We start from the raw sequence: 70,678 nt of genomic DNA on the forward strand, positions 1-70,678 counted from the left end.
ATTGCCTGCAGAGGCAGCAGGCAAGGCTTCTGTCCCCATGGAGGACAGAAGGGGCCACATTTCAGCCCTGTCTAGGCCTGAAGACAACCCAAAGGTGGTCTTGGCTATCTCAATGGACTCCTACAACAATATTCCTACACCAGGGCTTTTGTTCATCCACAGATGTCTGGCCAAGGGCTTATTAAATGATCACAGCCAACCTAGTTGTAAGATGTCGATTTATGGCAAGAGACTCTGTGGGCCCCTACAGGCCACAGTGCCAGGAACACAAGGCCAGGGATGGGACCCTTACCCATACAGAGACCATCTGCAGGAACAGCCTCACCTGAGTGGTATGTTTCCTGCTGGGGTTAAAACAACCATTTCTGAGCAACTGAGCAGTGGGCTGATGGCTCTCAGAGACCCCCAAGGGGCAGGGATTTTGAGTAGCCCCTAGTCTCAGAGCTGCCCACTTTTGCCCAGGGTACACATCCAGGGAGGAAAAGGCCTGGGCTTTCTAGCTGCTGTCAGATGGAGCCTCGGCACCACCACCTTCCTGGCTCATGAGCTCAGCCCCATGGCACCCTGACCTTGCAAATGGGGATGGAGCCATCTCAGGGCTTAGGTGGCAGTGAGGACACAGCCCAGGGCTAGGAAGCCCCCATGGACCTGGCTACGGTGGACCCTTCCTGCCCCACCTGGGAGGCTGATAGTGCTTCTCTGAGAAGTGAGTGCTGTGACCGGTCAGGCTGGGCCAGGTCCTACTAGCTCCTCACACATTCACTTGCTCACTCACTCATGTGGTACTCGGTGGGCACCTTCTGGATGCTGAGGAGCCCATGATGACCGAGGCCTGAGCCCTGCCTGCTGAGAGCAGCTGTTCTGAAGGCTCTGAACTATACTCAGTGCTCACCGTGAGGCCCCAGACAGCAGCCAAGGATGGCCCCTACGTGGGACCTGGGGACCGAGGCCATGGGGCGTAGGAACGAGGGAGGCCTGGGACAGGGCATGGCCCCACACTTTGCCCCTGGCAGTGACCCGGTCAGCTGGGAAAGGACAGGGAATGCAGTGGGGTGATAAGCTGGGGAAGTGAGGGGCAGGTGGAGAGAGTCTCTGGTTCCAGGTCCAGCCCTGCTGGCTGTATCTGCCGGCTTGCTGTGTCTTGCTTGCCTTCTGGCCCTTCACAGGAGGGAGCCACTGACCTCACAGGACCCACCTTTTATTCCATCATCACTCCCTCCCCAGCAGGCCACCAGCACAGGTAGGCTGGACCCTCTTCATCTTCACCAGCCTAGCCTTGTCTCTCCTGCCACCCACCCCTCTGCCTCTCCTCCCCTCCCAGGAGCTGCCCCATGTTCCTCACCCCACTCCTGACCTTTCCCAATACCCCCAGGGGGACACTTCTCTGGTCACCATGATGGATATCCACATGCTAAGTCCCACGAACAGTTGTCAGATCCCAAGTTAAACCTCTACATGGGATCATTTCTGGGTCACTCGGCCTAACTGACCTCTTCACCTCCATGAACCTCCAGACCCAGCCTGGGGGGTCCAGTCTTGTCCCCCACATACCTTTGGACTCCCCTGCCCCCCATTGCTCTGCCTGAGGTGGGGTCATCTCTGGCTGGGATGCTCCCCATCCTTGCTCAGAGCCCTCCTGGCTCTACCCCACTGCCCAAGCCAGGCAGGGACCACCCCATGTGGAGCAGGCTCTCCAAGCCCTGTGACCTATATCCCTGCTTCCTGTTTACTGCAGTCATCTCCTGCAAGCCAAGCATTGGACTTCACTGATTTCAGGGTCCACAGGGCCACCCAAGCACTTGAGGCAGGACCACCACCCAGCGAGCACCCTCAAATCCTTGTACCCTGGGCTATGGTAGGGACTCCACGGGGCTGGGACACACAGTCCCTCCCTGGGTGATGCAGCCGTGTCTAGGGCTGAATCCTGGAACCCTATCTCAATGGTGTGCCCAAGGGGCTGAGGACATCTGGGCTGGGGCAGAGGGTGGGGGGCTAGAGTGCCCTGGCCCCACCTTTCCCCTCCAGGCTAGCCACCCTGGCCTGGGCAGTGGCACCTGCCCTCCAGTTGGCTGGGGAGGGGGCTGAGAGGCGGGGCTACCCTGAGGGCAGCCCGGAGGAGGTGGCCCAGCCAGGCCCCTGCCCAAGGCAGCATTCCTCGCAGCTGCTGATAAAGCTGGCTAATGGCTTTTTGCTAATGAGAAAAGCCCGACTGATTATGACAAATCGCTGGGAGCAGCGGGCTAAGCGGCGACACGTGCCCCACTCGCTGCCGCCAGGAGGGGCTGCTGCCCCACCCACCCCAGGCCCAGTGCCCAAACCTTGCCCTGCAGGGGAGGGCCCAGGGCCTGTGGGGGGGTGCGAGGTGCGAAGGGCCGAGGGGAAGAGCTAGGGCAGGGGACCCTCCCCAAGCTCCCCTGTACCCAACTCCCTAGCTCCCCCGGCACCTTCTGCCCCTGATACCCCAAGTCCATGACCCCCAGCACGCCCACTCAGCCCCCTCCCCGTGGTCCCCTGAGGTTGGGCTGCGGAGCAGGGGCCCAGGGGAACTGGTTGGACCTCCCCTGGCTAGGGGAGGACAGCACATGCTCTGTACCTTGTTTCCCAGGGACCCTGAGGAAAGGGGTGCATTTCTTCACTGCCGACCCCCAGAGGGTGTCTGGCTAGGGAGAAATTCAAACTGTCCTGAGTCTAGGACCTTGGTCCCCCTCGTCCCTCTGGGGCAGCCACTCTGCAACTTGGGGTCAAAGTGGGATAAGTGGCAACAAAGAATCCCAGAACATGGGGCAGGGGGGCAGCACTATCCCAGGGCACGGGGGTGGGGGGCAGCATGATCTCAGGACACGGGGTGGGCAGCACGATCCCAAGGCACCTGTGGGGGGAGGGCAGCATGATCCCAGGGTGCAGGGTGGGGGCAGCACGATCCCAGGACACAGTGGGGGGGCAGCATGATCCCAGGGCACCTGGTCAGGGGAGGGCAGCATGATCCCAGGGGGACATCATGACACCGGGGCGGGCGGGGGTGGGGAAGCATGATCCCAGGACACCGAGGGCGGGGGAACGGTCAGCATGATCCCAGGACACCAGGGCCCCAGCACGGTCCTCCCCGCCTGTCCCGGGTTGTGGGTTTTCATATGAACCTTCCCAGCCAGAGCAGATTGCTGTCCTCCTTCCACCCATCCACCTGTCTGTGTATTGAGCCTCTATGGGGCGCCAGGCACTGTCCCTCGAGCTGGGGTGAGCTTGATGCCCAGCTCCTGCTCCAGGCTCACTAGAGCGGTGTCCTGACCTGCGGCCCCCCTCCCCTCTGTCCTGTCCCTCCCCCACGGTCTTACCTGGTTGGTGACCCCCAGCGGTACCCCACCAGGTCCCTGTCCGTGGGCTGTAGGACCTGTGGACACACCTCACCGTGTCCAGCAACAGCTCTGCCACTCGACGCTTCTCTTCCCGACACCCCTTGGTCCCACCTCCAGAACCTTCTGCTGTCTTAGCTTTCTCCCCGACTGCCACGATCCGGAGTCCTCCACTCCACCTGCCCTCGGGTGCCCGCACAGGGCCGACCCCGACCCCGACCCCGACCCCAGCACCTGCGCCGGCCCCACCCCAGCCTGAGCAGCCCTGCTCCACCCACCTCTGCCCCCACGCAGGCCCGTGACCTCGGGATCTGGGGAGACCGGGAGCCACAGTGTAGCTGGCCTGTTGGGCGTTATTTAAGGGGGTTGAGGGGCCAGGGCAGCCGTGTAGAGGCTGCGTGGAGAGGTAGGAAAGGCATAATGGGATTTTCCATGTGGAACGGCCGTCTTATCTCGGCCCCGTGTGCCATCCATTACCGCTAATTACGCCGGCGGCCGAGCCCAGAGCCCTGGGCGCTCCCCCGGCCAGGCGGGCGGCTCCGTCCTCATTGTCCTCTGCCGGGCCGCCCCTCTCGCCCGGTGGGAAGGGCCCGGGGTCTCCCTATCGTCCCAGAGCAGCAGCGAACGTGGTGGGCACCCCCTTGATAGATGAAGCATGGAAATTAGTTCCAGAGTTTAACTGATAACCACGGAGCACAGCTACATTCGGTTATGGCAGCCCTAATTGATGAGCTCATTAAGTCCATTATTAGAGAAATTGATTTCAAATAGGCACTTAGAGCGGGTGCAGGAGGCAGGTGGGCGGGGGCAAAGAGGCAGAGGAAGCCACGAAAATACATAATGAGGCAAGTAATTTTATAGGTTTGTTTAATGAAAAGCCTCAACAGCGTACTCGTGGCCATGTGGGTTTTAAACACTCATTTTATGTACTAATAAAGCTCCTGGTGGTGAGATCCTTCCCAGGCCCTAGCCCACTATCCTCCGCGGCCACCCCTAATTAATTAATTAACCCTGGTGAGGCGATCAATGAGTTAGTCATGCAGAATCGACACTTGGAGGCCGCCCGCCTGGGCTCGTGGGGAGGGGAGGCCCGGCAGGTGCTTGGCTTCCCGCCCTCTAGCTTGGCCCTCTGGCCCTGCCCAGCCCGGGGCCCTGGCACTGGGGGCCATGCAGCCCCATGGCGGGGAGCTGGGGCCGCTATGGGCACTCTCCAGTGGACCAGGAGGGGCCCCGCGGGTCACCTCTATTTGTTCCAGCATGGTCCACCCCGACCCTGTCCGTGTGCCACAGGGCCGCCCCCATGACTCTAACCCTGACTTGGCCCTCAGGGCTCTCTGCCTGGCTCGGGAAAGGCTCAGTCTGGGTGATCCTTGGGATACTGACCCCAGCCTCCACCCCTGCTGCCTGCCCCCCAACCCACGTGTACCGAAACAGATGCGGACACACACATGGACATGCACAAGGGTGACGCTGACATGGTCACATGGATATATTCACATATGGATGCACACACAAAGACGTATTGCCACGGAATACATGGACTCCCACACGCAGATGCACATGCAAACACAGGCCCATGGAGACACAGTAGACACATGTAGTCCCACAGACACATGGACATGCAGTGGGCACACGGAGCCCCCGTGGACACATGGACACACAGTAGGCACAAGTAGCCCCACGGACACATGAACACGCAACAGACACATAGCCCCGTGGACACACGGACATGCAATGGACACACATAGTCCCCATGGACACATGGATACACAGTAGGCACACATAACCCCGTGGACACATGGACATGCAGTAGGCACATGTAGCCCCCACAGACACACGGACACGCAGCAGACACACAGAGCCCACAGACACACGGCATGAAGCCCCCGTGGACCCACGGTTGGGAACACACACACACACACACACACACACACACACACGACCGCCCTTCCATCTGTCCCAAGCGTGCTCGAGTGTGGATGCCCCACTCAAACTGAGGCTTCTCCACCTCTGTGGCTGCTTCTCTGGTCCTGTCGTCTGTCCTGCCTCAGCTCAGAGCCTCCTCGGGTCTCATTCCCCTGCACCCATTGTTCCTGGCTGCCCACACCTGGTCCCAGGCTCTTCACGGTGGCCCTGCCCATCTCCACCGGGGATCCAGCTTGAGTTCTCATGCCTCCCACTCCCGTTGACCGCGTGCCTCAGTGGGGAGGCCCAGCCGTCCAGGGGTGCGCTCCACGGGGTCCCTGGGCCAGCCTCCAGCCACTTCAATGTCTGCAGGAGCTCCTCCCCCACCTCTGGCCTCCGCATGTCCACCTGCGTCCCTGGTGGGGACCAGTGGTAGAGCAGAGTCCCACGGGACCAGGCTTCTTATGCCACTCTGGCCTCCACCTCCACGGCCACACCAGCACCGGCTCTGCCCCCCACTTAGGGCCTTTGCTCCTGCTGCTCCTCCATCTTGGCCCGCCCGTCCCTCCCTTCTTCCTCCGTGGTCGACAGCAGCCCGTCCTCCATCCTGTTTCTCTTTCCCTGGGGTTCCCTCTGCTTAATGTGGTACGAGGGTCTCCTATAGCCTTGTCCATCCTGCCAGCACGGAGGCCCCATGAAGGGGGCTGTACCCAGCACAGGGAGTGGCCCCCGGGGCTGCTCTGCAGAGTTCCATGAATTCATGGGGTCCTCTGGGGGTTCAGGAAACACTGCTACTGAGATGCCGCAGAGGAGGAGCCTTCTTTATCAATAAGATAATTAAAATACTGATGAGCCACACGGGGAGGATGGAGGGACAGTGGCAGTAAGGCAGGGGGCTCAGTGTGGCAAACAAGACAGACATGATGCTAAAAATGAGTAATTCAAGAAACAACAGAATCAACACACATTCCACGGAAGGGATGGAAATGGTCACCTGGGTGCTGGGGGGACAGAGGGCGGGGCAGTAGGGCAGCCTCTGTCCTGGGTCTGGAGGCAGAGCAGGGAGGGGGTGGCAAAGAGCCTGGCCCAGGGCCGCCGGAGGATGGGAGCGGCCCAGGAGGACGCAGGAACTAGAGCAGGCCTCAGGGGGCTCTGCTCTCCCTGCCCTGCCAGCCCGCTCTGGGTCTCAAGGCTGAATGCACCGGAGGCCAGGGCTCAGGGGGAGGCAGCCTGGGCAGAGGTCTGAGGGTACTTGAGTGTCCAGAGGTGATGGGTGAGTGGCACGCCAGTGAGGCACCATGTCCCTCCCCAAACAGGGGATGCCCGCCGGCAATGTGGACTCCTCACAGGTGACATCGCCTGGGTGCTCTGACCCCACGGAAAAAGGAACCGTCAGCGTGGGGCGGCAGAGGTCAGTGCAGCAAACGTGTGAGCTCCCACGTCGCCCTGGGTCACTTGCACCTCCCGCCTGTGCTTCCCACGCCCTCAAGGAGCACCGTGGCCCTACTTCTCTCATGACACAGCCCTGGAATGGTGGTGGCATCTCGGGGGCCACTTCAGCTGCACGGGCAGGAGGGGGACGTCCAAAGTCCTGGCAGCTGCACTTGTCTGGCCAGTGTCCTGTGAGGGCGTGACATCCTCCGACCCACAAGCTCGCCTCTTCCCTGCAGCCCTGCTGCCTTCATGGCGTGTCCTTGCTGTCCTTCTGCTGGTCCAGGAGCTGCACTCAGGGGAGCTGACAGTTTTCCTCTGGGTGTGGCCTGCCCTAATTTTACGGCCAGGTAGGACCTGGAATGGCCACAGGAGGCCGCAGGGGGCCTCGGAGTGGGGTGTCCCAGCTCATCCCAGGTGTGCCCCTCCCCCTGCAGCCCTCCCTGTAGTTCCGAAGCCCACGTGGGGCAGACACAGGGCTGGTCTTTAGCAGGCGGCCAGAGGCTGCAGGCAAGACCAGTGTCACTGCTGGAGTGCCCAGAGAGGTCAGCCCAAACCACAGGTGCAGCCCCACTGGCCTCTGCGCACCTCTGGCCATCACTGCCTGCCCCTACCCCTATGTCTGTTCTGAGGCCTGGTGGCAGGGGGAAGGGGGATGGGGCCTCTCTGCCCACCTCCAGACCTGGATGTCGCTCCAGCCCATGCGGGGTCCTGCCCATCTGGCAGCCCTCCCACTAAGTGAGTCTGAGCGCTGGAAGGGCCCCATAGCTGCCCTTCATTCTAGGGGAGTGACTGTCTTCAGCATAGGTGCTCCCTGCTTTGATGGTCCAGCTGAGGAAGAGACCCATTAAACATATCCTTTGTCAAACAGCCCTGTGAGTTTTCTTCAGTTTTGTAGGTCTGCAAACACCCACCCCTGCTTAAAGCCCTGTGCACTGAGTCTGCGGGTGCACGGAGGTGAGTGCCCCAGCACTGGCCTGGCCCTTGTGAGGGACAAGAATTGGCCGAGGGGTTCAGTGCAGCTCGGGGGAGAGAGCCAGCTGGCAGGAGGGCTCACTCCAAGTCCCCCACTCCTGGGGACGGTGTGGACACGAGACAGATGACGGAAAAGCGATTTACAATTTGGCTGTTCTATTTCCAATTAAACCGCGACATTAGTTAATATGCAGGGCCGGGAAGCTCAGGCGGAGATAATGTGTAGATAGCTCCATAAAACTCCGCCAGGAACAAATAATTTTGCACAAATTTGCAAACAGCACGGTTTTTGTAAATAACCATCATCTTTCTACCGGCCCCACTGCCGATTATGCATTTTTCCTTCATGATAATTTAATGATGATCTAATTTACCTACTGTTGCTGGGCCTTGGGTGCAGCCAAAGCGATCGTCTGATTTAGTCCAAAATCTATCCCGATGGCGTTAATTCATATTGACCAAATGTTTACAAATTGAGCTTTTCCCCTTGTTATGCCAGACGGTGAACTCCACTCACGAGCCTGTTTGCACATGTCCAGCTGCCTGGGCCCGGGCCTGCCCATAGCTGACCAAGCTGTGGCAGCCTCTGAAACTGCAAGCACGGGTTGAGGTGCATGGCCTGGGAACTGTGGGGGGTAGAGAGAGGGGCGGACATGAGGGGCCTGCTTTCCCAGGCCAACAGAACAGGAGTCTGACAATGCCAGGAGGGGCCAGGAGGGCCCAGGAGGACATAGGAGGGGCCAGGAGGAGCAGGGGGGCTTCCACCAACATCCAGAGGCCTTAGTTTCTGTAAAGGGGCCCCCGGGGGCCTGAACCGGGGTCTTGGCAAGGAATAACAGGCATCATCCCTGGGAGGGACTGGAGGCCAGCCCATCACCTGCATGTAGAGACCTCCTCCCCAACAAAACGTGGCTGCGTGGTCTTCTTGGGCACTCCACTGTATGAAGTGACTTTGTTTCTCTGTTTGCTTTTCAGATGCTGGTCTCCCTTCTAGGATGTCACTGCTCGGAACAAGTGGGGTCTGCTTTGCCCACAGGCTGGCCCAGGGCTCAGCTTAGAGCAGGTGGTAGGTTACCACGTGTCTTATTACTTTGTCACCATTGGCAGCATATGCCTGGGCTCTGGTCACGAGCACTGCTTCCCCATGGTTGATTTCCTCTTCCAGGCTCACCAGTTTGCCAAGGGAATGGAGCGGGAGGGCATACTGAAGGGTGGTGTGTCCTAGAGCTGCTGTGTAGCAAGGGGGGGCCCATACATGGGTAATAGCGGGGAGGCAGTCACCGTGGTGGGACAGGCCCTGCACTGACCCAGCCCAAGCATTGGGTGATCATGGAGTAAGTGGATGGATGATCAGATGGGTAGACAGGGAGTTGATGTTGGCTAGCTGGCTGTCTGGGGTTGCTGGCTATGGGTTTCTGGTGGGTAGCTAGGTGGGTAGGTGGAAGGGTGGTCTAGGGGATGGATGGTTGGGTGTGTGTGTGGGTATGTGGGTGGCCTGCTTGGGCTGGTGGTTGGATGAACACATGGATGATGGGTGAGTGGATGGATGATTGCTGGCTGGCTGGGTGGGTGGCTGGCTGGATGTGAGGGTAGGTGGATGAATAGTTGGGTGGGCTATTACGCAGGTGAATGGTAGAGAGATTGGTGGGTAAATGTGCGTGTGTGGGTTTGTGTTTCAGTGGGCAAGTGGGTGAATAGGTGGACTGTGGATGGTTTGCTGAGTGAGTTAGTATGTGGGTTGGTGGGTGAGTGAGTGAGTGGAGGTGGGTCAATGGTTGGATGGGCACTCAATTAGAAGTAGAGGAAGAGAGGAGGGGCCAGGCACCTGTGCTTGTTGATGAGTGTCTAGATTGGTAAGTGGGTACCTGCGTGATTAGGTGCGTTTCTGGGTGAGTTTAGCAGGTGAATGAGTGGGTGGATGGTGTGCACAGTGGATGGAGACCCAAGAATGCTTGCTCCCCAGAGCTTTTCCAGACGCCCATGATCAGGGAGCCTTCCTTGGCCGCCTCCACGCCAGGGCAGAGGCCACTAGGATGTGGGATTGTTGCTTCATTCATTTGTTGAACTCGGAGGAAATATTTGGAAACAAAATCACAAGGGACAGTTGCCAGCTGCAGTAATCTGCCTGTGGGCCCCTTGGAGGACGCAGAGCCAACCACGACAGAACTTGTGGCCCTGGGGTGCCACTGTAGGGGTGGGTGGAACAGAAGGTGTGGGGACCAGCAGGTGCAGGTGGAAGCAAGGAGTCAGGTAATGTCTCAATTGCTGGTAGGGGGTCTGGGTCAGGAGCTGGTTGGGTCTGGGACTCTGGTCTGGGCCAGGGAGGGGTCCGGCAGCTGGGGGAACCGGGCTTGCCCAGGGTAAGGGAGGGCTTCCTGGAGGAGGAGGTGCTGGGTATCTATGTAAATAGAGGGCTGTGGATTGGGGGTAGGAGGAGCGTGTGTACTATCTGCCCTCCACCCCTGTGTGTCTCAGCCAGAGGGCCACGTGGACATGGATCCAGTATGAGTGGGACCAGGGGAGAAGCAGGGTAGGCACCAGGACTGGCCACCTGCGGCCCCACTGGGAGCGCAGACCATGCGGTTCTCTCCTTGTAGGAGAATCCCCAACACACAGGGACATTTGTAAACCATGCTCCCGCCTGGCTATCCTACCCCTGTCCTGGCCCTGCCTTCCTGGCCTGAGGTCCAGGGTCCTGCCTGATGGCCGGACCTCACCCTGGAGGGGCAGGGGGCCTTCCTTTCCTGGAGAGGGGGTGGGATGGGCTGCCTAGAGAGGAATATTTACAGGTTAAGTGTTCCTCCTTCACCCTCAGCAGGCAGATGACCTGGGACCAGGCTAGTCTGTGCCTGGGGACATGCTTAGAACCGGCCGTGTCATCAACTGCTCAGGTCAGTGGTTGTAGAGAGCATTTATAGGTGCAGCCCCCTCACCCTGCTGTATAGCCATGTGGGGGGCATCATGCTCCGCCGACTGCGTCTTCTGGGCCCTGGGGGTGCTGCTCCCCCTGCCAGCTACTGGGCCGCACCAGGCCCCGAAGTCTCTGCCCTGAACCACTTCCTCCTGCTAAAAAAGCTAGATTTTTCTGCTATTTGTGCTGCTTTTAATCCATAGGAAGTGAATTTTCCACTCATATATTAGTTTATTTTATATTTTCAAATTGATTCGACTATACATTGATTTCCTGTTGTGGGTATTGTGTCCCGAGCGGGGATTACGCGTGTAGAAGTGGGGGCTCGTGGCGCATAAAGGTCGCTCTGCGCTGGAGAGCTCTTATCTTGAAAAGGGAGAGTCCAATTTTATTGAAACAGCTAAAATCCCACTTAATTGAATTTTTTTTCCTCTAAGATGTACAAGCTTAGAGACTTTTGCTTTCCAATTCAACTCAGACTCTGTGGTGTTTAAATTTCCAAACCCATAAAGACCTTTATGAAAAAGACCCTGCGAATATCGTATTTCTGAGCCGGCGCCCTGCCGCGCAGCACCAGGTGGGAGCGGTGATCACAATATCAATATTCTGTAGAACATCTTTGCATCGCGCGCCTTTCATGCCTATTTAACGCAGCCCCGAGGAAAAGGCTCCTGCCGGGCTCCCCTGATGCCCTGCCCTCAAAGGCCTGGACAGCCCGCCAAGGAGCCCAGTGGATGTGCTGGGTCGCTCCTAGCCCCAGACTGAGTCAGAGAGGGGCACCTGACAGATGCTGGTCTCCCCATGTCTCAAAGCACCTGCCCCATGCTGCTGGCTCTCTGTGCTCCCTCTGCGCCCTTCCTGGGCTCTGCAAGGGGGCACTCACCTCATGCACACATCCTAGCAGTGGCCTGGCCATGATGTCTTCATCCCTCTAGGAGTGGCCCCGGCGTCCAGCTCGCTGCCAATCTCCCCTGGCCTTCCGCCACTTTCAGGGAGGAGAGAGGAAGATGAACAGTCTAACAGCATGCTGTGTGACTTGCAGGCCAAGTTGTTTGGAGGGCAGCCTCTTTCCCCCAAGCCTGGCCACCAGGGCTGGTCACACCTGGGGCATGTGTGCAGTGAGGAGGTATGTGGGCCCTGGGGGCCTGGCAAGGACCCTTCTGCACCTGCTGCCCTCCCATCCTGCCCTGGACCTGAGCCCCTCTCCTTCCAGCCACTGGTGGGTGCTGCAGATGGGTGCTGGGGCGTCTCCTGTGTGAGTCTGGGGGACCCTCTGTCTGGAAGCATCTGCTGGGTGAGTCTGGGGGTACCTCTGGGAGCATCTGCTGGTGAGTCTGGGGGGCCCTCTGTCTGGAGGTGTCTCCTGGGAGAGTGGGGGACCTACTATTCTGAGGAGGCCACCCCCTCGAACCTGTTCTCATTCCTGGCTACCTGTGGCCCAGCCTGGGACCACTTGCATGAGCTGACTGAGCTCAGTCTCCCACACGCTCTGCTCAGATAGCCTGTGCCTTCCCACCAGATGCCTTTGTCTTGCTCAGACCACATTTGACCCTCCTGTGTCCCCTGCTGACCCCCACCCACCTCTACCAAATTGGGCCTGAGCACCTGGGGCCCAGAGAAGCTCCCACCTGGTTTTGGAGTTCTAGAAGCTAAGCGCAGCCTCGCCCCTCGGGGACGCCTCCATTCCCCCCTGGGTTCCCAGTCCCAATGCTGCTGGACGTGGGCAGGGGAGGAGCGGCGCTGGTGCCGGAGCAGGAGGGGCCTAGGCTTGCCTCACCTGCCAGCCTCAGTATCTCCATCAGTACAGGGCCCTGCACTGCAGTGTCCTCCCCACAGGGCTGGCGATCTGAAGTCCGGCTCTGGTGGAGAGGCTCTGGGCTGGCAGCCCTGGGACCTCCCCTCGGGGCCATGGACTTGGGAGCTGACCCCCGGCTGCTGCGGGCGCCCCGCCTGTGTGCTGGCTGGACCTGCCTGTGCTCTGCACGGCCTTCAGGTGGGGCCTGGACTGTGCGTGCCGGTGTCCCGGGGGCAGCCCCGCTGCCCCGGGAGCCTGGCAGGCTGTGGGCCTCTCCCGGAGCCGCCGTGGCGGGGCGCATGCTTGGCCGACCGTTATCTGCTGCCTCTTCACGCACAGCTACTCCAGCGACAGTTGAACAGCGCTCCGGAACGGGGCTACTCTGTATCTCTATCCCGTGAAATGGCTAATGGTGATAAGGAGAGGAAAAACAAAGCGGTCCTCGGGCCTCACGATGCCCCCGCCCACCCGGCTCCTTAGCACTCGCTGGCGCTGCTGCCCGTAATTATTTCCTCAGCTCACTGGAGCTTCCAGAGAGTTCTCTGCGCCAGCGATGCTGCTGAGTGCTTGGGATAGTGCTGAGTGGGGATGGTGGTGGGGGGTGCTGGGACCCCACTCCGAGAGGCCCAGGGTTGGGTCAAGGCACAGCCAGACGTCCTGGGTGAGCCCACCGGGAGGGTGCCCATGAGGGCTGCGGCGTCATCTTGGGTGACGGTTGGGGACAGCGTGCTTCAGGGTCTCCAGGTATGCAGAATTCACGCACCTTACCTTCCGGCCCAGCAGAAGGCCACAGGACCAGAGACGCCCAGGGTGGAGACGTCCGCCACCTAGTGAGGCCTGGGCAGTGTGCACCTGGCAGGACACTGGGGATGGTCTGGACTTTCATCTCTCTTAGCCACATGTTCCAGGTGAGTCCCATTCATTCCTGCCAGATGCCTCCGTGGTGACCTCGGGGACCCTGCCTGAGATGCCACCGGTATTAGAGGAGAGGGGACGGTCACACAGGCAGAGTGGCCACTCCCAGGGCTGGGGGAGCTCGGAGCTAGTAGTCAGCTCAGGGTCACTCCTGGGTAGGTAGGCTTCCTGGGCAGGTAGCCCTGGGCCTGGCCGTCCATGGGTGGCAAGCCCCAGGTTGCCTCTTCTGCTCTTCTTGTTCTCTCCAAAACTCACTTCTGGGGAATTTCCTCCTACTGCCCCTGGGAGCTCCCTCAGGCGCATAGCTGTCCTGTGCTGCCGGGGACCCGGTGCTGCGCCTTTTCTGGGGTTCCCTGTCCAGCCACCCCCCCCCCACAAGGCTGAGTTTCTACGGGAAAAGCCTTAGATTCTGGTGGGTGCCTGTTCCTGGCCTTTGCCCCCATAGGGAGGGTGCCCCCCCCAGCGCAGCCCCATGCCTTGGATAAGGTGAGGTGCACCTGGGGAGCACAGGGACCCCTTAGGTCTCTCTAGCCAAAGGCCTCACTGGTGAGGTTAGTCAGCTGCCTGGCAGGGCCAGTGAGAGTGGAGGGAGCCCTGGCTTTGCCCTCCACTCGATGGTGGGGAGTTTGGGGAAGGGAAGCAGAGCCTGTTGGCTCCTATAGTGAGAAGCCTAGGAAGACCCTGGCCCTATTCTCCACCCCTGCCTCTCAGACTCCTGCTTGGGGCCCCCACCCCTACCCTGCTCCCCACACCTCCAATCTCATCTGATCATGACAGTTGGGTGCTCCCCTGAGGTGAGGGGCAGTGTGCCCCCAGGCAGCATCCTGAGGGCAGAAGGGTCCCACAAGAAGACAGGGAGTAATGACCATGAGGGCTGCTGGCCACAGGCCTGCAGTGCAGGAGGCGGATGTGGGCTCTGGTCTCTCTCCCTGCACAGCGCTGGGGCGGGGCGGCTGCAGGGTGCGGTGCATCCAGCAGGGGCAGTACGGGGGGCAGCCACGCAGAGCCCGGCCCTGCCTGCCCAAGCTTTGCCCTCCTGGGGAACAAGTGGAGGCCCCACCGGCCAGGTGGCCAGAGCGCATTTTAATAGTGGAGCGCGATTCCAGAGCAGTGGGAAGAGAAAGGGAGAAGCCTATGAATTATTACAAACGCACTCAATCTCCGCGGCCGCGCGGCCAGCCCAGCCTGGAAAGCCTTTTCTTCTCGTGTTTAAGTTAGCGTGGAAGATGAAATAGTCACAGAGACGCACTGGCCACTCGAACCTGTTATTGCTGGCTGTGAGTGCCTATAAATACTTTTCTGATTTATAACCTCGCTCTGCTTTATAAATGGAAAACCAGAAATGCCTTCAAGAGTAGCTTTCAAAGCCCGCGCTTCTCAGCGTGTCCACTCACAGAGGTGAATGCCAACACCTGGGACACGCCCTCCACCTTCCGCCCCCACCCCACCCCCCACAACCCGTGGGCACCAGGCCTGCACCTGGGCCTGGGGCAAGTTTGGATTCTGTGTGTGTTGGCCCAGGAGGATGGGGTTCCAGGTGTGGGGTGTTCAGGGCTGGAAGTGGGGTGGATGGGTCACTTTATGGTGGCAGTGATGGAATTCAGGGATGCGCCCTCTGTTTTGGGATAAAGGGAGGTGCAAAAAACATCTATGCACTCCAGAGGGGAAGCTAATGTCCAAGCCCCCAGCCCCCTAGTCTATCCCTGCTTCCCAACACCCCTGATTGCTGTCTGTGGATAACAGGGTATTCACACCCAGCAGCCCCACCGTGGCACTCACCTGGGCCAACTGGCCTTGAAAGATGGGCAGTGAGCCAGCAGGGATTGCTCAGGAAACTTCAGCCACTGACTGCAAATACTACAGGGACCTGGTGTTATGGGGAAACCGAGTCTCACGAAGGCTAAGCCAGTTGTCCCAAGACCAGCAGGGACTTTGAGGGGGCAGGCACTTGCACCAGGATGTGGAGGGCACAGTAGTTCCCTCATGCCGACCAGGGCAGGGCCAGCAGCCCCTGGGGTGTCCTGATGTCCTGGCAGTGCCCAAAGCCACGTAGCCCCTCCCCCAAGGGCATTCTTCACCCCATCCAGGATTTGCAGGAAACCGTATTTGGGGTTAAAGAAAAGGCATTGAATGAAGCACTCAGTGTTGGATTTGCTCTGTGAATTTTTGAATCATTTAGAATATGAGCTTCTTGATGAAAAGCACGATTTTGTGTTATGAACCAGAAAGTCATGGGCGATCAGACCAGGGAGAAGGGCTGAGGCACCTCGGTGATGTCCTCGCTGCTGACACTGCTGCTTCCGAACGAGCACACAGGCCATCCACCCTGGAGAGCCCCGGTGCGCTGTTCCCTGTTGGCACCCAGGCCCCGCCCCCAGGCTCCCCACATCTGCTAAGGAACGCAAGGGATGGGCAGCCCAGGAGCTGGGCGCGTTTGGTCCTGGACACAATATCCAAAAAATGGGCTCAACCTTGGCCAGAGGGGGCTGAGCCCTGCCGCCCACTGTCTGCGCCCTGAGGCCACTCTGCTCCCACCATGAATCCCCATCCCCACACACCCGGCACCACACACACACACACACACACACACACACACACACACACACACACACGACTTCCTGGGCAGGGCAAGTGCTGGAGATGTTTATTGAACAGGAAGTGAGATTGTGACCACCTAGTCAGACGGAATACTCAGCGACGAGCGTAGGTTGGCCACGAAGAACCATTCCCTGGCCTCGGCCCATTGGGAAAAGCAGCCGCCGCGGAAGCAGACCCGGGGGCAGGCCCCACCAGCAGCACTGGCAGCCCCAAGAGGAACCCTGGGAGCGCAAGCCCTGGAGGGGCATCATGGGGCCACACGCCCCGAGTAAATCCTCCTTAGGCAAGGGTCCCTGCCGCCCCCGCCCCCCGCCCCAGCCCTCACCCTCACCCTCACCACCCACTTCCCGTGGCCAGAGCAGCACCCATCATGTGCTAGGATTGCTGGGCCCGGCCCATAGGAGACCTGTGTGCCCGCGGGGACAGTCTGGCAGGCCGCGGGGTGGCTGAGACCTCAGCATCTGGGCTGCTCCGGCCTGGCGCTGGGGTCAGCGATCTAGTACAGAGTGTGGTGGCCGTCTGCGCACCCACGTTCCCAGATGGCTAGAGGCTCAGGGCTTTTTTCACACCCAGGCATCTCCTGTGCATGATGAAGGGGACCATAAAAATGGACTTCTGTTTGTTACACCTGGTTCTTCCAGAGCCGCCAACTGCCCCAGCTGCCCATGGCCATCAGCATGGGGTGGGGGTTAGGGGGCTGCGGCTGGACCCTAGGATCAGCAGGCTAGAGGAGGTGAGTGTATGACCAGCCACATCTGCTTTCCAGGGTCACCTGCTTGTCCTGTGGCAGCATTGTCCGCAGAACATGGGGAAGTGTATTTGACCAAGGCCCATCCACCCAGAGACAGGTGTCAGCCAAGGGCCCCTCAGTTCAGCCAGAGTCAGCAAAACACAAGTGAGTTCCAGAGCAATGCTGCCCATGGGCTCAGCGGGGAGGGTCTGGTGCTGGGAACAGGGCCTGCCTGGTGCCGCCCCAGGATGGGGTAGGCAGCTGGAGAAGCTTGCCTGGAGGGCCCACTGGCCAGATGCTGACATGGTGGACACCCCAGTCTCTAGGGCTCCCAGAGGGGGCCCAGGGGTCTCACCTGGCCTTGGAAGGGAGGGGAGGGGAGGGGAGGGGAGGGGAGGGGCCCCCGAACTGCCAGCCATCTGGAAACACGGGCGCCCAGGTTGCTGCCACACTGTACTGGAACCCTGACAGCAACTCTGGGCCAGAGCAGCCCCCATGGCCACCAGCTGGTAGATGCATGAAACATCTGGTCCACGTGTGCAAGAGTGGTGTGCCGCCGTGCGAGGAGTGAGCCACATCACACCTGCAGTGTGGACAAACCTCGGAGGCAGCAGTCCCGAGAGACACGCCAGACACAAAGGCTCCTTCTCTGTGGTGTCCAACGACAGAGACAGAAGCAGAGGGGCAGCTGCCCCAGGACTGGCAAGGAGTGACTACTAGTGGGTGGGGGTTAGAGGAGGTTGGGGTGGGGTGGAGATCGGGGTGGTACAACCTTGCAAAGGTGCTCAGTGTCCCTGAAATGCACAGTTTAAGATGGTTAATTTTAGTTTATGTGAATTTCACTTGAATCACAAAATAAATAAGTAAAATAAATGACTTGGACTGGAGACGATGGGAACAGGAAGTGAGCTGACAGGGAGGGAAGGTGGACAAGCCAACATCACTGTGAGGGCATCGAGGCACACTTGGGCTCCCACGGGTTTGCATGAGGCTATTTGGGCATTTGCTCTGGTCTCATGTGCCTCTCAAGAGGCAGGGCCCCAGGCTGGGGCCACTGGCTGGGGAGGCCAGGCCAGTCTGGGGCTGCCCCATGGGGCTCTGGGTGCCCTCTGTGGTCTGGACCCCCTTGGAGGAGGCGGCCTCTGGGGGGCAGACCCCCGGCCCAGCCACATTCCCAAGCACCACTCCCAGCTGACCAGCTGTCACACGCATGGAAGACATAGTCGGGGCCTCAGTGCCCTGGACCCTGGTCTGGGAAGCTGAAGCACGGCTGGGCTGCTCAGAGTCAGGAGACTGGCGTCCACACTGCAAACGCAAAGATCCCTGGTGTCTGGGGGTGGTGCCCTCAGTGCTTTGCAGGGCACAGTTGGACCTCAGGGTTACTGGCTTCAGGAAAATCCATAGGGGGGGCCCAAGTCAATCTGGGTTGTGGGAGCCAGGCTGCGTGGCTGTCTTCCTGGCCCTGGTGGGGGGCCACGGGGTGGGAGGCTTCCAGGACCCTGGGGCACCCCCACAACCACCGTGAGGCCCAGGGTAAGGTCCTGGCAGTGGTGTCGCCTCCGTGGTCATGGACCTGCCCTTGAGCCCACGTCTGCCCCTCCTCCTCCTCATCGTCACTGCAGGGACAGTGTGGTCCCTTCCTTCTGGGTCTTGGGGCTGAGGACAGATGCCCTAGCCCTCAACCTGTGAAGGATGCCTTGCGGTGATGGCCAGGAGCAGGACTGGGAGGCTTGGGGCCACCAGGCAGTGACCTCTCAGGGGGTTTCCTCCTCTGATAAATGTAGGTTAGTGTATGTTCCCTCCTTGCAGTGGTTCCAATGGCTAAAGGGAGGGCATGAGATGGATGGGGGGCACATGTGCGTGTGCTCACCTCTGCGGCAGCGTGGGGAGAGCCAGGACCCCAGCAGCGGGTCAGGCCTGGGCTGGGTGTCATGACCCAGGGGGTGGATGCTGGGGATTTGAGCCAGCGGAGCCAGGCCCTGTGTCCGCGTCGCCCGCCCGCCCACCGCGCTCTGCGGGGACGCCTGTGAGGTAATGGCCCGCACTGAAGCCTTCCTGGGCCCCGTGGCCACACGGCCCTCCCCGGGGTCCGCGCCGCGTGATGGAGCTCTGACGGGAGTAACCCGGGCTGAGCTAATCGAAGCTGAAAAGGCGGAATCAGCGCGCGTCGGATCCTCTTGCCGCCTTCATCAATCCAGCTAACTGGGTTTGAGCGCGCGCGGGGCAAATGTTCTGCAAAGGGAATTAATATGTAAGACATCTGAGGCCTGGCGCGGCCGTGGGTCCTCCGGCGGGCGCGGGGCTGGGCGGCCAAGGACCCGACCGGCCTGGGGAGGCGGCCGCCCACCCCGCCCGCCCCACCCTCAATTCAATTAGGAGGGGGCTGCTGCATATGCAGGCGGCGCGGAGGAGGGAGGGAGCGGGACAAAGGCGTGCGCGTTTACCCCATCATAAGCTTCATTTGGAGGAGGTTTGAAAACAATTCCCCGTCACATTTGTCCCTGTCAGATCACATTATTCACAAATGAAGTTCACAAAGTATCAATTCAATTTCAATGAGCGCCGCTGCAGGGCTCGGCGGGGTCTGGCCCAGCCCGCAGGGGGGGGCGGCTGCGGACACCGAGGCCGTCAGAGGTAATCAAAGGGAGGCGGCCACGCTAGCACTTTCCATTTCACCCCTTTTGTGCACATCTGTTCCTGGATAATCCCATTTTCTACACTTCCAAATCACTGAAGACGGCCACGGAGGGGTGGGGCCCGCGGGAGGGGGTGGCACGTCTAGCGGAGCCAGGCAGAGGCGGGGGTGGTGGCCAGGGAGCCTGCCTGGGGCCCTGCCCTCTGGGTCCAGGCCTAGCACTGCCTCAGGTTGCCGCGCGGCTGGGCCCCTGTGCTCCCCTCCTCCCCCAGTCTGTAGCCTGGGGCACATTTCTGGAGCCCACCAGCTTCGGGGCCTGGGCCTCTCCCCATGCTCTCGCAGCTCAGAAGGCCTCCGGAGCATCCAAGCATCCTGCCCACCCCACCGCCACACTGTCTCCATCCCCAGGGCCCCCTCCTCTCCTGCCTAAGGCCGGTCTGGCCCCCTCCTTGGTTTGGGCTAGAGGCTGGGGCACTCAGCTCACCCTGAGGGGCCCTGAGGCAGGTCTCAGGCTTCTCCTGGCCATCCAGGGGCTAAGGTGTCTTGGCCACCGCAGCACGGACCCACCCCTAATGGCACAGGGCAGAGTAAAACTTCCTTCTGTCCAAACCTCTCCCCTCTGTTCTGTAGCGTCCTGCTTCGCCCCAGACTTCTTCCGGCCTCTGGACCCGGACATCCCAACACCAGGCCCTCCTCCTGCCCCTTCACAGCCTCTGAGGAGGTGGGGGGCACGGGGCGGTGAACGGTCCCTGGTCACACTGGTCTGGGCTCACAGCATCCACATGTCAGGTCAGACTTTGCCCTTTCACAGCCCTCCAAGCCGAAGTGAAGTGCAGTCAGGGAGGCAAGCTCCTCTGCCCCGTATGACCAGGGCTGGGGCTCCCCACTTGTGGACTGAATGATCAGCCCCTTTCTGGTCTGGGCCTCACAAAGACTGCTGACCCCAATGAGTCCTAGAGGGCTATGGAAGCAGGTGTCAGAAGTCTGGGGGCAGAGTGGGTGGCTGGGGCCAGGCTGTCATCCTCTTGACGCCTCTGGGGCAGGATGCACACGGTGGGGCTGTCCTGGGGCTTCTGGCTGGAGGCCACACCCCAGACCCTGAGGCTCAGGGAGGAAGAAGGAACTGTGGCACACCCTGGTGTACTGTCTTGGGCATCAGGGGTGCGGCTCCCTGGGCTCTCCGGAGTGCACTGCCCCAGGCTCACACCTGCAGCTGAGGTGCATCCAAGAACACAAGGCAGGCCTGCAGGTGGGCTGTGCATATCGGGGTGCACACATGTGTACACGCAGTGGGTCTGAGGTCTTATGCTGTTGGGGCCCAAGCACCCTAGTAGGGCTGGCTGTACCATTTTTGCTCTCTCTGCAGTAGACATTAGCCTCCTGCCAGCTTCCTGCTCTAGGATCCGCTGGCACCACAGCTTTACGCGTGCAGTTCCAAGATCCTGCCAGCAGGGACGGGGTCAGGCTGCCTGCGGATGTGGGCCTCCAAGGGGCGTGGGGAGCACCCATACCTGAGCCACTGTCACCCCGTGATGAGGCCGGGCCTCCGAAATGGAAGAAAATTGCCATTTCATAACAATTGTTTGCATTTTTAAATGAATAAACTTAATTTTTTAGAGCAGTTTTAGGGTGAGGGCAACACTGAAAGGGAGGTACAGAGGTTTCCCATATGTCCCCATCCCCCCCAACCCACACCTGCACCAGAGTGGGGCATCTGTGATGGAGATGCGTCATCACCCTGAGGCCACAGACAGTGTCAGGGTGCACGCTGGGGGTGCACGCTCTGTGGGTTTGGGCGAGCGCATCCTGACAGGTGCCCACTCCCGCAGTATCCCATGGCGTGGCATCACGGCCCCCAAAGCCACTGTCTTCCACCCGTTTACCTCCCACCCCCCAGCCCCGACCACTGCTGACCCTGTCACTGTCCCCAGAGGTCTGCCTTTTCCAGAAGGTCCCATGGCGGGAATCAGAGGGCTTCTTTCCCTTAGGGATACACTCTTCAGGTTCCTCTGTGTCTTTTCACGGCTCGATAGCTTGTTTCTCGTTAGCATGAGTAATACTCCATTGTCTGGGCGGAGCACACTTAGTTTATCCGCTCACTTGCTGGAGGACGTACTGGTTGTTTTCAGGTTTGGCAATTACGAACAAAACTGCTATAAACATCTGCGAGCAGGAGTCTGTGTGGATGTAGGGATTTGGTTAATTTGGGTGAACACCAAGGCGCGTGACAGCTGGGCCACGTGGTCAGAGTAAGCTTGGTTCTGTAAGAGAGACCTGTTTCCCAGTGTCCCTGGCCACTGATGAGGCCAGGCCTTGGAAACAGGAGAAATGGCATTTCATAGCGTTTGCAGCAAAAGCCAAGCTATCTCTTAGCTGCCTCAACTGGATGCCTTGCCACACTCTGAGCCCCCAGGAGATGCTGAAACCACCCCTACCCAGGCTGGCTCTTGAGAAGTGAGCCCAGCTTGTCTGCCCTGAGCAGGTGTGGATGCGTGTTGAGCCTGGGGGTGCAGCAGCGGGCTTCCCCGATCCCGAGGGTCCCATCAGGGGCAGGAAGCCTGAGGAGGAGAGGTGCCAGGGTCTGTAGAGGTCCTCCTGTTCATGGCCTTGGCAGGACCCTACGTGCTCTCTGTAAGGCTGCAGGTGAGCGAACCCGGGATGGTAGAGGTCCCTGGGGCTCGCTGGCAGGGGTCCCAAAGTTCACAGGCAAGTGAACAGGCCTTCACTGCGCCTCCACCCCAGGGGGTCTCTGTGGCCCGGCAGGGCAGGTATGACCGGGCAGTGCCAGGAGAGGCCTTGGCCTGGGCAGCTGCCCCCCTGACAATCTGGGCCAGATGGTAACTGGTACTTAGCCCTCCTCATCTGTTGATCCCGAGGCCAGAGCATGTTGTAGAAGGTGATTGTGATGGGATTTTAAGTTAGGGCAGGTGAAGCCACAGTGACACAGAGCCAGGCCTGGCAGTTTCATTCACCGCTGCAAAGTCACCAGGCCTGGCCACAGCAGGCCCCCAGGCCCAGGACCTCAGGAGGAGGTCATCTTTTCCCACAAACAAAAGGATATTTCTTCCAGCCAGAGGAGCTCACAGCAAAGCCACCCACCCCCTGGTGGCCTCCAGCTCTGTGCACATGCTCACACATGTACACACTTGCACATGCGTGTAAAGAGCATATGCAAACACATCCCCACACTGGAGCACATGTGAACGTGTGTGTCCCTGCACATACATGCACATGCTCCGGGACCATGCAGGTGGTGAAGCTTTCCTGTCCTGCCTCAGTGGGACCTCCAGGTGCCTGTGTAGCTGGCTCATAAGTGTTGGGTTCATACCCACAGCACTATGCAGACTCGTACTACCTCCCCCTCCAGACTGGCCGGGTCCTCGTATCCAGGGCTCCCTGGTGGAGGTTCTGAGAGGCCTCCTGGCACACGTGCCTGCCAACACCAAGAACAGTCCATCCTTTTGTCAAATGTCTTCCTCTGCACGTGGCTTCGTGCCTAGCCTGGGGCTCCACAGGGGGTCCTCCGCAGCCTCTGCTGTGGAGCAGAAACCCTACCCAGGGGCAGGGACAGGACAGTCCAGGGACACGACTGAGGTGGGAGGCTCAGCCAAAAGCAGTGGGGACCCCCAGGAGGAGCTGGAAAGGCTGAGTCTGGGAGCCTTCTTGGAGGAGATAGTCCAGAGCTGACTCCTGTGCTGGCCCTGAAGGGCTAGCTATCCGCAATTGTCCCAGTCCCCAGCTGGGCTGTTTGTGGGGCCTGAAGCCTCCTCTGCTGGGGGCAGGGTCTCGGCTGCTCACCCCCATCCTTGCCCGCCGAGTGAAGCACATTCTGGCACATTCTGGAAAGTTGGGCACCTTGGCCCCATGAGGCTTGGGCTATTGGGTTACCACAAGGCAGTGGGGCTGGTGGGTCCCTAGTGCCTCTGGGCCAAGAAGCATTGCGAGCCCGGGAGCTGTCCGGGCACCAGCCAGGTGTATGGCTCTCAGGGCCTGTGCATCAGCCGGACACCCGGAACATAGAGATGTATCGAATTCAGCTTAGCAACCCAGGCATGAATGCCCGTCCTTTAAAGAGAAACTTATCTGTAATTAAAATCATGCACAAGTTTTAGAAAGAGTCTGTTTACAACTGGGAAGAAAGCTGATTGTGGAAATGAATAGGCCTCCGTTGGGGCTGGGAGTGTTTAATTCAGAAATAAATCCCCCCATAGGAGGTGCTTTGCCGGGGCTCTCTTCCCCGGTGCCTCTGGGGGGCTGGCGACGGTGCTACTGTGTGCGGTTGCGGTTGACGCGGACCTTATCGAGCCGCGATCACAGGCACGAGGGCTGGGCCGCAGGCTCCCGGGTGGCTGGAGAGCTCGCCGCAAACCGCGCTCCTCCGCTCGTGAGCAATAAATTAGCCCAGTTAAAATCAGCAGGACGCGTGCATTCAAAGTTTATGCTTCCCTGTGAGCAGATGGTGGCTTCGGCATGTGCAGAGCAGGTGGCATCAATCACCAGCCTCGGAGTTTAGGGGACGGTGACACCGGTCCTCACGGAAGAGCCGCCGCCTGGACGTGGTGGCAATGAGAACGTGATTTATGCAGCCAGGGGGCTGGCCGCCGCGGCCCTGGTGATTTAGGAGGATTGTACTGGCTGCCGCCTGTTAATTGGGGGAGCGGCTGGTGGATAATTTGGGGCACCTGCCCACGGAGCCTGGTCCACACCACATTTGCATAATCCTTCCCACTAGTCTTGTCCCAGTAGACAACCGGACAGGACAGACTGTTTTTCTGGGTATTGACTGCAATTAAGAGCATGACTATGAGCTCGAAGGCATGTGGCTTCCAGGCAAGAGCACTTGCTGGGTCTTGTTGGTGCCTTGGGGCAGGCAGGAATCTTCTTCCTTCTGCCACCGCCACTCTGATGCCGAAGAGCCTTTGCCCGAGACCCCTCAACATGAAACAAGCCTGCCCAGGAGGCAAGGAAACCTCTGGGATGAGCAGGCTGCCGGTGCACTTGCTTCTGCAGGTGCCAACGCCCCTGACAGGCCAGCCAGCCGTGCCTAGAGACCCCTGCCACCTGCCCGCTCCATGACCCACTGTGGGCAGGTAGCTTGGTGGTGGGGGCCAAATGGAATACAGGGTCACTGCACCATGGAATGGGAGGCCAGAACCCTGCCCTCGTCTCCTGCTCTGGGTTCCTCACCCGTGGGTGTGGGATGAGGCTTTCCTGAGAGCATCTCTGTGTAGCAGAACCTGGTCCCTCCAGTGGGGACACACAGGCTTGTGCCAATGACCAGGGGACAGCAGGGACCTCAGAGTCGGAGTGGGGGGCATGTAGGTGGGGGAGGCCACATGAGACATAGGGTGGTTCCCCCAGGGGCCTGGCCAAGAACCCAACTCGGACAAAGGCCACAGGCTGGACCTGGGTGGTGGGATCCCATGGATAGAGAGGGTGGCGTGAATGGGGCTGCCCTGGGAAGCTAGGGGTCACCAGGGCCTCCATCACTAAGCACATACCAGAGTTGGCTTATACCCCACTAGCTGGGGGCAGCCCCTGCCAAGGTCCTGGCCCTGCCTCGGACTTTGGTTCCTGCTCCCTCAGCTCATGGCTTTCTCCTTTGACTCCCTCTGGCCCTCAGAGCCCCATCCTGCCCATTGCTCAGCTGCCACCGCCCCCCTGCCCCACAAGGGGGGACCAGCCTGCTGCTGCTGATGTCCAGGGGGTCCTCCCCTCTGCTCCAGGGAGCAGTGTGAAGCAGCAAGATCACCAGGTGGGGGGGTGAGGGGGAAGGTGGTGCAGGTGGGAGAGACAGCAAGTGCCCCAGCTTGCTCCTGGCCCTGCCCGAACTTTCCAACACCCCAGCCACATCCAAGGCTCCTCTACTTCGTTTCCCACCATCTGACTCGCTGGGCTCAGAGCTCCCTGAGGAGAGTTACAAACAGCTAGTGTGGGGCTTCCTGTTGCCCAAAACTTAGCAGAGACGGGGGTGGGGTCTGGGCTGACACAGATACACCCTGCAGGGGCCCGGGGTTGTGGTCTCCTCGGTCCCCTCTGTGCTAGGTGGGGCCCCTGGAGGACAACAGGACTTGGACCCTGACACAGAGGCAGCCAATGGCTCCTGGGTCCACTTCCCACTTCTCCCCAGGAAATTGGGCTTTCACCAGTCGTGGTAGTGACCTGTGCCTTCCTCCTACCCACAGGCAGTGTATGGGGCATCTTGACTTCCTCCCAGGAGTTACCCCAATTGACAGTGGCTGTACTTGTTGATTTTAAGGCCAGGGAGAAAAGCACAGAGTCATATTCATATGAATTAAAGAAGAAAATGTGGGAGATGATCTCTGTGGCCCAGAGGGAGTAAAGGATTTCTTCCATTTTTTTTTTTTTTTTTTAAGATTTATTCATTTATTTTTAGAGAGACAGAGAGATGGTGATCATGTGAGTTGGGGGAGGCGGAGAGAGGCAGAGGGAAAAAGCACACTTTTGGCGGAACAAGGAGCCCAACTTGAATTGGGGCTTGATCTCCCAACCCTGAGATCATGAGCTGAGGCAAAACCAAAGCCAGACGCTTAACCGACTGAGCCAACCAGGCACCCCCCATTTCTTAAATAAGATCTCAGAAGCAGTAACCACCAAGGACACAGACCCCAAGCCATGGTGAGGTGGGCTCTTCATGGAGACCTGTGGGAGAGCAGGCACCCCACACCTCTGCAGAGACAAACAACCCGACACAGAAGGAGCAAGGGCAGGAGCCAGCATTCAAGGGAGGAAAGGGATGGTCAGCGGCGTGAGGACTCAGGACCACAGCCCTGCCTGACAGCAACGTCCAGGTCCAGGACAGAGAGTGTCAAGGGCACATGGCAAGGGCCACAAAACATAGTTGTGGAACTTGAGTGCCTGAGGACCAGGAACCCCTCAAAACAGGGCTCCCTGACTTTTTGTTGCTAATCACGATTTTTTGTAAACTGAAAGAGTTCTCACTCGCTGTTGTAGCTGTTTATGGCTTCTTATTTTTCTTTGACTTTCCTGCTGAGCCCTGGAAGCTGCCCCTTCTCCAGCTCCCAGGCAGGGTTTAGAGCCCACAGTCTGAGTGCCGGGGGTGCCCGGTGCTGCTGGGGTGGAGTGGCCTCTGGGCCCCGTGGTACACGGTCTAGGAGCTGTGTGTGTGTATGTATATATAAACACACCCACACATAATGAACGTTAGTGAGGCAAGTGACCAGATTTGAATATCTGTAGGTTAGATGATATTTTATTATGTTAATTTCCTGACTTTGATGATTATATTGTGGTTAAGAGAATGTCCTTATTTTTAGGAAGGACCACTGAAGTATTTAGAAGGACAACATGTCTGCAACTTACTCTCAAATGACTTAGAGAAGGAGGGCAAAATATATATATATATGTATATATATATGACAGAGTAGAAGCAAATTTTTCATCCCAGGTGAAATTAATAATAATAAAAATACTTAAAACTAGTCATATTTTTAATGATATTTTTTAATAGGTCCTGGGTCCTCCATAAACTGATATCTATATGGAAAAAGCTAAAATTGACCCCATGCAAAAAAATCTTCATGGTCTCAGGATAAGAAAATGTCTCTTAAATAGTGCAATATAATGTACTAATTGTAAACAATTTTTAGAAATTCAAAGCTTTTATTCATCAAAAACACCACTCAGACTGCAGGAGAAGATATTTGGACACATGTCATCATCAAATAGCTGTATAATCCAACACATAAAAAATTGTTACAAGCCTACGAGAAAACTTGAATAGGCACTTCACAAAAGTAGACATGATGACTAAACCCACAAAAAGTGCTCAATGGGTCATCTGTGAGTGGGAATGGTATATTAAAGCCTCATGAGATAGCACTACACACCCTTCGGGTGGCTACACAGAAAGACAGGAAACACTAGTGGCAAGGATTGGAGCAGAGACATGCTGGTCAATGTTCAACAACTCCTTTCCAGAGTGGAGGGAGCCCTGACTTGCAGTGCTAGCTAATTTCAGTGATGTAAATAGTTCTCACGTGGCTGATGGCAAGGTGCTGCTTCATGTTGCTATGGGCAGAGCTGAGAAAGATGTGTGCAAGGAGCTCTTGTGAGCCTCTGTGAGCTGGCTCCAGTCACCACTTGGGGGAAGCCAGGATTCCCACACACGGCTAGTCTCTGTGTGAATTGGTATAGGCATGCTGGAAAATGATTTGGCAATATTCACAAAAGCTAAACATATGGCACTCCTCGAAATTCCCCCCTCAGGTGCAACCCCCAACAGAAACACACACATATGTTCACCAAAAGATATGTACAAGAATGTTATTAGCAGTGCTATTTGGAACAGCACCAAACTAGCAAATACCCAGATGGTCACCAACAGTGGAATGTTGTATATCCACACAATGAAATATTCTACAAATGAGATGAATAGCCTACTGCTACTTAGAGCACCATGAATGAGTTTCCTGAACACAATGTTGATCAAAGCAGCCAGACACAAAAAGACACTCACTGCATGATTCTTCTATGTGAAGTTCCAAACAGGCAAAATGAATTTGTGGAGTTAGGAATCAGGATATGGGCCCTTCCTTCCAGTGGCAGCCATCAGCTCAAAGTAAGCCAAGATGGATGCTTACAAGTACACCTAGGAGCTATGGAGGAAAAAGCAGTTCAATGTAATGCTCTTTCTTCTCAGGATGCACTGTTGGCAGTACCACCAGCTCTCTGGGCTTCACAAGGCCCCTGCCCAACCTGCCCAATAGAGCACACAGACTTGGGTACAAGACCAAGCAAGGTTATGTCATATATTGGATTCATGTTTGTTGCAAACACCTGGTTCCTAAGGGTGCTACTTACAGCAAACCTATCCATCATTGGGTTAGCCAGTTTAAGTTTGCCCAAAATCTATAGTCTGTTGCAGAGGAGGGAGCTGGATGCCACTGTGTGGCTCTGAGAGTCTTGAATTCTTACTGGGTTGGTGAAGAATCTTTGAGGTAATCCTCATTGATCCATTCCATAAAGCCATCAAAGAAATCTTGACACCCAGTGGATCGCCAAACCAGTCACAAGCACAGGGAGATGCGAGGGCTGACATCTACAGGCCATGAGTTCCACCACACTATTGGTGGTTCTTGCCATGCAGCATGGAGAAGATGTAATACTCTCCAGCTCCACCATTACTGCTAATATAAATAATGTTTGTAAAATTCTTACCTAATAAACAATTTAGGACAATCGAAAAAATGAGGCTACTGGGTACCTATGAGGAGAACAGAAATGCTTGGGGGGGGGGTGGCCCAGGTGGGCTGGTGATATTGTTTTTTCTTGACCTGGAGGGGGACACACAAATTTCATTTTGTGACAATTGGGTGGTAAACTCACATTCTATGTGCTTTTCTGCATGTGTACTAAACTAGATTTTAAAGCATGTGAAAAGTCATGAAGATTTTAATGCATCAACAAAGAATCCAAAAAAGAAATTAAGAAAACAATCTCATTTATAATAACATCAACATGAATAAAATATTTAGGAATAATCTTAACCAAGGAAGTGAAAGTTTTATACATTGGAAATAACAAAGCACTGCTGAAAGAAATTAACAAAGACATATTGGAAAGACATCCCATGTTCATGGATTGGCAGATGCAATATTGTTAAGATGATAATACTACCAAAAGCAATCTGCAGATAAAGTGCAGTCTCTATCAAAATATCAACAAGGCATTTGGTAGAAATAGAAAAATCCATCCTGAAATTTATGTGGACTCTCAATAGTCAAAACAATCTTGAGAAGGAAGAACAAGGCAGGAAGATTCAGAGTTCCTAAATTCAAAACTGACTACAAAGCTACACTATCAAAATAGTATGGTTCTGGTGTAGAGACATACAGAAGGACAAAAGGAATGGAATAGGGAGCCTAGATATAAACCCTCTTATGGTCAAATGACTTTTAGCTAGGGAAAAGGAAAAGACCATCTTCCAACAAACAGTGTTGGGGAAACTGCATATCCCCATGCAAAAGAATGACATCGGAGCCCTACCCTATCTTACACCATACACAAAAAAACCCTCAAAATAGATCAAAAACCTAAAGCAAGAGCTAAACTATAAAACTGTCAGAGGTAAACATAGGGGGAAAACTTCATGACTTTGGATTTGGCAATGATTTCTTTGATACAACATCAAAAGCACATACAAGAAAAAATAGATACATTGGACTTAATCAAAATAAAAAATCTTGTGTGCATCAAAGGGCACAATCCACAGAGTGGAGAGGCAGTTCGCAGAGCAAGAGAAGAGATTTGCAAATCATTTACCTGATAAGAGACTAATATCCAGAATATATAGAGAACTCCTAAAACTCCACAACAAAAAAACACAAACAACCTGATTAAAAATGACCAAAACACTTGAACAGGCGTTTCTTCAAGGACTGTCTACAGATGACCAAGAAGCCTTGAAAAGATGCTCACACGACTAAGCATTGGAGAAATGCAAATCAAAACTACAATCAGATACCACCAGCCATTAGGATGGCTACTATCAAACAAAACAAAACACCAAAATACCACATGTTGGCAAGGATGTGGGGAAATGAACCCTGCGCACTGTTGGTGGGAGTGCAAACTGGTGTAGCCACTGTGGAAACAGTATGGAGGATCCTCACAAAATTAAACAGAGAATTACCATACAACCCAGCTATTCCACATCTGAGTATGTCCAGAAGAATTGAAACCAAGGGCTGAAGGGATGCCCACACCCCCATGTTCATAGCAGCATTATTCACAACAGTTAAATTGCAGAAGCAAACCAAGTGTTCATGAATGGATGAATGGTAAGCAAAAGGCAGTCCATTCATTCAATGGAATGTTATTCAGTCTTAAAAAGGAGGAAATCCTGCCACCCCCCACCATATGGATGAATCTAGAGGACACAACGCTCAGTGAAATGAGTCAGTTGCATAAAGACAAATACTTTGCCATTCTACTTGTACTCAGATTCATAGAAATAGGAACGATAAAGATGGGGCTGGGGGAGGGGAGTGGGGTTGGTGTTTGATGGGGACAGTTTCAGATTCTAGGGATGGATGGCAATGGCTTACGACAATGTGAGTGTACTTGAATGTCACTGAAATATACACATACACAGGGTCAAGATGCTAAGTTGTATGGTATGTGTATGTCACCAGAATAAAGAACCATGAAAACAAACATGAAGAGGGTGTAGTCTGAGTCCAACCGGGAGATAGACACCCCACAGGGTCACACAGGGAGATTTCACATGAAGATTTATTGATTTTGAAAAGGAGTAACTAGGGCACCTGGGGGGCTCCATTGGTGAAGCGTCTGCCTTCGGCTCAGGTCATGATTGAGCTCAGGTCCCGGGACTGAGCCCCATGCAGGGCTCCCTGCTCAGTGGGCATCTGCTTCTCCCTCTCCCTCTGCTGTTCCCTCTGCTTGTGTTCTTTCCCTCCATCAAATAAGTAAAGAAAATATTTAAAATAAATAAGAGGAAGGGGCTCTGGTCCTCTCGGGCTGAGGGAGGGGCTACTCGGCCCTGGTTTGGCTGGGTCACACCTGGCCTGGGGTCTTAGGGCTGGCAGCATTCTGCAACGGGCAGGGAGCAGGTGGTCACCCATGGGTGGGGCCGCAGGTGGGCTGCACAGAGCTTCCAGATGCTGGTGCAGGTGGGAGGCTCCCAGTACTGGTTTCCATGTTGAGAGGGAGAAAATCTTGCCATCCGCGGGGCCAGAAGGAACTACAAGATCTGCATGACCTACAAGTGTGTGAGCAGGAAGGGCAACCTGAAGGTCAGCCCAGGGCCTCCTGGTCATCTAGCAGCGTGGCTGCCTCTTACTCAAAACGATAAGAGTTATGCTTTTGCTCTTGACTTCAGTGATTAGAGAAGTCTGTGTTGAAACATACATTTGAAAATAGGGCTGAAAGTGGGGACATTGGGCAGCCCCAGTGGCCCAGTGGTTTAGCACCGCCTTCTGCCTGGGGTGTGATCCTGGAGTTCTGGGATCTAGTCCCATGTCGGGCTCCCTGCATGGAACCTGCTTGTGTCTCTGCCTCTCTGTCTCTCTCTGTCATGAATAAATAAATGAAATATTAAAAAAGAAAGAAAGAAAGAAAGAAAGTGGGGACATCATACTTCTAGGTTACAAAAGGCATGGGGTGGGTGGGGGCCAGCCAGATTGCTGTCAGGGCAGACAGCCAGAACCAGTCTCTCTGCTGGCAGGACAGTCAGGGGGGTGTGCAGGGGTAGGGGGCTGTGCGCAGGGACCCCCACTTTCAGGGGCTCCAAGCCCGTTTAAAAACTGACTTCAGGCGTCTACTGCAAGGACGTGGGCCAAGCACCTGCTCCCAGAGTCCCCTGAGTAGAGCAGCGGGGCAGTGGAGGGCAGAGCTCAGCTGGGGGGGGAGGTGCAGCAGGGAAGGGGGGTGGCGCTGGGAGGATAGGGGAGGGGCTGCCTACCAGGAGGAAGCCCACTCCCGCCCACTGAGTGAAGAGAGTATGCTTGTGACTTGAGGCCCTGGCCCAGCAGCCACCCCCAGCACTGTGCGAAGGGGTTCCAGGACTCTGGGCACAGCCTCCAGCCACTCCGTGGCAGCAAGAGGAGCAGGGACCAGCACTCACTGGGCACCACCCGTGGTGCAGGTTTTGGGCGAAAAAGACATCGTGGTTCTGATGCTCTAGGTTTTGGGTGCAGTCCCCTGGCTACTGGGACCACAGACAGATAGAACGTCCCTGCCCTGTGTAGGGCCGAGCCCAACACAGCTGGTGCCGGAGGGGCTGCTGAGAGATTGCTCAGGCACAGACTCCCAGCCCCACCCCTTGGGTACGACAACCTGGTGATGAACAGGGTGCCTGGCTGTCATTTTTCACTGCAGACCAGGGCGGGGAGAGCTGCACAGGGTCCAGCTGGGAGGGCTGCTGGCCGTCCATCATGGGGCCACCAGCCATGCCCAGCCCACACCGCCCTCCACTGCAACTCCAGGTGACCTTGTGACCAGGGCAGAGGTGCCTCCAGGTGGGCCAGCTGCTGGGCTGAGTGGCAGACGCTGGCGCCACGGGCTCCCACAGACATGGGCTGGCCTGTCTGCCCCAGGCCCCTGGGGTCCAGCCCTGCTGCCTCCTTACACAGCCTACACCAGCTTCCTACCCAACCTCATCCTCCCTTTCAATCCTGTGCCCTGCCCCCATCTGCGGCTCTGTCCATTGCCAAATCTCACCTCCCTCCTGTCCCCTGCTGTGGTCCTCCAGGAAGCCCTTCTGGCAGTCTCCTGTGGAACCACCCTGAGCCCCACCCCACTCTTGGCCTTGACTCACTCAGAGCAGAGAGGAAGCTCCCTGCCGGTGTCTGGCTCATGCTGGGAGTGGTTGAATAGCACCCCAGACTTCAGCTCCTCACGGGAAGCGCAGAGTTGGGGGGCTTCCAGCTTGGGGTCTGAGCCTGCACGAGGTGCCCTGGCCCAAAGCTTTTGGTGAGGGGCTGGCCCACTAGCAACTCCAGAGCCCCCGAGTGTCCCGTTGGGGGCATGAGGAGGGACAGGGAGGCCGAGGGACATGACTATGCTGGCCAGGACAAGGTGCTACAGCCAACCAAGGACAGGATGCTGGTCGTCTCTGCGTGAGAGGAGGCAGTCCCACCGTGTATCAGAACAGAACGTTTGCAGCCTGCCTTCTCCGGGTTTGCGTGTCAGTCCATCCAGGACATGCAGGAGCACAGATAGACGGAGCACAGGACAAGGGGCTTCTACATTTCCTCTGTCCCTGCCATCCTTGGGGCCTTGGGAGGTGCGGAGGGTGGAGGTATGGCTGCAGAGGTTGAACCGATCCCAGCTCTGGAGCTGCGGGCTGTGGAGCAGTGGCTGTGGGCTTGGGTGGGGACACTTGCAGCTGTGGCTGTGTGTGACTCATCACTGAGCACCGTGGCTGGCGGGACAGGGGCCATGGGGGGCGCGGGGGGCGCAGGGGGCTGGCCTCCTGGGGCCCCGACCCTTGCCGGCCTCACCTGACCTCACATGCACCCTTGGCCTCACGCAGCCCTGTAGGAGCCTGGGGAGGTCTTTTCTGCTGCAAACCAGTGCGCAGTAGGGGCTTTGGGGGGCCTCAGCCCTCCAGAGCACATTCTGGGACTGGCGTTGAACCCGTGTTAACTTTTAATTTAAAGTCTCTAGGCAAAGCACAATGGACTTTTGACATACAAATATTAAAAATTAAATTTCCCGAGTTCATTATCTGATAATTAGAACCAAATAACATCTTAACTGAGAGGCCAGCCCCACACAGATCAAGTCAGTTCCATTTAAGATTCCATTAGACCAGTGTCGGAGCGGTAAGTAATGGACCATAAAATTTAATTTGGAAATGATCTCGTGCCGTGATGGAGCGATAGCGCTCACAAAGGAGGCGGGCAGCCAGCGGCCGGCCGGGCTGCGGGCGAGCCGGCGCGATTCAAAAGGAGCCGCTGCTCTTGCCCAGAAGAACATGTGTTCAGCGCTTTCTTCTCCTTTCTAGGGCCCTGTGGTATTTAAAAGTCAGAATTGACCAGTGTAGCTCCGTGTAATTACAAAGATCCCCTTATCGGAGTCTATTTGCAGGCACAGAAGGAGAAGGCCGACCCGCGGCGTCGCACCGCTCATTTGCATGCGCAGTAATCCGCGGCGGCAATCACTCTGGGCTTCAAAGCGCTTGGGCCATCCTGTCCTGTCCTGTCCCCCGGCCACCAGCGCCGCCACCTGCACCGCCCCTGGCCTGGGCCGGGCCTTCGGCAGCCCAGTGCTCACGTGGAATGAACGGATAGAACGGTCTAGAGAGAGGGGCCCCAACCCTGCCGTGGACCCCCCCCCCCCCCCCAGGGGAATGAAATCTTGATTTGTCCAGCGTCCCAGACCCACAACGGCTTTGCCAAATGGGACCCAGGCATGGGGGTCTTGGCCGCCCCGCCTTGTCCTCCCAGCCCTCAGCATGCAGGGTGCGGGGCCAGTAGGCAGACCTGCCCCTCCCACCCTGCCCACCCTCAGGCACCTGCTCGGCCCCGATTTCACCATAAACACCGCTCGGCTGTCCAGTTCCCCACAGGTCCCTCTGTCATAAAGCTGAGTGTGAGTCAGGCAGAGCCTTCTAGAAGGCCCCACTCCAGGAGTACAGAATAGGGAGTCTGGTCACTCCCTAGGCCCTAGAGGGATCCAGGCTGCATCCAGGCTTGGCATAGTGTCATTGAAGATGGACCACAGACAGGGACATGCGATGTGACACTGAGAGCCCTATTGATGGGACAAAATGATGACTACCCCCCTACCCCGTCACCTTGCAGCCTCTGTCCCTGACCTTGGTGACACGTGGGGCCTGACCCTGACCCCAGTGACACGTGGGCCCTGACCTTGACCCAGTGACACATGGGCCCTGACCCTGACCCCAGTGACACATGGGCCCTGACCCTGACCCGGTGACACGTGGGGCCTGACCCTGATCCTGGTGAAGGGCTGGTGGTGCCTCTCATTCATGGAGCTCTCTTGTCCCAGCCAGCTGTATGGCTGCTCCCCTGTGACCCAGGCCAGCTCTGGGAGCCACGCACAGCATGGAGGGCAGAGGACAGTGTTGTTGAGGGGTACTGCAGGGCCATAACAGGGGTACCTTGGGGCCCACATCACTAGGAGACAGTGGAGCTAGTGCTCCCCAGCTCCACAGACCAGCCAAAACATAGCTCTACACTTTTGACATGTGGCCCTGTGTGCCACTGGAAACCTTCCCAGAACTGGGTGACCCCTCGGCTGAGGGACCCTATGCCTTTCATGGGGGTGGGGGCGGGCCTGGGCCTCCCTGCCCCTGCACGAACCCCAGCAGCACAGGGCCGACTAGTTTGGCAGACCCTGGTGCCCAGCCCTGTGACCCCTGTGGGCTGTGACCTTGGGTTTCACTTTGTCTCTGCACAGATGACATGGTTAAGCTCTGCTCCTGCAGGTGAAATGGGGGTGTCTTTGCAAAAACCCCTCCTCAGTTTCTAGGAGCCAGCCATCCTAGGCCGGGGTACCCCTAGAAATGCTGAGGAGCTGTCCCTCCTGCTGTCCCCTTCAGCCATTCTGGCCTCTGCTCTCCATCCTGACACGTATCACTTCTTGGCAATCCCCCCTCCCTACAATTGATCTCTAGGGCCTGCAGGTGCAGGCAAGCAGCTCCAGCCACGGCACAGGGCAGAGAAGAGCACTCTAACCCTTGCTCTGAACCAGCTCATTCTTATTCTGCACACATTCCTAGCACCCTGGGGATCTGCTTTTCTGTCCATCAGAAACTGGGGCCAAAGCGGGAGAAGTCGCGGTACTGGCGACCCCGGTAGTGGTGAGAAGTAGCCATTGGGGATCCGTGAGGCTTCCAGATGCCCAGTGGTACAGGGCTGCCAGCAAGGGGACGAGCAGCTTGCAGCTGTCAGCCGGTGTGGAGAGAGGGGACAACGGGGCAGGAACTCATTCATGGGGCTCACGGCCTTGGGGGCTCCCCCTCCACCCTTCACCCCTTGCCCCGCAATAGGCATGGCCGCAGCTCCCAGGGCACAAGCCCCCACCTGCCAGGCCCCAGAAAGCCTCTAAAATTAATTCCTGCTCCTGAGGCAGAGGCAGGTGACCCGCAGAGGGACTCGGCGTCCTTAGGCTCACTGCGAGCAGCCGGCTCTGCGTCTTATCTCACGGGCAGCCTCATTTGTTACTTCTCGCTGAATACACCCACTCCCATTATTTCTGTAATTCTTGGCAATAACAGCCTTTCCGCTAATGAAACCTGCATTATTGGAAGGTTGCAGTCCTGACCCAGTGGAGATTAGCTGTGTACTCTGCTATTACTACATATGTAATTGTATAATTGATTTTAAAATTTACTTCTGTGTCCTCACATCATAAAGTAAGCAGCCCATTAGGGGAAGAAATATAATTAATATATCTCTAACCACTCCTACCCCAGGGACAAGGGCATCAGGGGAGGGGGCCCACCAGGCCGGGGGTTGGGGTGCCCGTCGCTTCTGTGTCTGGAAGCCTCATCCACATCTTGGGTTTGGGTGGGCTCTGCATGGACTTCCCCTCCCTTGTCTTCAGAGATCGCTCCCAGGCTGTCCGCTCCGGACCTCCAGAGTGGGGGAGAGCCACACCTCCTTCCAGGGGGCAGGTTGTCCTCACCTGAGGTCATGCCCCACGGCTGGCAGCCCTCAGCGGGGGCAAGGACAGGGATAACCATCCCAGGGGCGGGTGGTACTCGAGTAGACCCACTGGCCTGCAACCAAGTAGGGGGAGTGAGGGGTCCATGTGGGAGGCTCACGAGTCCGGGGGCCAGAGTCTGGAGCCAGGTTGGGGATTACCGGGGCCAGCCCACCCTGCTGTAGTTTGCGCAGAGCCAGGTCTCTGCCTGCATGGCCCCTCACAGGTACCACGGATGCCCTGGGCTGGCTACTTGCCACTTGCCCTACCGACTCCACACTCCACGGAGAAGGCCACAGCCCCCAGCCCAGACCTGGCCCCCTGGGGCTTCACAGTAGACTCAGGCAAGGAGGTACCCGAGGGCTGGATGCCCACCAGGATGTGGGAGCTGGAGCCCAGGCCCCAGGCCGAGTGGGTGGTGGTGGTGGGGACTCATCCAGCTCCAGGTTGAGGGCCCACCACGCTATTGCCTGAATGTTTCTTTCAGCCCCAAATTTCATTCTTTTCCATTTAAACAGCTTTGTTGAGCGATAACTCACATACCATTTAAAGTCTGAGATTCAATGTCTCTTCAGTACATTCAGATGGTCATGCTCTCCAGCTGGCACCCCCAGTGTCTCCTCCTCAGGATCTGAGCACCACTAACTCACCTTCTGTTTCCACAGATTTGCCTTTTCTGGACACACTGCATGGCACTCGTCCCTCTGTGTCTGGCTATTCCACTTAGCGTCACATTCTCTGGCTTGTCCACATTGTCACGTGTGCTGACATTTCATGTCTGCATAACTCTGCATGAGTTTCGGCGTGCATGGCACCACATTTTGCTCGTCCGTTCATCCACCAACAGACATTAGGCTGGTTTTCGCCTTTGGCCGCCCTGGCAGCTCCCACTGTCTGTTGGTATGAAGAAGCACACACTCCTGGTGCCTGTACACGCTTGCTCCCTAGCAGATGCATGTGCCTGCATGCACAGATGTGCACACTCAGGCAGGGGCTTGGATGATGGTGAGGGGTAGGGGCAAGGAGGCAGAACTGGAGCCCCGCCCCTCATACCTGGAGGCAGGAAGAGAGGCAAAGATGCCTCACCTGCGGCTGGTGACCACCGCTTCCCAGACAGATAGAATGAGGTGCACGGCCTGGGAAGGCTGATCTTGCTGTCTGCTAGCCCCAGGCCATCAGGCAGGACCGCAGGGCTGGTCAGGGGGGCCTGGGGGACTGGCCTGCTCAGCGTCCGCAATGCAGCCTCCCATGTCTGGTCTTCAGGAAGCTCTGCATGACCTCCCGGCTGGTGTCACCTGGTGTATGATCTGTACCAGGGGACCTGGATTGATCTCAGAGCACTCACATCCCTCCTGGGAAACGGTTCCTGGAGTCATCCCTGACAACGGGCCAGGGCTTGGGGGCTGACTTTAAGGAGTGTGCACAGCACATGCAGCAGCCCTGGGAGAGGGTCTGGGAGCCCATCATGCAGGTGCAGCAGGGAGACAAGTTTCGTCATGGCCACTTGAACTACAGGGAAAAATCAATGACCCAATTATAAGCAGTAGGTGTCCCTGTGACCTGGCTGAAGCTCTGGAGGGAGTAGCCTTGCACCCAAGGGACCCCAATTGCCCACTGGCCCTCAGGGCCACTGAGTCATGAAGCTGTGGGGGGCACCTCTGCCAGATGCCCAGGATAGTCCTCTGCATGGCCAAGGTGCCCCGACACCCCCTGGCTCTGTTGGCCACTACTTGCCGTGGTTTCCTGATGGATGGGGAAGGATCTGCTTCTGGCCCTGCTCCAGGACCGTTGCCACCATCCGAGGCCTGCATGGCACTGAGCTGTGCTGTCCCCCCTGGATGGGAGATGCCGGCTTCCTCTCCCACCTAGCCAAGGTCCAGATTCCCTGATGGGTGGCTAGAAGCTGGGGAGACGAGAGAAGGGAGAAAGCCAACGTGGGCACCAAAAACAGTGGATCTTATCCCCACACGCTCTGAACTCCACCCAGCCTCCCCATCCGGGAGGGTTTGTGGAGATACAAAGTCACCCCAGGTGGCCTGCTCTTCTGCCCCCGCCCCCTGGCTCCTGGCAGGGAGGAGCCGCCCAGGCAGGCCACCCCATCCTTCACCTTATCACGCAGGCTGAGCCTGTCACCAGCTCCAGGGAGGGATTCATCAGATAACCCCGTAAATCACACATCAAAACAGCGTTTTTTAAGGGAGGCCCTTACAGAGAAGGCGCTTTCTCAGCCTGGTTAAAACGCATATAACAAAATACATGTAAGAAAGTCGGCTACTTAATCATGGAGACGAAGAGCCACCGTGAGAGATTGTTCTGCTTAAAAAATGTGGTGGCAACTTGCAAATATGTTTTTAGAAGCAATTTTATTACAAACTGTCCCATCGGGCAAGCGCCTCGGAAATTATGGGATACTGTGTTCATTCCTCAGAGACCCGGCTGCCGCAGGAGGTTGCTAGGGGAGAATTTATCCCCGGGGGGCTGGTCCCAGTGAGGAGCCAGGGCAGGCTGACCTGACGGACTGGGCCCCACCAGCCCCTGCTCCGGGCTGTGCCCAGGAGCAGCCTGTGCCCACCGCCACCCCCAGGGAACAGGGACTGCACAAATGCACAGATTGCACCTGGCATCAGGACTGCTACGTCGAGCACCCACGAGCTGGCCCTGTGGATTCTCGGGGCCTCTGCTGTTCCTTCTTCCAGTGGGCAGCTGGGACCTTCAGCCAGGAGACCCTGGCTCTGGTTTTATGCAGAGTCAAAAGAGAAGAGGTCATTGTCCACAACTCCCAGAACATTTCAGAGGAACTCTGGCCTGTGCAGTAAGAGGCAAATCGTAAGAACCCAGGTGTCTGGTGCAAAATATTCCTCTTTGTAAGGAAGGTACAAGTCCTGGATCCGCAGATACTGTCTGGCCTCACATGCCTTCCTCCTGATTGGAGGGGCCACAGTGGGCAGATACCCTTGGCTTCTCCTTCTTAGCCCTTGCACCACATCCTGTGGGATCCCTCCCCATGGGGCTGGACCTGGTGACCTGTCTCCAAGTGGTGTAACAGAAGGAGTAGAATGCCACTGCTGAGATGAGGTTATAAAAACGACAGTGGCTTCTGTCTTGGTTGCTTATCCTCTCCCTCCCTTCTCTTCCTGCCCCATCTCTCTTTGGCCATTTGCTCTAGGGGAAGCCAGCTGCCCGGTTGTACCAAGAGTCAATGAGGATCCAAGGCCTGCCAAAAGCCTGGGGTAAACTTGGAAGCAAACCCACTTCCAACCAAGCTTTGAGATGCCTACAATCCTGGCTGACAGTTTGCAGCCTCGTGAGAAACTGTGAGCCAGAACTGCTCAGCTAAGCCTGTCAGAGTCCTGGCTTTCAGAAACTGAAACACTATGTTTGTTCTTCTCATCCACCATCACCGTCACGCCATCATCACTATCACCATCATCACCACAATCCTCACCATCACCTTCATCATCACTACCATCATCCTCACCATTACCACCATCACCACCATCACCACCATCATCACCATCACTTCCTCCTGGTCCATAGCACTTTGCACATCTGTTCTCTTAATCAGAATAATGCCTGAAGATAACACTGGGACTCAGAGAGAATAGGAGCCACAGGTCAGTGCTAACTAGCTGATAGATGGCAAAGATGAGGCTGGAGGCCACATGTAACTCCAAATGCATGCTGAGTCCCCCTCCAAGCCCTAGGACAGGGCCACCAGCCCTCTTCCTTAAAGGACTCTTTGGCCCAAAGGGGAAGGGAATGGCCAAAGCTGGGCCCAGCAAAGAGAAGTGGGAAAGGTGGGGGTGGTCAGGGGAGGACTCCTCTCCAGCCCGATCCTCTGGTCCTTGAGTCCTTGAGCACTGCTTCCCTGAGATTGTGCTCCAGCAGCCCTACTTCTCACCGCCATGCTCCAGTCTCCACAGGCAGGGCTGGGAGACAGAGCCTGAGCCCACAGTGGTGCCCACGGCAGATCATCATCACAGCATCCCAGTTCTAACATGTTCAATGCCTAATGATGCTGAAGGTGACAGTGCCACTGTGAGAGAAGAGACTGGTGGGGGCGGGGTGGGAGGCAGGGATCTGGAGAAGTGGGACCATCCAGGCCCTCAGCAAGCCAACCTCGCCCTGCTCCGTGGGAAGCCCCTACCTGGCTCCTCTCAGGATCCCTGCAGCTCAGGGTGATCAGGGCCCTCCTCACTCACATCCCTGCTTCTGTGGGATGGTTCTCCTGCCCTCAGCGATGAGTGATGTCTACAGTTTAGAGGGGAGGAGTGTGTCCTTCCCAAGGGCTAGACTCCCAGGCTGCAAGCCCATTCCTAGGCTCCATGGGCCAGGCTTGAGGTCTGGGGCTGGTAGTGGACCCAGCTGCATTTAATCCCCATGGAGAGCCCCCTGGATGGCATGAGGGGTCAGGTGACCCAGTGACAGTTTGTGTGTGGGGGTGCTAAGGTCCCCTTCATTGTCCCACATCACTAAGCCCAGCCCTGGTCCCACCTTGGTGGTTCCCCTCTGCACAGCACACCCTGCGCTGCCCTCAGACCCCTGCTTTCTCAGGGAGAGTAAGTCTGGCATCGAGGTAATGCTGGCTCCCCACCAGGCCCTGCAGGCCTGATATTGCCTGTGAAAGTGACTCACACAGTGTCCCCTTTAACCAGAGCCATTAATTGATAACACTTAATTAATCTGCCCAGGAGAGAGATCAAATGAAGATTGTGTCCCACAGCAGCCACGAGTATCGACTTTGTTATTCCAATTAACCGCTGGCCAGAGGGGCGCTCTGGTGAGGTCTGCACCCCAGAGTCACCCTGCCGCTGCTCAGCCTGCTGCGGCACTTTCTTTACGCCAGGCTGCCGGGCCCTCCCGCCTGGGCGGTGGCCTTCTCAGGACTCCACACGTGTGCTCACCTCAAGGCTGATGACGCTGCCCATTAGAGAAGCTGCGTGCTTGCAATTAACTGCTTTATTTAGAGCATTTTCTCCCCTTCAAAGAGCAATTAGATTTCTGCAGCCTTTGGAAAAAGCAAACGACCTGGAGCAAGACACCCTATAAATCAGGCCCCAGGGTGGGCAAATCCCTGCTCTGGCAGGAGCCTAGTGGGAATGCTGCCTGTGTGTGTAGGGGGGTCTGTGCCCTGCAGAGAAGCCCCTGACACCCCTCTGGGCTTCTCCAGGTGGAAGCCATCAGACTCTGCTCTGGGAGGGAGGACTGTGCCTTGTTCCCCGGGTTTGGAGCAGCAGTGCACCACCCCTCCCCCTCACTTTACTCCCTCCTTCCCCCCACCCCTGGCATCTCCCATCTCACCCTCCCTTCCCCCTACCACCCTTCCCCTCCCCCAGTCCCCTCCTCCTCCATCCACATCCCCCTCCCCACTCTCCCCACTCTCAAAGCTCCTTTCTGCAGCATCAGCCCTACTGACTGTCCTCCATAACTACCTTGTGAGTGGGCTCGTGCCCCTGTGTTTGCTCCAGGCAAACGTTTTCCCAGCAGAAGCAGGAGGTGGGAACAAGGCCACACCCCAGCCCCAAGGTCTGGACCCCCAGGACACTCACACGCTGGGGTGGCGAGGAAGACAGGCAGGGCAGTCCATCCACTGTATGGATGTTAGAACCGCAGACCCATTGGCGGGGTGGACACCTGAGCAGGTGCCAAGCTGGGGGTGTGTGACTGCCAGTGGGGACAGGTTTCCCTTTGGGGTGATGAAAGTGTCCTGGAAGCAGGTACTGCTGATAGCTGTACCACCTTGTGAATACACTTTAAAAAACCACAGGATTGTACACTTTCAAATGGTGAATTTTATGTTACATGAATTATATCTCAATTTTTAAAAACAGGGGAAAAAAGATCTCTTACAACTTAATGCTAAGAAGACAAACAACCCAATTAAAAACGAGCAAAAGATTTGAGCAGACATTTTTTTTTTTTTTTACCGAAGAAGAGGATGGCAAATGAGCACATGAAAAGACGCTCTACTCGCAGTTCCTCAGGAAATGCACATTAGCGCCACAGTCGCCACCGCCAGGATGGGCTACAGCTGAAGAGCCAGGAGGCCCAGGGTGCTGGCAGGAGGGGCTCCCCTGCAGCTGGAGCTGAAAGCCGCCTTGGGTCAGAAACGACCTGGCCTCTCTTAAAAAGTTTAAAGATGCACCAGCAGCCACCAGCTCTGACACCCTGAGTCGCTTGCCAGAGAAATGCAGGCGTGCGTCCACGTGCAGACCTGCACTCGAGTGTCTGCAGCGGCTTCCTCTGCAGCAGCACAAACTGGAACCTGCCCAATGTCCATGAGCAGCTGAGCGGATGGGGGCTCACAGCAGCCCACGCACACTGGGAGCTGCCCCTCAGCAGCAGGAGGGACACCCTATTGTCATACATGGCACCCCAGTGGCATCTCAAGACAACGCTGGGCAGGAGCCAGAGAAAAAAGGTACATTCATAGAAAATTCTAGAAGGATAAAAGGAATTGGTGGTGACAAAAGGATCTGTGGTCACCAGAATGGGGTGAGGAAGGTAGGGTTGGGAGCGGCAGAGACGGCTTTGGGGGGTGGGTATGTTTGATATCCAGGTCCTTGGCATACACACCTGTCGAGACCTAACAAATTACACACTTTCACAATGTGGAGTTGTTGTACATCAGTTATACTCGGATAAAACTGTTTTATAAAGTGACACTGCCCCCCCACCCTGGGGCTGTCCTGCCTTCCCGGTCACATGCCTGCGCTCCCTGAGTGGGGCAGCAGGTGGACAGCTGGAGGTACCCCCAGCCCTGGGAAGGCCTGAGCCCTCTTCCTGCCCCTTGCATGGACGTGGGGGAGTGTGCAGGTGCCAAGATCAAGGGCTCCCTGCCGGCCAAGTGTGGGCAGTAAACAGCAGGGGAGGCCAGGTAGGAGCCATGAAGGCCACAGAAATGCAGAACGCAGGGACAAGGGGCCTGGGCAGGTGGCTCTGGTCCTGAGCACGGTCACAGCCCTCCCACTGTTTGCCCCCAGATCCTTGACACTGTTAACCTGCCTTCCCATCTCCTCCTCCAGGGGACGAGGATCCAGGCCAGGGCTGGCTCTGAGCCTAAGCTCTGCTATGAGCCCTGAGGGAGGCCTCACTTTTCCCACCTGTAAAATGGGCCCTATGTGCTACCCTCCCTGTTCCTGACCAATGGGGGCAGGGAGCCGCCTAGAGGAACATGTCCTGCTGGACCTCATGGTGCTCCCAGGACCTGCTCCCCCAACCAAGTGGGGTCAGAGGAAGACCTTGAAGCCCCAGTGCCATCTCAGGGTGAGGCCTAGGTCTGGAGGGTGAAGGGAGGGAGAGAAGCACTCCTTCCTCCCCTCCTGCACCTGCTCTGCCCAGAGCCCACCCCCTAGGAAAGCAGGCAGTAGCAGGAGCCGATCTACCTGCAGTCCAGGTGCCCAGTCCATCCATCCCCAGGTCTGGCCCCAAGACTGGCCCAGCCTGGGCCCCTGCCTGTCCACAGAGGGCCTGTCAGGTGTGCCTGTCTGCATATACAACGCTGAACTTTTGCAGCTGCCAACCCGCCACGGCCCAGGGAAACAGGATTGCCCCAGACAGAGAACAGGGACAAGTGTGAAGAATTGGGCTGACAGCGCCGCGCTGATAGCTTGTTGAATGAGTGAGCGCGACTCGGAGGGAAATTTACATTTATATAGTGCATTTCACCAGGGCCTGGCCAGGGCCAGCCCGCCCAAGTCCCACCCCTGCCCGGCCCTGGGCGCAGCTGTGAGCCCCATAGGACCCAGGTCAGCAGAGCTGGAGCCAGAGCTCCAGGCTGCTGGGGGGGACAGTGGAGTGACCCCCCCACCCCACGGCCTCACCCCCTGGCCTCACCCCCTGCCTGGTGGCACAGGGGAGGCACATCTGCAGGCCAAGGAGGGAGGCCTCAGGAGAAGGCCAGCACCGCCCCCCCCCCCCCTCCCCGGGCTCCCTGATCTTAGACTTTCAGCCTCAGGACCATAAGGAAATGAATTCTGTTGTTCGGTCGCCTGGTCTGTGCTACTTTGTCACGGTGGCTGGAGTGACTGAGACACCCATCAGGGTTGAGAACCAAGGAGAAATGACCCTTTATTTATAGCCAATGTGGCCGTATCCCGTGAAGAATCAGCTTAAACCACCTCCAGCGATAACTCTCTCCAGCAAGCACTGGAAGCAGAGAGAACACGCCTGCGTGGACGAGCCTGGCAGCCGTAAGGCACACGGTCCTGCGCAGACAAAGCTTCCCACGGAGGGGTGAGGAGGACAGGAAGAAGGCCCGTCTCAGGACCGAGGGCTGAAAATGCACCGGACTTGTCTGCCGCCAACATCTGCCCCTGGAAACAGCCAGCCAGGCTTGGTGCGACAGGCTGGTTCCCACACAGTTCCCTTCCTGGTTCCCAGCAAGTCCGTGGGCAGCAACCTGGCAGCAGCACCAGGCACGGCCGGAGGAGGAAGGCAGCAGGAAGCACCCCCAGCAGGCACTGGCCACACCCATGGCCACGACAGAGCCATGGGGCTCGGGCACACCCACACACTCGGCCTGCTGCACATGAGACCTCTCAGGGTGGGAGCAAAAGATGGGGCAAGCTCATGAAAGGGGCAGCTGCCAGTGAGCACCCCTCACTCTTCAGATGAAGATAAGCTATGTTCCTATGTTCTTTTTTTTTTTTTTTAAGATCTTATTTATTCATGAGAGACACAGAGAGAGAGGCAGAGACACAGGCAGAGGGAGAAGCAGGCTCCCCGTGGGGAACCCGATGCGGGACTCCATCCCAGGACCCGGGATCACGACCTGAGCCGAAGGCACACGCTCAACCACTGAACCACGCAGGCATCCCCCCTCCTGTGTCCTTAAAACACAATCTCAGGGGAGAGAGAACTTTAAACTATGTAAAATCAAGTGTTTCTAAATGGCAAAAATTGTCCCTTCCAAAAAGAAAAATGGGGTGCAGAGTAGAGTCACATGCAGCACATCTGAGATGGACGGCGAACGTCCCAGGAAGAAGGAGCGGCTGTGTCACAGGAACGGAGCCAGGGCCACGGGTGGGGGGGGGACGCCCCCTCCCCAGCGGCCCCTGGGCTGTCCGGCCTCCTGAGGCGGCCGCGCACACTGGCCTGCCAACTCTGCCAGGCGCTCACGCGGGCCCTGCCCCCAAGAGGACCTACCGTGCTTGCTTTCATGCTCTGCTGCTACCATCTCGGAATCCCGCAAATCCCGCCGATGTTCCTGGCTGTCTGGAGCTCGCCTGCCCTGGGAAACCCTGAGATCCTTGCTCCACTGAGTCTGCGCCCCAGGCACCGAAAGCCCTGGTGTTCAGGACAAAGGCTGTCTGTCACTTCAGCCATGGAGCCCTCCTGACCCCCTTCCTGACACCCAGCGGGCGTCCTCTGCGCCCTGAGCCCTCTGAGGCTGCGGCACATGGCCGGTGGCAGGGAGCCCAGTTCCACGGCAGGGACCATCTGCCCGCTGGGAGCCCATCCTTCCCGTGGCGCCCCCAGCCCAGGGCCACCCAGTCTGCTGCCCCTCTGCTCTTGGGTGTGGACCCTGGGGCACTGGCTCTCTCCAGTCCCGGAGTCAGGCACCACACCCTGTCCCCACTGCTCAGCAGATGCTCTTGGGGCCTCCGGAGGCTGGGTCCTGGGGGCAACAGCCACCCCACAGCTGAGAGTGTGCTGGGCAGCGGGGCCACCATCCAGGCCAGGCTTCCTGGAAGACAGAGCAGCCAGGGCCTCTGCTTCTGGAGGGAGATGCAGGGGGTCTTTGGCCAGGGAAACCTGTCCTGCTTCCGGGGACGAGGACCTCCTCCCGTCCTGTGGGGGAGGCCCTGGCTGGCTTCACAAGCTCTGTGGGCATTTAAAATACAACTCACTTTGTTGTTTTTGGGTTTTTTTTTTTTTTTAAGATTTTTAATTTAGGGATGCCTGGGTGGCTCAGCAGTTGAGCGTCTGTTTTCAGCTCAGAGCCTGATTCTGGGTCTGGGGTTCAAGTCCCGCATCAGGCTCCCCACGAGGATTCCACTTCTCCTGTGTCTGTGTCTCTGCCTCTCTCTCTGTATATTCATGAGAGACACACAGAGAGAGGCAGAGACACAGACAGAGGGAGAAGCAGCCTCCCTGCGGGGAGCCTGATGCAGGATTTGATCCTGGCCCAGAATCACATCCTGGCTAAAGGCAGATGCCCATCCCCTGAGCCACCCAGGTGCCCCTCACTTTGTGTGATGACCTGAGCACAGAGGGAGCTTCGGCACCTCCCAAGGTGAGTCCATCACCCCCAGAGGGCAAGGGAGCTGCTCCATCACGCTGGTCACAATGACATGGTATTTCCATATTTTGTACTAGGAGGGGATGGGGGTGGGGTGGGGTGGGTGGAGGGCAGGTCATGGCCCCAGAGACCATGGCCAGGTGGATGCTGCACGTGGGGGAGCTGGGGTCCACCCAGCACAGATAGTCCACCTGGGGCCCCAGTTGGAGACGAAAGGAGAGGAGGGATTGCTCTAACACATAGCCTGCCAGAGGCTCTCTCCCTGCAGCGTCCTCCTTGGTGGCCTGCTAGAGGAGGACCCTGGGACCCCCTGCCGTACTAGCCCCCTGACTTGTTGGGACCTGATCTGACCCTCCTGACCTCTTGCTGCCTCTGAGGGGGCCCAGGTCATGTGCACACACCCACTTGCACTCTGGCCAGGGTCATGACCTGCCTTTGACTTGGACCACAGAGCCTGGCTGCACTTCCAGCTGCCCCCACCGATGGCCTTTCAGTCTAGATAGAAAGAGGACATGGGGAGGGCACTGAGCAGGGGTGTCGGGAGGGCCAGAAGCCCCATACTTAAGCACTGTCCCCTGTGAAGCAGGACAGGTGTCAGGTCCAGTTCAGGACAGGTCCTCATCAAACCCTCACTACCCAGGTCCCTTCCAGCCACTCCTGTATGTGGCTGCTCCTAGGAGGTCAGGGGCAGAAAGGGCAGGGGGAGGGAGGGTAAGGGGTAGGGAGGGCAGGAGAGGGAGGGTGAGGGCAGGATGGGCAGGGGGCAGGGAGAACCGGATCCATGACGGTGGGAGAAGAGGCTCCAGGTCAGCCTCAGGAGCTGGAAGGACAGCTCTGCTACAGAAAGGGCCCTGAGTGGCCCTGGTCTAAGGCAGGGCTCCGTGCTGGCCGGGGCATTGGGCGGCCTGGTCACACGTGATGAGAGCCTGGATGGCCGAAGACCTAGTGTCAGGTCGTAGGCCAGAGGCATGAGGTGGGTGAGCATGGCCAATGTGCAGGCAGGGTCAGGGACACAGGCCCTGCAGGGGACCGCCCGCAGCCCCGTGTCCTACAGCTCTGCTCTGCGCCAGGCTGGAGTGAGCTGCCCCTCTGCAGCTGTGTGTGAGGCATGGCGGGTGGCAGCCGGGAGGGCCGCCTTCCTGGCAGGGGTGAGTGAGGAGCCCTGGGCGAGGCCAGCTCAGATCAGGGCCAGAGCCAAGGGCGCTGTGGCCACAGTGGGTCTTTGGCAGAGGGGCCAGGTCTCCCGAGGGACTCTGGAGAGAAACATTCCTGGGACACGGGCTCCCCAAGCGGGCTGTGGCTTGATTTTTTATGCCGCCTGTGAGTTATCAATCTCCGCTCCCTCCAAGACAAATGCCGCGTCAGGCTGGCCGCCTGGACCCCCTATTTATCACCATTTAATATATATTAAAGTGCTCTCACCTCTGATTGCAAAAACAAACAAAAAAAACTGCATCAATCACGGAGCAGCAACAGGCGGGAGGTGGGTGGTGTGTGGGGGCTGAGGGCAGGCCGGCCCAGCGTGCAGGGGGTATGACCTCTAGGTAGACCCGCGCTCCCCACCCCGTAACCCCACAGCCATCCCCGGCACAGGGAGGGAAATGGATGCAGAGTCCCGTGGCCACAGGTGTCCCGCCAGGAAGATGCTCACGCCAAGGGTCACCCCGCAGGCCCACTCTTGGCAGACCTGAGCCCGAGGAACCCGCCCTCGCCAGCCCGGCACCACCTGCTGAGCCGTCTGGGCACCGGGGTCAGGGTTCACCGAGCCCCGGCTCGGGACAGCCAGACCCGCTCAGCACAGCACAGCCTCCGGCTAGGGCGCAATGAGGCCCGGCCTTGAAGGGGCTGCACTGGCCCCAGGGCCCCTGCCCACTGCTCACAGGGCCAACTCCTCCCCGGGGACAAACGGACCCCATTCCAGGGAAACAAGGAAACGCAAGCACAAGTTCCAGCTGGAGACAGCACCGAGAGGACAGAGCCCTTCCTGCCCAGCCCGCCGGCCACCCTTGACTTACTAATGTGGCCAACGGAGCCAAGGCCCAGCCGGCACAGCGCCCCCTACAGACGGGTGCCAGGGCGGGGGCGGGGGGGGGGCACCAACAGGCACTGGCCCCCACCAGGCCCAGGGTCCCAGCACCCCCCCATGCCCCTGCCCCCCGGGGGCCACTGGCCGCTCTCCCTCCCATCCATTATCAGTGGGCCCGTCGGGTGGAGCTCGGTGGCAGCCCCCAGTGAGGGGGGAGGGGCAAGGCGCGGGCCACTAAATCAGTCCACGCCTGTCACCAGCTCGGGGCCGCAGGAGCCGCCCGAGCGGAAATAACAAATGGCTGTCATTGTGCAGCCAAAAACCTGTGATTATAATTATCACATCCTCGGTGACCTTGCGTAAACTTTAATCCCTCTCCAATGGAGCATTTAAATAGCCTTCAGTGCGCACCGCAGAACCCCCGGCCCGCCCGCCGCGCCCCCAGCCCCGGTGGCTCCCAGGGGATGGGGACGCCTCTGGAACTGCAGCGCCGGCCCCCCGGCGCGTGCTCGCTGGGCACTGAGCTGGGGCTGCCTGTGACCTGCCCCGATCCCTCCCACCACCCCCGCCACTCAGAAGCAAGCACAGGACGTGAGTCCCGGGCCCTGTGACCTACCCTGTGTCCTGTGGTCCTGTCCTGGCCGAGGACAGTGGAGGTGGATGTCAGAGGGCCTCCTGAGGTGGGGGACACCAGGAGAGCCTGAGGTGGGGCCCCTCAGACCAGGGCTTCACGCTGAGTTCTGCAGAAGTGGGGAGAAGTCAGTGGGGCTGCGGAGAGCCAGGCAGTGGCAGGAGAGACGAGAAGGCACATCCACAAAGCCCTTGGGGCAGGAGGGGGCAAGAGAGGCCTCAGCCCGCCTTCAGCACCCCCAGTGCCATGAGGCGACAATCATGGGGATGCCCACTCACACATGTACACAGGGGAACACAATTGGAGCACACTTGAACACACGCACACACAATGCACACGTACACGTGCATGTACCTGCATTCTTACCCATGCACAAGCATGCACTCCAGTGCACAGACACAGGCACACCTGTACACAGGTCCACAGCTGTACGTGTGAACACACGTGAGCACAAGCTCATGAACGCATGCATGAGCACACGGCTATGCTCACCTGTGTTCAAGCACGTACACTCACACCCACCTGTGTGCACACATGGTCATGCTGGTATTGCTGAGTCCTAGGGGGTAAATCAGAGGCTGACAACTCTGGGTTCTGGGATGAGCAACAGTGTCTGACTCCGAGGCAGGGAGCATCATGGGGATGTGCTGGGGCTGCGGGGCCTATGCCTGCCCCATGCAAAGGGCTGGGGGCTGCCTGGTGGGGGTGATGGCTGGGGTGGGGGCCGGGGTTCTGGGGTAGCAGCTGAGCCTGCAATGGGGAAGAATGTGAGACAGTGAAGGGGGCCAGGGACCTGGGACTGAGCCTTGTGGAACCCCAACATGAGGAGGCAGAGGAGGCCAGCCCAGGAGAGGCCAAGGAAGAAAGCCAAGCAGACGGAGGCCAGGAGGACAGCGTCCTCTGAGTGAAGAGGGCCTGGTCCAGAAGGAGCACATGGCCCCAGGGGCTGGAGGGCACAGGATAAGGTGCCCCAGGGGGTGGTACAAGAGGTGTTAGAGGCCAGGCCTGAGCCATGACCTAGGATGGGGTGCCCTGGTGGCCAGCAGGGTGGAGGCAGCAAGTGGAGACCACCCTTTCTTCCTTTCTTTCTTCTACTTCTTCTTTTTTTTTTTTAAGATTTTATTTATTTATTCATGAGATATACAGAGAGAGAGAGGCAGAGACATAGGCAGAGGGAGAATCAGGCTCCCTGCAGGGAGCTGGATGTGGGACTCGATCCCAGGACCCCAGGATCATGCCCTGAGCCAAAGGCAGATGCTCAACTGACAAGCCAGCCAGGCACCCCAAGACTGCCCTTTCAAGGAAGCCAGGCTCTGATGGGTGACCCCCACAGAAGGGTCACATCTCATTCTCCAACACAACCAGGGTCAACCACCTGTGGCCCCTCGGGAGGTGGGGTGGGTGACTGCCCAATTTCAGACCGAGGCCATGAGCCCTCTCCAGCAGGGGAGGCCTCAGGGGGCTGCGTGGGCTTCAGATGACCTCGGCCACACAGGTCCCAAGGTCACAGCAGGTCACACCAGGTCACACCTCCTGGAGATTCCATGCTATCAGGTGGGTAAGGCTTCCGCAGCTCAGAGAACAGAGCTGGGCTGGGCCCTCCATTTCCCAATCAGCCCTAGCTGAGGGCAGAGCCAGGGTCCCCAAGACAGGGAGGGACTCTCTGGAGCCCGTGGCACGTCGTGGGCTGGGGCTGCCACAGTGGCAGGGACACACCCGTCGCGCGGGGCCAGGACCTCAATTACCGCCCGCAGACGCGCAAATGTCAGCAGCGCCTCCTGCACCCCCGGCCGCTGAGTTTGGGCCTGAAGCAGCCGCAGCCCTGGCCTGGCCTGGAATGAGGCGCTCGGAACTCATAATTGCCGGCTGCCATGCAGTCACCCTTGACGGGCCGTCTCCACCCACCCAGGTGACACGCAGCCCTCAGCCTCCACGCATCCCCGCCCCACGGGATCCTTGCTGCTGTGGCAGGATGTCTGGGGGCAGCAGGGCAACGCGACTGATTCCCTCCTCCGGCGGGGGCAGGTGGGTGCCCCCTCCTGTGACCCGGAGACTTGTGCACACTGGGAGCTCTGTACTCCATCCTCCTGAACAGTCCTGGACCCCCTGAAACTTCCCCACAGAGAAACCGAGGGTGCGAGAGAGACAGGAGGGAGGCTTGCTATGGGGGTGCTGACCCCCCCTCTCTGAAGAGCAGAGATCCCTGTGCCTGTGGCAGGAGCATGTGTGCACGGGGTGGGGAGAGAACCTAAAGAATGACCACCATGGGGACACGCTTACAAAGCCAGAGCGATGCTCCTAGAGGTGTGACGGGGGCTGTGTCCCCATCTTCATGGCCTGCCCCCACCCCTCGGCACCACACAAATGGAAGCGTGCAAGCACACCCAGGCACACCCTTTGCCTCCGGTACTCAGCCTGTGCCTGAAGCTCATGGTTGCCAGTGATCAGCACCCCCTTTCAGGGACCGGCCTCCACCTGCTCTCGGCTGCGAGAGACAGATGTGGCCAGGAAATTGGCCAGCAGTGGGCAAGGAATAGAGGACGCCCTAACCCAAGTTGTGGGGCCCCAGATCATAGGTTGGGGGAGCAGGGACAACTGCAGCTCATTCCAGACAGGGGCTATCTATCCTTCCATCGCCCTACCGGCCCATGCCTCGTCCTCCCTCCCTTACCCACTGCTTACTCACACGTCCACCAATTCATCCCTCCTCCATTCATCCATTCAAGCACAGATTTATCTATCCATTCATTAATTAGCCCATCAATACCTTGATGCACCCGTCTGTCCAGCCCTCCACCCACCAGGCCCCATCCATCTCCATATATCTATATATCCATCCACCGACCATTCATCAATCCATCAACCTATTCATGCATCTGTTCTTCCTGACAGTCAGTTGACCCATCTGTTTGGAGTCTGATGCCCAAGAGCAGATGCCGACCTTCCCTAGGAGCACAGCTGGACACCTGTGTCCAGATGGAAGCAGGTATGCAGGTGGTTGTACAGGTGGTGATGGTAAGATGGGGAAGTTTTTATTTAGATTATCCTAGTTTCTCAGTGAATGAAGTAAGGACGGCAGCTGAGATTGAGGAGTAAGGAGTGTGGGCAATTTATGGAAAAAAGAGAATGGGGGAAGGTGTCTCTGAAAGCAAGACTTTGTGAGTGAGAAAGAAAAATTAGGTAGGTTTGCTAGGCAGTGCTTAGTACTCCTTGAGGCTATGGCTGTAAGTTTACAGAGTGGTCAGAATGGTTGTGGGTTTGTGTGCAGCAATGTTCACATTCAACCAGGTGCTATCCATTCCCCATCCATCCATCCATCCACCCATCCACCCATCCATCCCACCTCCATCTATCCATCAATTCATCCCTCATCCATCCATCCATTCATCCATCCATCCATCCCTCATCCATCCCCCCTCCATCATCCATCATCTTTCATCATCCATCCATCCATCCATCCATCCCCCATCCATCCATCCCTCATCCATTCACCATCCCTCATCCATCCATCCTGTCTCCATCCAACCATCACCCATCCATCCATGCCCCATCCATCCATCCATGCCCCATCCATCCATCTCTCATCTACCCATCCTCCATCCATCCTTCTATATATCCATCCACCTATCCATTCATCCCCCATCCCTCTATTCATCCATTCATCCTTCCTTCCTTCCTTCCTTCCTTCCTTCCTTCCTTCCTTCCTTCCTTCCTTCCTTCCTTCCTTCCTTCCATGCTTCCTCACTACCAACCATCCATCCCCTCTCCCATTCATCATACATGTCTTATCCTTCCTCCATTCCAGAGAATGGTATGGGGGACAGGATACTACACCTGCCTGCAAAGAGGATTGAAGTTCAGGGTGGATAGTGGGGGTGAATGAGTGGGCTGGAGAGGTAAGGCCCACAGCCACTGTGGGATGGGGCAGTCCGTTGTCCTTCTGTGGTTGCTACAGGCCTGAGACCTTGTTTCTCACCCTTCTGCTGCACCTGGGAATATATGTGTCTTGGCTCAAAAATGATGTCACAGGCAAGCTGTGAGCTGGGGCAGTACACGGGACCCCCTTTGCCCTGCCTGCTCACTGAGCTTCTAGTGTCTTCTACCCTTTCAGCCCAGGCTTGACCCCAAAGCCCATGTGTCCTATAATCTATAAAAAAAGCAAGGGAACATGGGATCCCTGGGTGGCACAGCGGTTTGGCGCCTGCCTTTGGCCCAGGGCGCGATCCTGGAGACCCGGGATCGAATCCCACATCGGGCTCCCAGTGCATGGAGCCTGCTTCTCCCTCTGCCTGTGTCTCTGCCTCTCTCTCTCTCTCTCTCTGTGACTATCATAGATAAATAAATTGAAAAGAAAAAAAAAAAAGCAAGGGAACATGAAAACTGTTCAAGTCCTTGACATGACTCCAGATTCTGCCCACTATGGGCTGCAGGCAGGGGTGGGCTGGGGCTGGGGTCCACAGTACCCTCCAGTGGTGCACACTGGCAGCAGTCACTGGACCTCAGGGGGCACGGTGTCACTCCGCTGCCTCCGGACCCAGGAGGCTGCAGCTACCCTCCAAGCAGCAAGCCTAAAGCTGCCTCAAGGGCTCCCCACGGTCTGGCCAGATTTTTCTGCAATGGCTTCACAAGGGATGTTTGGCAGGATAGCAGAGCAGCCCCCAAGGGCCAGGCACACAGAATTACTCAACACAGAGCTAGGGACTGACACACCAGCTCAGTCAGCCAGCCGGGTGTGTGCACCCCCAGGGGTGGAAGCAGAGATGGCTGTGGGTGAGGGGTCTTCCCTGGAAGCTGCAGCGTAGCCCTCAGGATAGGTGATGATGGCCCACCTGCCACATGCTGAGCACTGCCCCACACCTGCACCTGCCCTCACCCAGCCAGGTACACATGACACCACTCTGTGGTGTGACCTCAGTGTGACCTCGCCTGTGTCCCTCCTCCATGGGACATGCAAGCAGGCTCCGGGAGCAGGGGTGGCTGCAGCTGGGTTCTCTACCCTGCTCTGGTGGGGAGCGGCACCTTCCACCTGCTTGGCATCACAACTCCCTCTGCCCTGACCCAGCACCCCATGGGCCCACTGCCCATGTGGCCCCAGCCTCACTCTGAAAGCCTCTTCTTGCATGGTGACCTTGAACTGCAGAAGTCCCAAGTGATGGAGTCAGGAGAATGTGCTCCATGTACACTTCACGCTCTTCAAAATGACATTGGTTTGTTGCCAGGCCCCCTCAGCTGCTCTGTCAGGTGCCCACATGCACATCGCCCTCACCCCTGCCCGAAATAACCTAAACCTCCAAAATTTCCATTGCCCCCACGCCTTCTTAGGAGCGTTCAGCATCTCAATCTAATGAGGCTCGTGATTCATGTGTCTCTTCTCCCAGCAGATGAAATGGGACCTCGAAATCATCAGGCCATGACTCCAACATGGACTCAGAGGAGAGGGTTCCAGAGGGAGTCCTGGGGGCCAGTGGGGCAGCCTCCCAGCCAGGGAGCCAGGGGACGGGCTTGCACATCCAGGCCTCAGTCCCCTTGCTCTCCCCTCACGGCACAGTGGAGATCCGGTCCGCGGAGAGGGCCTTGTCCGTCCGCAGGAACAGAAAGAAAGCCAGTACTCAGAAGGCTCCGTCAAGCCTGCCAGAGTGACTTTCTACAGCCACGGGGTCCCTGCCTGCCCCCCCCCACCCCCGCCCCACTGCTCTGACCTGCCCTGCACACCCTGTCCCCTCACTCTTCCCACCACAGGCTGACAGCCACACAGTGGAATGAGCCTCCTGGCTGGCCCTCAGCCTGCCAACATCCCCTGACTGCCACAGAGCCTCTATGTGGGGCCCAGGACCACTCTCAGCTTTGGGGACAGCGGAGGGCAAGGCTGGGAAGTCACCCCTGCAGGCACTCAGGAATGGGCTGCAGACCCCAAATGTGAACATGAACAATGGACAGACAGACTGGTGGTCTGCACCTGTCTCCCTCCTGGACGCTGGGTCACTCCTTCCTGCTTGCCTCCTGCACCCACTACCCAGTGCCCCTTGACTGGGTGCTGGCCAGGGAGACCCTCGCGTTCTCAGCTGCTGCCCACTGGCTGCGGGGAACTCACCTTGGCTGGGAGGGGCTGGTCGGGCTACCAGACTGGCAGAGTAGAGTCACTTCCCCTTGAGCCTGAGGCCAGTGGAGGCAGGAGCTGCCCACCGCCCGCAGTAGCCCTGCTGCCCCACACAGGGGCCCACTGGGGGACCAGGGTGGAAGCCCTCTGCTTTGGGTCCCAGGCTCCCCACAGGCAGGACCCTGGGGCTCCAGGCCACCTGGCCACCTGCAGCCCTGACACGCCGTCTCACAGCGTCCACTTGGCAGGTCCCCATGCGGCACAGGCTGCATGGCTAGATTGTCTCCTGATATAAATTTCTGGTGGTCCTGGGGCCTCTCCCTTCTGCAAAACCCACCCTGCCTCTGAGGGCTGCAGAGAGGGTGGGCGAGAAGCCAGCCAGTCCCACCCAGCCAGAAGAAAGCAGCTCAGGACCCCTTCCCAAGATGTGTCACTCTCCCAGGCCCGGCAGGTGCCCTCCAAGGACCCAGGACGCGCCCCACCTGGCCCTAACCACGGCCACTCATGCCACCCTGCATGGCAAGCACCATGTACTACGTGCGTGAGGGGACTTCATGGGTGATGATGATGGGGCAGAGCCAACCGGCCCCTGGGAATCCATGCCCCCCCTGCAACCCCAGCAGGGAAGGGCCTGGTCAGGTCAGGGACATGTCTGAGAGCTACACTTGACACTGTCCCCTCCTTGGTCTGCGCAAGGTTCTGCATGGTGGGACTGCACCCATCTTACAGATGTGGACACTGAGATGGAAAGAGGAATCGGCAGCCCACATGCTGTCTTCTCAACTCACCAGACCCTCCCAGTCACCCCCACTCAACCTTGGCCACGTGGGCCCTGGCTTCCTTCTTCCGACAAGGGTTGGACACCAGACCCCAAAGGGGCCACCTTCTGCCCCTTCCGGATAGTGAGCAGCCAGTGGGGTAAGCCTGGGCCAGGAGGTGCAGAGGCCACTGCACTGAGAGGCAGAGGATGTGGCCCAACCCGCCCGGTCCTGGGGAGGCGACCTCGCACTGACCATGACATCCTTCCCTGACCCTAGTGCTGGGTCTACTGGGGACAGAGGGCCAGAGGCATCTGGATACAGGGGGCTGCCATCAGGACGCCGGCCACGCCTCCTCCCCAGAGAACCCGCCCATCCTCAGCCAGCTGGGTGCAGAGCGGCCTCCAGGGGAACACATGTGCTGTGCATGAGGAGAAGGTCTCCTGGGGAATGTGAGCCCCAGGCAGGCCATGGTCAGGGGGGAGAGCCAGGGAGGTGTCCAGAGCCCTGGGGAGCCCCTGAGCAGAGGGGGCCTAGGCGGGGTGAGGGGTCCTCGTGTCCTCTGCTGACCCCTCAGGAAGCTCCAAGGGTGAACATGGTGGGCCCTGAGCTGGGTCCAGGGATGCCCCGCTCCCATGGCCATCACTACCACCTGCCTGGGCAGCCCTCTTGTCCCAGGGCCATGGTCCCCCAAGCAGAAGCCCCTAGGCCAGGCCACAGCCCCCAGCTCACTCCACCCACACTGAAGGACGCCAGCCACCAAGGCAGAGGAGAGCTGGACCTTCATGCTGCCCAGCCAAGACACCCCTCAGCCCCCAGTGCTGGTCTGCAGGGCACCCCCAGCACCCCTTAGCTTTCTTTGACCTGGCTAGGGCAGCGCGAGGTCACGGAGAGTGGTTGCTCCCCCGCTAGACACTGAAGTAGGGTAACCCCTTGCTCCCTTGCTCCTACTGCCCTTCCCTGAGGTTCTGTCCCTGCGGAGGGCCCCCATGCCTGCCTTTCATCACAGCCCCTGGAGGGGGGCTTCTCTATAGCCTAGCAAAATAGGAGAAGCAAGGACCAATCCTGGGAGTGAGGAGATGGAGGAGCCGGAAGGCAGCCTGGGGGTGGGGGTCAAGGAAGGCTTCCTGGAAGAAGCAGCTTCCTAGCAGGTAGGGGGAGTCAGCCAGGAGGAGCAAGGAGAGCTCATTCTTCAGCCCCTATGCCCTCTGCCCTGTGCCATCATAGGGCTTTCTCTTCTAGCAGAGCCCTAGCCTCTCTGGGATTGGGTGGGGGTCTCCCGGTGTCCACTGGGCAGCAACCTTGCCTTTCTCCCTGGGGAAGGATCCTGTCACTCCCCTTGCCTTGAACAGGCACCATCCAGGGCCGGGTGGTGGCCAAGGTGGGCAGAATCCAGGAAGACCAGTGTAGGAGGCCCCGTGAGAGACCCTGCAAGGACCCCCCCTTCCAGGCCCTGGTGTGGAGGGACAGCGGCCAAGCAGGCCTAGGACGTGGGACAGCAGGGGCAGGAGGGCTGGGGTTACACTGAGGCCCAGGCTCCAGGAGGGGACACTCAGTAGTCCAGGACCATGGCCGCCGCAGGGAGGGGTGGTGTGGCCACTTGACAAAGCACAAGACAAATCCTTAATAAAATCACCTCACATATGCAGTAAGGGGGCCGATCACCCTGTGCCCACACCCTGCACGCACGCGACCCCTGCAGTATGGCAGCCTCAGCAGCCACTATGCAGGGTCTAGGAAGCAAACAAGTCTGCCCAGAGCAAAGTCTGCTGGCTGCTAGCTACTCCACCACTGCCCACAGGGCCTCCCCAGCACCTGATAAGGCCTGCTGATAAGGCGAGTGCTTGTGGGCCAGCTCCAGGGGCAGGTTGGATAGGGAGGTTGATGGAATAAAAGAAGTAGGTTCAGATCTTGACTCGACACGGACCCTAGATGCCACTTCATCTGATGTCACCCCTTCCTGTAGGAGGTACCACAGGAGCCTGCCCTGCCACTCCCACCCAGCCAGGCCCAGGTGGGGCCAGTCATATTCTTGCTCCCAGGAGTGGTGGTAGGACCTTGAACAGAGACGCCTGTGTCCCAGGAAGAGAGTGAGCAGCCAGCGAGTTTCCAGAATGGGACAGAAGGCACTGCCAGGGCTCTCACGGTGCAAGTGACAGGGACCCCAGCTCACAAAGTAGCTTGAAGAACTCTGTCTCCAATAAGCAAGTGGGCCAAGGATCCTGCTTCAGGTAAGGTTTGATCCAGCAGGCCAAAGGCTGTCCACAAAGAGCTTCCTGTGGGAGGGCCAGGGCTGTGACTGGCTCAGGGAGGGCCAAGGTGCTGAGATCCTGCTCACAAGCAGGTTGCTGGGGCTGAGATGGGCCCTGCCGTGGAGGACTGGGTCATTCATGCTGGAGCCTGGGAGTAAATGGTGGCTGGGATGGGCACTAGCCCCCGGGAGGAGGGCAGGAAGGAGGCCGAAGAGGCCCATGGGAGACACCGTCCTGTGGTAATGTGGCTGATCCTCCCTATGTCTGGCATGCATGAGGCTACACACCCACCACATGACGGGAGGCTGCCCTTCAGGAGTCCCCCTGGCCTCAGGGGTCCCGTGAGGCCTTGGCCCTGCCGCCAGATCTCTGGAGGAGCAGAAGTTGGTGTGCAGGTGGGCAACAGGCCCCGCCTCCATGGTTGCCCGCCCCTGGTGACCACAGTCGCAGAGCCTCCCCGAGGAGCATCAGCTCCCCCATCTGGGGGGGGAGGGTGCCCAAGGTGAGGGCATTGCGGTGAATCACAAGTGTGAGCGCCTTGGGACCATCAGGGGCTCTGGGTCAGCAAGGAAGGGTGGGCAGTGCTGCCCCTGTGCCCAGCCACCCTGGTCGGTGGGGAGGGGTACCCTGGGCCGGCGACGGCTCTGCGGGGAAGGCTTTGGCCGGGCCCTCCGCACAGCCCGCGGAGCAGCAGGCCGGCCGTGTGCCCCTGGCTCTGTCCACTGGGCCGGACGGGGCCACCGAGGGGAGGGCCCCAGGCTGTCCCCGCAGCCCGGTCCCCCACCGCAGCCGAGGGCATCTGCCGGAGCCGCACGTCCAGACCCCAGCTCGGGAACCCGTGTGCCGGGAGTAAGTAAGTTCGTTACCGCCTACAACGTGATAAGCCCGTCCTGATGGCTGCGTCAAGGGGCAGAACCGCAAGATTATAAATTACAGGATGTGCTCACGTGTCTGTCTCTCCAGGGCCAGGCGGGACGAGTTCGTTATTTCCATAGGTCCAGATAGGGCACAGTCGATCAGGATGCCCGGCCGGGGTCCGAGCCAGCAGCAGGCCCGCCCCGCCCAGCCCTGTGAGGAGCACCCGGCGCCCGGCCTCCCCACGCGGCTTCCCACGCGGTCTCCACGGAGGAACAGGTTAATGGGCGCCTCCGGCTTCTTATTATTCCTGCCTGCGGAAAGGACTGAGCCGGGCCCAGCTCTCTGAGTGGCCGGCGGGACCATCAGCCTCCCTGAAGGATACTCAGCAATCTTTTTTTTCTCCCAATTGCCCACCACAGCCTATATTACAAATACATAAATCATAATGTTTCAACAAAAGCAAAATTTAATTTTCTCCTTTCAGCCGTTATCTGGGCCGGGTGGTATATGGCAGGCTGCGCCTGGCTCATTTATTACACCCACTGAATGGATAATGGCAGGCCCGGTCGATTGTCGCCAGCTTTGTTAGGGCTCTGAATGTGCCGCGCAGCCTGTGGTGGCCCAATCTCTCCACATCTGTAATAGATACACAGGACTCTATTATTCCTTGCCAGAGCAAAATTAAATAGTTGTGTGTGTGTGTGCCGGGGCGGGGGCCGGGCTCCTGGGAGGCGGAGGGAGAGCGCAGGGAGCAGGCATGTGGGCCGCCAAGCCCGCCCCCACCCCAGCGCCCTCTCGGGCCAGCCCTGAGCCCGGGCAGGAGCCCCTGGTTTTCTGGGGAAGCCCTCCACAGCCAGGCAAGGGGACTGGGAGGGCTGGAGGGGCAGGAGCTGCCCTTTTGAACAGCAGATGTAGCCTGGAGGTGGTGGCCCGGCAGTCAGGAACCGCCTCTCACCCCAGCCTCGAGGGCCTTTTGATCTGCCCATACCCATCTTTGTACAGCAGACCCATTTCACCACCCAGAAGCTGAGGTCTGCGAGGCCTAGGCCTGCCTGGGCAAGTGCAGGATCCAGCACTGATCCCAGGGACTGGGGCGTCAGAGGCTCCACAGCCTCAGCCCGTGCAGAAGTCCTGCCAGACCCTAGGGCTCGGATCCCAGGGTCAGTGTGAGTGGGGATGGCAGCTGCACCTCTGACCTGCAGAGAGAGGGAGCGCATGACCCCACTCAGCGATGATCAGCCCCGGCACCTCCCTGCCCAGTGGAGCCCCTGCAGCACATGCCGATCCCCTGCAGGTGCGCCCCCAGCTCGCATCCACTGGCAGCTCCAAGAGCTGGTGTCCAGCAGTGTGCTCACTTCCCATAGTGAGCAGAGCAGGGCCCTGGCCCTGGGCCCCAATTGGAAGACGTTGGCTGGCACCTTGCTCCATGAGCCAGTAGGGAGACCGCATCCCTGCCTGGCCTAGGGTCCAGGGCTCCTGGAATCCCAGTGCCCAGTTCCTTCCTGAGAGTCCCGGGGGTGGAGGCAAGCAGGGGACCCAACCATGAACCAAGAGGGATTCCTAGGACCCTCTCTGAATGCATGGCTGTGGCCCTGGGACCAGTGGCTGTGGCTCCCCGCCACAGGGGTGGGAGACCCCCTGGGATGCCCAGTGGGGCCACGGGACAAGAGACATGCAGCTGGACAGGCAGCCCCATTCACTCTGGGGGATCCGCCCCGGGGAGGCGGGAGGTGGAGGTTCACTATGGAAGTGTGGATGCTCTGACGTGTGTGCCGAAGGTTACTTCCTGCCGTGTTTCTCCGTGCGTATCTGCAAACACGCTCCAACAAAATGGAGATGAAGTGTCAGTGGGGCTGCAGCCCATCTTTCATTTAACCTTTATAAAGCACCTTCCCCATGTCAGCAGAGGCTTTCTGAGGATGCTGCCCAGCCCTCCGCTCAAGGAGCTGCCCTGGCTTGTGTCTCTGGCACAGCCATGGGCATCAAGGAGGCCAGCACCCCATGGACACCAGAGGCTGAGGACCCTGGGCTCCTGGGGTACAGCCAACCTGACCTGGCACCCAGAGCTCCACAGCCAAGCTTCCCCCAACCCCAGGGCCTGGCCTCTGCTATCGCTGTGTCGCCCTCACTGTGTGACTCACAGCAGACCATCAGCTCTGGCCATGGCCGTATGGAGAGCAGGGGGCCCAGGGGGCCTCACATGCCATGGAGCTGCCCATCCCAGGAGCCTCCATTCTTCGGGGCTGTCCTGTGTCCAGGCCAGGCAGGTGCTGAGTCTACGGTCCAGTCCCAGGTTCAAAGGCAATAACATGGGGCCCCTGTGGTTGCAGTTCCAGCTGATACAGCCCTGAGGTCAGCAGGGCAGAGGAAAGAGTGCGCTTGTGGGTGTGGGGTCAGGTACACAAGCCAACTCTGCTTTTTCTCCCGGTCACTTCCAAAAGATTGTTGGTCCCTTAATGACTCTTGAGCACATTTCTTAAGTTTCTGGTTACATCTGGCTATTAAAACTCAGTCTGGTTTAAGACTGGCCACAAACCCGATTCTGGTTGGTTTCCCTAACTCCGTAAGAGCAGATGTGGAAAAGGCTGAGGTCGCTCAGATCAGGGCTCGGACAGTCAGCTCTGCCTCTACTTTGTCTCTCCTTAGCATCCAGTGAACATTTGCTGAGCACCTACTGTATGCCAGGCATGGCACTGAGCATGAGGGCAGGGAAGCTGAGATGAGGATCCCTGTCCTCGGGCTGGTGTCCCAGGACAGAGACCTTCAACAAACATGGTAAGTCAGGGATCCTAAGGTTACAAAGTGACGACCACTATGGGAAGTAAAGGCTGGGGGTGAGGGGGTGGGGAGTGGAGGCCCACTGGCTATTTTCAACAGGGTGGTCAGGGTGAGTGACAGTGACCTGAAGGAGGTGAGGGAGGGAACAGCATTCCCAGCAGATGGAAGAGCCACTGCAAAGGACCTGAGGCCAAACCTGCCTGACCTGCTCAGGACATGACAGAGGATGGAGCAGCTGGCAGAGGGTTGAAGGGATGGGGCCCAGGCACTCACCAAGCAGCACACGCAGGATCTGGAGACAGGCTCTAACCCATCTGTGGGGGAAGGGAGGTATGACAAACCTTCAGAGGGGAAAGAGAGGACATGAGGTGTGGTTTTAAATGACACCCCCAACAGCGTGTGGAGAAGAGACCACAGGATCCCAGATGCGCAGGGAGAAGGGTTGGAATCCACATCAGTGACTCTGCTGAGAGATGATGGGTGCCTGGACTGGGAGCAGCAGGAGGGTCAGACTCAGGACATATTTTGAAAATAGGGGACAGGATAGGATTTGTTAGGGGACAGTTTGCTGGGCGAGTGAAAGAGCGGGGTCAGAGGTGAATCAGATTTGGACCTGTAGCAGCTGCCCTCACCTGAGATGGGGGAGGAAGGGGGCTGGCATTGGATATGTCCAGGCTGACGTCTGCCCAAGCAGAGATGCTGAGCAGCGGTCGGATTTGTGAATGTCAAGCTGGGAAAGAACTGTGGTCTAGAAGTAGAATGTGGGTGTCGCTGTGGACAGACGGGCATGTGACCCAGAGGGTCGGTGTCAGAGAAGAGGGAGGGGTTCAGCCTGAGCCCTGAGTGCACCATCATTGAGGGTCAGAGGGGAGGAGAGAAGATGATTGGAGGGACAGGAGAGGGAGTCATCTGGACGCCACAGGAGGAAAGTATCCCCAGGAGGAGGGAGAAATGGTGGAGGGCAGGGCGCATAGGTAAGGACAAGAACAGTCCCCTTGGTTGTAACACGCAGAAGCACCTGTGACCCTGACGAAGGCAAGCTCAGCACAGAAGAGGAAGAGAGCCTGACTGAGCAGATTCAAAAAGAACGAGGAAGCGTCACTCATGGCCAAGATGGAAGAAAACCTCTGTTTGCCCTCGCACCTGAAGCCAGTTAGAAACTAGGAAAGATATGTGGCTCCACAGCTTTGAAGACACTGGACATCAGGTAGTGACAATGGAGACCAGAGCACAAACAAGGTGAGCCCGGATCTCCCCGTTTTGCTGCCCTCGGAAGCGTCCAGGCCACGGTGCAGAGGCGGGAGGCACAGAGGAAGCAGGTGCAGCATCAAGAAATATGCATGACTGGAGCTCTCAAACGGGGAGGGGAGACAGGAAAGATATTTCAACAGTGACGGAAACTTCCAGTTTTGATGAAAACTATAAACCCACAGGTCCAAGAAGCTCAACAAACCCCAAGCACAATCCATTAAAACCCGTGATAAAGGGAAGTCTTCCAAGCAGCAGAGGAAGACAGCACATTATGTGCAAAGACACAAAGACAGGTGACAGCAGATTTCTCACTGGAAAAAGTGTGAGCCAGGAGATGATAGAGCATCAGTGAAGGAAGAGAGATACACATGCCAACCCAGAATTCTTCACATGATGAAAATATCTTTCAAACACAAAGGCAGAATAAAGACTTTTTCAGACATGAGAAAAAAGCTGAAAGAATTCATCAGCAGAAGAACCACACAATGCAGAAGGGTAAAGGACATTCTTCAAGTGGAAGGAAGATGATGCCTGATGGAAAACTGTATCTATGCAAAAGAATAAAGAGCACCAAAAATGGTAACTGTGGTAATTGTCTCAAGCAAAAAAATAAAACACAACATGTGACATTTATAACATGTGTAAAAGTGAGTGTATGACAATAGCAGCACAGAGACCAGGAAAGAAGACATGGCTGGTCCACACCACCCTCCCAGTCATGCTGCACCACACAACAGCAGACTGAGATAAATTAGAGGTGCAAGCTAGAAGCCAAAAAGCAGCCCTTGAAATAACAGACCAAAAAATTATAGCTCGTACGCCAACAAAAGAGATAAAGTCATAAGAAATACTCAATCCAAAAGAACACAGAAAAAGAGGGGAAAGGGACAAAGGACAGATGGGACAAATGACCAACAAAACGATGACAGATATAAATCCCACACGTTAGTGTTACAGTCCATGTAGCTGCCCAGGGACGCCACCAAGAGGCAGAGGTTATCTGCTCAGATGAAAGCACCAAGACCCATCTTGGTAGCTGCAAGAAACCCAATGTAAATATAAAATCAAAATGATGACAAGTAAGAGGATGGGGAAAAGATAAAGTATGCTAACAGTGATTAGAAGAGAGCTGGAGTGTCTACATTACATCAGAGTAGATTTCAGGATGAAAGCATTACCAGGAATAAAGAGGGCTATGTCAAAAGGACAGAGGGCTAATTCATCAAGACGACACCACAATTCCATGGGGGCACCGGAGTGGCTCAGTCAGTCAAAGGTCCAAGGCTTGATCTCAGCTCAGGTCTTGATCTGGGGGTCCTGAGTTCAAGCTCTGAGTTGGGCTCCACACTGGGCATGGAGCCTACTTGAAAAGAGGACACAACAATTCTAAATGCTTATGTACCTAACCACAGAATTTCAGAACACAGGAAGCAAAAACAGAAAAACAGAAGAAGCACAGATAAATCCACAACCATCCTCAGAGATCGCAGCACCCCTCTGTCGATGCTGATAGGCTAGCTAGAGAAGGGATCATCAGCAAGACCACTGAACACCAGCAACCAAGCCGACCGAACTGCTACAGAAAATGCTCTGCCCAGAACAGGGCATTCCTATTCTCAAGTGCAAAAGGAACACCTACCAAGAAAGTGCGTACATTGGGCCAGAAAACAGGTCTTGGTGAATCTGAGAATCATTACATCATACAAAGTATGTTCTGACCACATTAACCTAGAAATCAGTGACAGAAAGGTAGCTGGAAAATCCCTAAGTATTTGGAAGCTAAAAAACACACCTCTAAGCAACCTGGAGTTCAAAGAAGTCAAAAGGGAAATGAGAGAGTATTTTGAATTGAATGAAAATGCAAACACAACATATTAAAAAGTTCAAGATGCAGCTTATGCAGAACAGGGAGGGACATTTGTAGCTCTAAGCATCTATATTGGAAAAAAACAAAGATCCTAAATCAGTGGACTCAAAAAGTATCAGAGTGAAAATTGATGAGCTAGAAAATAGAAAAAGATAGACTCTGGGAAGTGAACAAGGGGTAGTGGAAAGGGAGGTGGGTGAGGGGTTGGGGTGACTGGGTGATGGGCACTTGGCGGGATGAGCACTGGGTGTTATGCTATATGTTGGCAAATTGAACTCCAATAAAAAAACATAAATTAAAAAATTAAAAAAAAAGAAAACAATAGAGAAAAATCAATGAAACCAAAAGCTGGTTCTATGAGAAGGTGAATAAAATTGAGAAGCTGCACTAACCAGGAAAAAAAAAAAGAGAGAGAGAGAGAGAGAGAAGGTACAAATTACTCATTCCAACAACAGGGAAGCTGACATCACTACAGACTCTACAGAGGCTGAGTGGATAACACAGGAATACTGCACACAGTTTATACCCATGAATTGGACAAAAGTCACAAACTATCAAAACCCATTCAAAAAGAAATAGAAAATCTGCATAGTCTTAGAGCTACTGAAGATTAAATTTGTAGTTAAAACCCTTCTCAAAAAGAAAACTCTATGCCTAAATAGATTGTAAAGAAAAAAATATCATTTCTACATAAACCCTTCCAGAAACCGAAGAGAACAAATACTTTCCAACTCATCCTTTGAGCCAAACATTTACCCTGACACCAAAACCACGCAATGAAATTAAAGAAAAGTCAACCACAGACCAAGATCCATTATGAACCTGCATGCAAAAATTCTTCACATCTAGCAAATAAAACCCAACAATATTTTAAGATAATTATGACCAGGTGATTTATCTAAGGAATGCAAACTTTCAAAAATAAAAAAATGGTTTAGTTTTCAAGAATAAAAAAAATGTAACTTACTATATTACATATTAACAGACTTGAAAAATCTTATGACTAATAGATACACAAAAATCATTTGACAAAATCCAACAGTTGTTTCTGATTTAAAAAAAAAAAAGAAAGCAGATCCTCAGTAAAATAGAAAAGAACCTCCTCATCTTGAGAAAGGGCATCTCTGGAAAACTCACAGCTAGTGTCACAATTAGTGGTGGAAGACTGGGTACTTTCTCCCTATGATTAGGAAAAAGCCCTGGGTGTCTTTTCCCAACCCTCGTGTTCAACATTGCATTGGGCATTCTTTTTTTTTTTTTTTTTTTAAATTTTTTTTATTTATTTATGATAGGCACACAGTGAGAGAGAGAGGCAGAGACACAGGCAGAGGGAGAAGCAGGCTCCATGCACCGGGAGCCCGATGTGGGATTCGATCCCGGGTCTCCAGGATCGCGCCCTGGGCCAAAGGCAGGCGCCAAACCGCTGCGCCACCCAGGGATCCCCTGCATTGGGCATTCTAGTTACTGCAATAAGGCAAAACTTAAAAGCACCCAGATTGGAAAGAAAAGAGTAATACTATATTCCTCGGCCATATGAGAAAATTTTATGGAATCCATAAAAAGGCTAACAGAACTAATACTTCCAAGCGAGTTTAGCAAGGTTGCAGGATACAAGAACAGTCTACAAAAGCCCGTTCTATTTCTGGATGCCAGCAACAATTAAACATTTAAAACAGTATCTGAAAAAAAAAAAACAGTATCTGCAATGCCATAAAAATATGCAATACACAGGGATAAGTCTGCATAATATGTGCAAGACCTGTATACTGAAAAATGCGAAATATCACTGAGAAATTTAAAAAGCACTAAATAGGGAGAGATACACCATATACATGATGAGAAGATGCAACATTGTCACAATGTCTGTATTAGAGTGCACTGTGTCCCACCTGGCTGGGTCCATGGGGGAACAAGGCTGGGAGGTCCCCCCAGTGATTGGGGCCACCAGGGAAGACGTGAGATGAGCAGATGTGACACAAATAATTCAGAAGCTGAAGAAACTACTAACATGGTGGTCAAAGAAAGCCTGGAGGTCAACTTGTTCAAGGGTCAGAGAGGACCCTGCCTTCACCCCCCTGGGCTGATATTGTCACTCACTGACCAGGTGGACCAGCTGCATGAGAACCCAGCAACCCCGGATCACCATATGGTGGGCTATCGCTGTGTTGGAAGTTGGCACGACCCCTAGCCCCAGGAAGACCCCTACTCAGGGTGCTTCTGGGCTGCCCAGCACAGGAGGAGTGACCCCCCGCCCAGGGACTCTAGACTGGGAACTAGCATCACTGGAGCACAGCTTTGGGAGACCATAGTCTCCCCGGCTGCTGGGACCCCGGGACTTGCTGGCATATGCAAGGTGCTAGCAGCTCCCCATTAGGAAGGACACCACCCTTCAGGGACCTGGGAGATTGGCTGTTTGTGGTCTGTCGACTCCACTCTGCTCTCTACCACACGGGATAGTGATCACGTCTGCAGATGCTACTAAGGAGCAGAAAGGCACTGTGCCCAGCCTGGGGTCTGATAGAGCAAGTCACATGAGCGGTCGTGAGTAGCCTACCCCTGCCCACTTGTCCCCAGCAGGCCCTAAGCCTTATGTGGAGGAGGAAGCTGAAAGTGGGGCTGGTGACGACGTCAGAGACAGGCATGGGGCCTCGCCTTGTGGAGGGAGAGGCACAGCCTAGAAGCGCAGGGCAGAGGGTGTTTGGGAGGGACCGGCCGGCAGGCTGGGCAGCACCCCTCCCCATCACCACCTCTGCTTTGGGCCCTGCTAGGGTTCTTGCCTCCCTGCTATCTGGGTGTGGGCGCTGCCCACCGGCATCGCCCCCTCTAGGCCTGAGAGCTGGGCTCACTGTGGGGTCTTTGGCGCCGGGTACAGAGCAAGTGCCCATGAGTATGTGAGTCAGTATCTAGGGTGGGAGCAGCAGAATGGGATGGAAAAGAGGGACGTGCACCCAGCTCAGGTGTCTGCACTCCACAGGAACCTGCAGTGTACAATTCCCCCTCCTCGTGGCAACCCTGCCATGCCTTCGGCCCCCAGGCTCCCCCTCACTGAGCCTCCCTACCTGTCTCTACAGCACAATCATGGAAAGAGTCTAGCTAAGCCCCTCCCCCCCCATCTACACTCTCCTTGGAACTGGCTACAGGTTGAGAGAAAGTAGAGCAGACTGGCTTGCCCCCGTCACAGGGCAAGCTGCCTGAAGGCAGCAGGGACCTCCTGCTGTGGCCCTGAAGCCCCTGGAAGAGCAGGGTGAATGGTCGGGATGGGTCCTAGTGTCATGGGGGTGACCCTGCCTTCATGCTGCTTGTTCAAGCTCTGGCACTTGGAGAAGCAGAACTTCCCCCTTGCTGCACCACTTCCCTTCTTCTGGGAGAGCTAGGGGATGGCATCCATTGATTTGAATTCACACTATTGTGTAAAGGACTGCCCTCCCAGCCTTCTGGAGAAGCAGGCAGAAGATGGACATGCCCCAGAGGAGGGCAGGTGGCAAGGACCAGTGCAAAGTCCTCACCCACCTTCTCCATGGCCTGGGCTGTGTCCCAGCTCAGAAGATGGGCACTCACTGTGGCAAGGAGACCCACAGGGTTACATTGAACAGAGCAAGGGATTTGGGAGAGCAGAGAGCCCAGCCACTTGAGCCTTGGTGGCTGCACTTGGCAAAGAAGGGACGGAGGACGTGGCAGGGGTGAAGGGAAAAGGGTATCTAGGGGAACAGTAGGCCCTCTGTGTTTCCCAGCCAATCAAAGGGCATGGCCTTGGGGTGAGGATTTCCACCGCTCTCTCCTCCTGTCTGTGCCCCAGTTCTGGGCTGAGGCTGTGCCCCGAACATGTGCAGCAGAGATGAGCCTCCCAGTGCGCAGGCACAGTGCTGCGTGTCTGAGCTTAGAGCCCGGGGCCAGGGCACTGCGTCCTACAGCAACTATCATCTGGCACTTGCCAGGGCCTGCTCAGCAGTCAGCTCTCCAGCCTTGGGGGGGTGGTGGCGCTTGGCTTCCACCTGCCCTGACACTTCCTCATTGGCTCCCCTACTCCTGGCACCTGGCCTGGGTGCTGCTCTGCCCTCTGAACTCCATGCCAGCTTGCTCCCAGGATCTGACCTTAGCCGTGGGGACACAAAGACATGTGTAAAGCAGTCCCCGTGGAGCTAAGTCATTGAAATGCACAGATAAATGTAGAGCAGCAGCCACAGGCACCTCCAGGGGACACATGAGGCGAAGGACCCATTTGAAAGCGAAGGATCCCTGGAATTCACTCAGCCACAAGCAATAGTAACAGCGTTGTGTGGAGGGAACCGCAGAAGCAAAAGCAGTGTGCTAGGAGGGTGCTGTGAAACCAGGACTGGACAGGGCCCGCTTGGCTGGAAAGCACAAAACAGGGGGCCTTCAATCAATGGGGTAGAACAGTGGTAGCCCAGACCCTGATGATCCTGGTGAAATTAGCTGTGACTTCATCCTAGGGGTACAACAGAGGACCAGATCAGATCTCCTTTGTGGCAGGTGCCCCAGTCAGGTGCCCCAGAAGAGAAAGGACTGGGGGACAAGTACCTTCAGTGTTGGATGACTTACATTTGGGGTGTCGGCAGAGCCCAGAGAGAGGCATGAAGTGGATAGTGAGGTATGGGCCAGGAGTGAGGTCAGGGCGGGGGGGAGGGCAAGGGCCCCCTATGCACCTGCAGGTGGCTGTCACCAAACCCAGGGAGGACAGCCAAGGCACCCCTACATGTCCCTGTCCTCCTCCGAGAGACGTGGCTGTCTCTCCTTTTCTGGCAGGAGCCAGGCCCTCCTGTGGCCTTGGGGGCACAGCGGGCTCCCTGAGATGGTGACCTGAGGAGGGGTTCCTTTCCCTGCTGCTCCCCAGGCCAGACATCCTGCCGGCCCCCCAGGAACCCCAGTTCTTTCTGGTGGAGGCCGCAGGCACCCCCCGCCCCCGGCTAGGAAAACAAAGGCTGGGAGCAGGAACGTCCTAAAGCAATGAGGAAAGGCAGCGCGGAGCCGCACTTTTAATTTGTGACTAATTTGTTGCACAATGAGGTTGCAATTTTCTAATTGTGATTGCCAGTTTAATTTTACTCATGACTGTGCAACCAACAGTGTATAGTCTAGTAATTAAAATTAATTGTACCTCCACCTGCATATTTCTATTAGGCTGTTAGATTTAGTCTGCAAGCTCAATGATTTTGTTCCTGAAAGAGGCGGAATTCAATTCTGCCACACTTGGTGACTCCCTCCTCTCGCGGTGGCCTTGCCCTCCGAGGGGGCGGGGCCGCCTGGGCCTCAGCTCCTCTGCTCTGGCAGGGCTAGGAGAGCAGAACCTCCAGGGCTTTCATGGGGCTTATGAACCTATTATTTAATGAATTACTGATGAGTTATTAGGCTTCCAAAGTGTATGTGGGGATTTTATGAATAATCTTGGAAAACCCAAATGGGCTTTCTCCACCAAATTAAGTCCACTCCTACAGTGTGTGCTGGACACGGTTTTCCCAGCCCATGCATCCTGTTG

The 70,678-nt window shown here is 57.1% G+C and overlaps 1 long non-coding RNA gene and 1 pseudogene across 3 annotated transcripts; both read left to right on the plus strand.

The window, feature by feature from the left end:
* The first annotated feature begins 1,220 nt into the window (after nucleotides 1-1,220).
* On the plus strand, nucleotides 1,221-17,331 carry LOC111095256. Of its 3 annotated transcripts, none has more exons than XR_005356385.1 (9): nucleotides 1,221-1,240; nucleotides 6,572-6,666; nucleotides 8,637-8,727; nucleotides 10,477-10,552; nucleotides 11,508-11,698; nucleotides 11,786-11,866; nucleotides 13,151-13,275; nucleotides 16,647-16,775; nucleotides 17,050-17,331. It is a non-coding gene; the product is annotated as an uncharacterized LOC111095256 (long non-coding RNA). The 3 variants fall into 3 exon arrangements; XR_005356386.1 differs by having other exon boundaries at nucleotides 17,082-17,331; XR_005356387.1 differs by lacking the exons at nucleotides 1,221-1,240; nucleotides 6,572-6,666 and adding an exon at nucleotides 8,159-8,271.
* A 10,526-nt stretch (nucleotides 17,332-27,857) lies between these two features.
* On the plus strand, nucleotides 27,858-28,419 carry LOC100688856 (annotated as a pseudogene).
* Nucleotides 28,420-70,678: the final 42,259 nt, after the last annotated feature.

Source organism: Canis lupus, chromosome 3 (assembly GCF_011100685.1).
Source record: "Canis lupus familiaris isolate Mischka breed German Shepherd chromosome 3, alternate assembly UU_Cfam_GSD_1.0, whole genome shotgun sequence".
In the NCBI taxonomy this organism is placed as follows: domain Eukaryota; kingdom Metazoa; phylum Chordata; class Mammalia; order Carnivora; family Canidae; genus Canis; species Canis lupus.